This window comes from Coregonus clupeaformis, chromosome 23 (assembly GCF_020615455.1).
Source record: "Coregonus clupeaformis isolate EN_2021a chromosome 23, ASM2061545v1, whole genome shotgun sequence".
Lineage (NCBI taxonomy): Eukaryota > Metazoa > Chordata > Actinopteri > Salmoniformes > Salmonidae > Coregonus > Coregonus clupeaformis.
The window spans coordinates 31,789,448-31,861,004 of record NC_059214.1 but is presented as its reverse complement, the minus strand read 5'-3'; the positions used below and the strand labels follow the sequence as shown (position 1 = coordinate 31,861,004).

Genomic DNA, 71,557 nt, shown 5'->3' with positions numbered 1-71,557 from the left:
TTTCACCTGTTTAGACATAACTTGCCAACACATTTTCATTGTGATGCACCCGTGCTGCATAATGGTGAGCACAGGTGACAAAAGTCAAACACAATTAGAGCACAGGTGTCACCACTTGAACACAACAACTCAAAATTGATCACACTTGTGGCTAATGATGTGAGGGAACATATACAGTAAACCAGTTCAGAGAGCACTGGTTTGTGAGGCCCTACAATGGATAGAAATCTGAGAGGAAGAGTTCGTGTGAGAGGAGGTCGAGGTGGTCGAGGTGGTCAGCGAAGACAAAGAACAGTAATATCTGATGAAATCAGAGCTACTGTGATTGACCATGTTCTTGTCCATGGTATGAGCATGAGGGAGGCTGGACAAAGGGTACAACCAAACATCAGTAGATTCACTGTGTCCACCATAATCCGAAGATTTAGAGAAGAGAACAGGTAATTACCTTTTTTTGACATTATAGTACAGTATGTAAATGTTAACAGCAATTACTGTATGACATACTATATACAGTACCACAGTATACTGTAAGTAAATATATGTTTCAGTACATCACTGTACCAATGTACTGTAGTATTGTAATGGAGGGTTGGTCTAACTGTTTGTAGGCCTAGTATTCCATGTATATTTTTTGTAACTCCATGTTCTCTTTTTGTAGAATTGAAAGACTGCCACATGGGGGTGGGAGGACAGGTATGTTCTCCCCACACCAAGAGACCCTAATTGTTGATATGGTCCGTGAGAACAATGCCATTAAACTGAGCGAAATTCAGCAGAAGATCATTGAGGACCATTTACATTTTGAGGGTATCAACAGTGTCAGCCTCTCTACTGTTGATCGTGTCCTCAAGCGCAACAGACTGCGCATGAAACAGCTATACAGAGTGCCCTTTGATCGCAACTCAGACAGAGTCAAAGAGCAAAGATTCCAGTATGTACAGGTTGGCATATATCCAGACACATTCAATGTTGATTACTCTAAGTAGTGATTTACTGTAGTGGCCTAAATCACTTTTTCCGTATCACTTACAAAACTATATCTATTTCTACAGAGGGTTTTTCAACTGGATGCAATGGAAAGACCCCATCAATACATCTACATGGATGAAGCTGGGTTTAATCTCACCAAAAGGAGAAGGAGAGGCCGTAATGTGATTGGCCATCGGGCCATTGTTGGTGTTCCTGGGCAGCGTGGTGGCAATGTCACATTATGTGCTGCCATCAGCAATCATGGGGTTGTCCACCATCATGCCAACCTGGGGCCCTACAACACTCACCCGCTCCTCATTTTCCTCAATCACAGGCGAGATGCTTTGTTAGGGCAGCAGGATGAGCATCCCATCTATGTTGTTGTTTGGGACAATGTGAGTTTTCACAGAGCCCTCCAGGTTAGAGAGTGGTACAATATGAACCAAGGTTTTATCAATCTTTGCCTTCCACCGTACTCCCCTTTCCTAAACCCCATTGAGGAATTCTTCTCCTCATGGCGGTGGAAGGTATATGAACGCCAACCTTACACCAGGGTAAATCTCCTGCAAGCCATGGGACTTGCCTGTGGTGACATAGGTGTGGAGGCATGCCAAGCCTGGATACGGCATGCCAGGGGTTTTTTCCCCCATTGCCTGGCCAGACAAAATGTGGCCTGTGATGTGGATGAAGTCCTGTGGCCTGACCCAGTACGGAGACATGATGCTGTTGTCACGCCCTGGCTCTGGGGACAATGTTATGTTGAGCCAGGGTGTGAAATTCTATGTTTGATTTTCTATGTTGGTCTGAGTGACTCCCAATCAGAGGCAACGAGTGTCAGCTGGGTGTCTCTGATTGGGAGCCATATTTAACTATCTGTCTTTCACGTTGTGTTTGTGGTTTCTTGTTCATTTCGGTTTGTGTTAAACCGTAGACGTCACGTTATCGTTTATTGTTTTGATCGTGTGATCAGTAAAAATAAAGGATATGTTCACCTTCAACGCTGCGCCTTGGTCCTCTCTCACCGACGATCGTGACAGAAGAAACCACCATAACAGGACCAAGCAGCGTGAAGAAGAGAGAGGATGGACTTGGGAGCAGTGGAGTAGGAGTCTCGACTGGGCCAAGCCAAGAGAAGAGGAGAGAGGTTGGACTTTGGAGCAGTGGGGTGAGAGTCTGGCGAGAATGATGGAGGCCTGGCCCACGGGGAGGAGAGAACCCCAGAAATTTTTTAGGGGGGGGCTCACGACGTCGGGCCAGCAGGAGACCGCGGCAGAGCGGCCCAGCGGATTGGCAGAGGAGGACGCCAGGTTACGGGAGTCACTGGTCACCAGGGGGAAGGAGGTTGTAGAGGCACGGCGAGAGGTACTGGCGTGTGTTGCCAGTCCGGTCCGGCCTGTTCCTGATCCCCACGTAGGGCCAGTGGTGTGTGTTCCCAGTACGGGCCGGCCTGTTCCTGCCACTCCCACCAAGTCCGTGGTGTGCGTCGCCAGCCCAGTCCGGCTCATCCAAGCTCTCCGCACCAAGTCTGTGGTGCGCGTCGCCAGCCCAGCCCGGCCCGTTCCTGCTCTCCGCACCAAGTCTGTGGTGCGCGTCGTCAGCCCGGTCCGGCCCATTCCTGCTCCCCGCACCAAGTCTGTGGTGCGCGTCGCCAGCCCAGTCCGGCCTGTTCCTGCTCCACGCACCAAGCCTACGGTGTGCGTCGACAGCCCAGCCCGGCCCGTTCCTGCTCTCCTCACCAAGTCTGTGGTGCGCGTCGTCAGCCCGGTCCGGCCCATTCCTGCTCCCCGCACCAAGTCAGGGGTGCGCTTCGTCAGCCCGGTCCGGCCCATTCCTGCTCCCCGCACCAAGGCAGTGGTGTGCTTCGTCAGCCCAGTTCGGCCTGTCCCGGCTCCACGCACCAAGCCTACGGTGTGCATCGTCAGCCTGGTAAGGCCCGTTCCTCCTCCACGCACCAAGCCAGGGGTGCGCGTCGTCAGTCCAGCACAACCCGTGCCTGGGTCATGTCCGGAGCCGGATCCGCCGCCTAGGCGGAGTGCCCACCCGGTCCCTCCCCTGTGGGATTTAGTTGGCGCGGTCGGAGTCCGCGCCTTTAGGGGGGGGTACTGTCACGCCCTGGCTCTGGGGACAATGTTATGTTGAGCCAGGGTGTGAAATTCTATGTTTGATTTTCTATGTTGGTCTGAGTGACTCCCAATCAGAGGCAACGAGTGTCAGCTGGGTGTCTCTGATTGGGAGCCATATTTAACTATCTGTCTTTCACGTTGTGTTTGTGGTTTCTTGTTCATTTCGGTTTGTGTTAAACCGTAGACGTCACGTTATCGTTTATTGTTTTGATCGTGTGATCAGTAAAAATAAAGGATATGTTCACCTTCAACGCTGCGCCTTGGTCCTCTCTCACCGACGATCGTGACAGCTGTGGCTGAGTAATGCACTTATTTGTATATTTTTGTACTTTATTTTTACATGGGCTTACTGTACACAAGTGGCAAACACATAAGATTTCTGTTTGTTTTTACAAGTGCTACATGTAAATGCACAAGATTTCTGTTTTGTCTTTTTGTACAAGTGCTAAATGCACAGTTTTTTTTTTGTTTTGCAACATGCATTTAGCCTACAGTGAACAATAAACATTTATTTCTCCAGCTTCATGTCCTGCGCATTGTGTTTTCTATTTTTCTACGTAGTGTTTAGTGACTGTTCAGTAGTGTTTTTTATTTTGATTGACTCGGGGCACGATTTGACAACATAGTTCAGTTTTGAGCACAGATTGAACTGTTTTGAGGTGAAAGTTTGGTTTTGCAAGAAGAGTCTGAGGTTTTGTGAATGTAGCTTGAAAATTGGGTTTTGTGTTCACAGTTAAGAGAAAAGGAGATCAGCTTTCAAGAAATGTGTCTTAGCAATCGAGAAAAACTGGAACATAGGCTGCAGTGACAACTGTTACTGAATCTTGTCCCGAATCTTGGCTTTGGTTACACCTTTTGATCTATGTTAATGACTTGTATTTAATTTCTGATTGTGTCTTTTTTATTCTGTTTGCTGATGACACCAACAAGATTCGGTAACAGTTGTAACAGCTCTTGTCAGCTGTCTGATAAAGACAGTCAGAAGCTTATCACATATTTTCTGGGGGAACAAAATAATGTTGACAACTGGTTTAAATCAATTTAGTTGTCCCTAAATATATATATTTTTAAAGCTCTTACATGCTTTTTATTCCCCCACCCCAAAAAAAAAGGTTTACATTTTAAATGAGGAAATCCGCATCTTGAACAATTTACTATCCCGTGTTAAATCTTCCAAATTCTTATGTGTTCTCATTGACGAAAAAATGAACTGGAAAAATAAAATTGTATTTGTCTGCATCCCTGTTAGTGAGCATTTCAACTTTGCCAAGATAATCCATCCACCTGACAGATGTGGCATATCAAGAAGCTGATTAAACAGCATGATCATTACACAGGTGCCACTCTAAAATGTGCAGTTTTGTCACACAGCACAATGCCACAGATGTCTCAAGTTTTGAGGGAATGTGCAATTGGCATGCTGGCTGCAGGAATGTCCACCAGAGCTGTTGCCAGAGAATTTAATGTTAATTTCTCTACCATTGTTTTAGAGAATTTGGCAGTACGTCCAACCAACCTCACAACCGCAGACAATGTGTTTGGTGTCATGTGGCAGAGCGGTTTGCTGATGAGTGCCTTATGGTGGAGGTGGGGTTATGGTATGGGCAGGCATAAACTACGGACAACAAACATAATTGCATTTTATCAATAGCAATTTGAATGCACAGAGATACCGTGACGAGATCCTTAGGCCCATTGTCGTGCCAGTCATCCGCCGCCATCACCTCATGTTTCAGCATGATAATGTGTGGCCGCATGTCGCAAGGACCTGTATACTATTCCTGGAAGCTGAAAATGTCCCAGTTCTTCCATAGCCTGCATACTCACCAGACATGATAACCATTGAGCATGTTTGGGATGCTCTGGATCGACGTGTACGACAGCGTGTTCCAGTTCCCGCCAATATCCAGCAACTTCGCACAGCCATTGAAGAGGAGGGGATCAACATTCCACAGGCCACAATCAACAGCCTGATCAACTCTACGCAAAAGAGATGTGTCGTGCTGCATGAGGCAAATGGTGGTCACACCAGACACTGACTGGTTTTCTGATCCACACCCCTACCTTTTTTTAAGGTATCTGTGACCAACAGATGGATATCTGTATTCCCAGTCATCCATAAATTAATAAATTAATAAAGTAATCCATAGATTAATGAATTCATTTCAATTGACTGATGTCCTTATATGAACTGTAAATCAGTAAAATATTTGAAATTGTTGTATGTTGCATTTATATTTTTGTTCAGTATATTTCATATTGCAAGGTTTCTGGGCCAGTACTTGAAAAATTAACCTTAACAACATATTCTTTCTCCAAAAACGTTTTGTGAGGATGGCAACTCATTCAAACAGTCGTGCCAGGTCCTCTCCACTTTTCCATCGCCTTCAAATCCTCAATATTTATGTCTGTTTGTATTTCATTTCAAAACTAATCTACACAGTTTCTTTTCAATCGCTATTCACATTCAATACTCAGGTCCATCACTACTCCACATGAACTGCCACCGATCTCCCCACCCCAATGAATCTCCTACAGAGGTCTGTTTTTCTTTTGGAACAGTCTCCCAGAACACCTCAAGCACTGCAACAGCTTCAACTCCTTCAAAAAGATCCAATGGACATTCCACTTAATGCCCCATCCCAATAATTTCTCAGCCTATTAGCATTTTATTTTGATTATACATTGTACTTGAATTGTATTTTTTTCCTCTTATTCACCATCTGTTTTCCTTCTTCTTTGTGTAAGTCTCCAATTATTTGTTTATCTCTCTTAAAAATCTGATTATGTTTTTGTTTGTTTGTTTTATAAACATTGAAAGGGGGAGGTGCCTACTAGCCCCTCCTGCACATGTTATTTTTGTTTACCTTTTAAACCTTCATCATATTGTTTTGTATTTTCTTGTGTGCAAATAAATAAATACATAAAAACATAAATCAATGCACACACACACACATACTGTACATACACACATACGTGTGCACAAACACACACCAAAGTATTTTAGTGGCGTGTATTCATGGATGCCAAGGGAAGCCAGTCTTCCCCCAAAAAATGACCAATATATATACATATTTTTTATTATAATAATCTTCCGTCTCTATGTGTTTCATACATTTCCTTCAATTCGCAAGATGCTGAATGTACACTATATATACAAAGGTATGTGGACACCCCTTCAAATTAGTGGATTCGGCTATTTCAGCCACACCCGTTGCTGACAGGTGTATAAAATCGAGCACACAGCCAGGCAATCTCCATAGACAAACATTGGCAGTAGAATGGCCTTACTGAAGAGCTCAGTGACTTTCAACGTGGCACCGTCATAGGATGCCACCTTTCCAACAAGTCAGTTCGTCAAATTTATTTTCTGATAGAGCTGCTACGGTCAACTGTAAGTGCTGTTATTGTGAAGTGGAAATGTCTAGGAGCATCAACGGCTCAGCGGTGAAGTGGTAGGCCACACAAGCTCACAGAACGGGACCGCCCAGTGCTTCAGCGCATAGTGCGTAAAAATCGTCTGTCCTCGGTTGCAACACTCACTACGGAGTTCCAAATTGCCTCTGGAAGCAATGTCAGCACAAGAACTGTTCCTCAGGAGATTCATGAAATTGGTTTCCATGGCCGAGCAGAAGCACACATAGCCATTGGACTCTGGAGCAGTGAAAACGCGTTCTCTGGAGTGATGAATCACGCTTCACCATCTGGTAGTCCGACAACGCTACCTGCCCGAATGCATAGAACCAACTGTAAAGTTTGGTGGAGGAGGAATAATGGTCTGGGGCTCAATGTACTGCAGAGCTAACAACAAAGCTAGAGCTTCTTGTTCAATGGTGGAATAGTTTGTCTGACATTTGTTAAATTTCCGTGAAAAATAACAGACAGGATGGTCCCCTCCACTCTGGTCCTGCTGCAGTAGAACAGCACCAGCACCTCTGGCACTTGCATCTACCTCCAGTTTAAACGGTCGTTCAAAATCTGGCGCAGCAAGAACAGGAGTACTACATAAGAGTGCTTTAGCAGTGTTGAAGGCAGTACGACAATCTTCAGACCATACACATTTTCTCGCCGGACTGAGCAAATCCGTTAATGGAGCAACTACCGCAGAGACATTTTTACAGAAACTACAGTAGTAGCCAACCATCCCTAAAAAACGGCGTAGCTCTCTTCTGGTGGTAGGTGCGGGAAATGCATTTATAGCTGAGACCTTGGCATCTAGAGGGCGCACCTGACCATGGCCGACCTGTTTACCGAGATAAGTAACAGTGGCCTTCCCAAACTCGCACTTTGCTAAGTTCAGGGTTAGAGAAGCGGCTGCTAGACGTTCACACACTACCCTTAGAGTGTTAACATGATCAGACCACTCAGTTGAATAAATTACCAGATCATCAAGGTAAGCACTACAATTAGGAACTCCAGCCAATACTGTGTTAACCAGGCGTTGGAAAGTGGCTGGCGCATTCCGCATCCCAAATGCCATGACAGCATATTGTAGGAAGTGATCTGGGGTCACAAAGGCAGAGATGTCGGAGGCACGTGAGGTTAACGGCACCTGCCAGTAACCTTTTAGAAGATCTAGTTTGGTTACATAAGTAGCAGCACCAACAGTATCAATACAGTCATCCAATCTGGGTAACGGGAACGAGTCGGGCACTGTGACAGCATTTACAGTGAGGGAAAAAAGTATTTGATCCCCTGCTGATTTTGTACGTTTGCCCACTGACAAAGAAATGATCAGTCTATAATTTTAATGGTAGGTTTACTTGAACAGTGAGAGACAGAATAACAACAACAAAAAATCCAGAAAAACGCATGTCAAAAATGTTATAAATTGATTTGCATTTTAATGAGGGAAATAAGTATTTGACCCCCTCTCAATCAGAATGATTTGTAGCTCCCAGGTGTCTTTTATACAAGTAACGAACTGAGATTAGGAGCACACTCTTAAAGGGAGTGCTCCTAATCTCAGTTTGTTACCTGTATAAAAGACACCTGTCCACAGAAGCAATCAATCAATCAGATTCCAAACTCTCCACCATGGCCAAGACCTAAGAGCTCTCCAAGGATGTCAGGGACAAGATTGTAGACCTACACAAGGCTGGAATGGGCTACAAGACCATTGCCAAGCAGCTTGGTGAGAAGGTGACAACAGTTGGTGCGATTATTCACAAATGGAAGAAACACAAAAGAACTGTCAATCTCCCTCGGCCTGGGGCTCCATGCAAGATCTCACCTCGTGGAGTTGCAATGATCATGAGAACGGTGAGGAATCAGCCCAGAACTACACGGGAGGATCTTGTCAATGATCTCAAGGCAGCTGGGACCATAGTCACAGAGAAAACAATTGGTAACACACTACACCGTGAAGGACTGAAATCCTGCAGCGCCCACAAGGTCCCCCTGCTCAAGAAAGCACATATACAGGCCCGTCTGAGGTTTGCTAATGAACATCTGAATGATTCAGAGGAGAACTAGGTGAAAGTGTTGTGGTCAGATGAGACCAAAATCGAGCTCTTTGGCATCAACTCAACTCGCCGTGTTTGGAGGAGGAGGAATGCTGCCTATGACCCCAAGAACACCATCCCCACCGTCAAACATGGAGGTGGAAACATTATGCTTTGGGGGTGTTTTTCTGCTAAGGGGACAGGACAACTTCACCGCATCAAAGGGACGATGGACGGGGACATGTACCGTCAAATCTTGGGTGAGACCCTCCTTCCCTCAGCCAGGGCATTGAAAATGGGTCGTGGTTGGGTATTCCAGCATGACAATGACCCAAAACACACGGCCAAGGCAACAAAGGAGTGGCTCAAGAAGAAGCACATTAAGGTCCTGGAGTGGCCTAGCCAGTCTCCAGACCTTAATCCCATAGAAAATATGTGGAGGGAGCTGAAAGTTCGAGTTGCCAAACGTCAGCCTCGAAACCTTAATGACTTGGAGAAGATCTGCAAAGAGGAGTGAGACAAAATCCCTCCTGAGATGTGTGCAAACCTGGTGGCCAACTACAAGAAACGTCTGACCTCTGTGATTGCCAACAAGGGTTTTGCCACCAAGTACTAAGTCATGTTTTGCAGAGGGGTCAAATACTTATTTCCCTCATTAAAATGCAAATCAATTTATAACATTTTTGACATGCGTTTTTATGGATTCATTTGTTGTTATTCTGTCTCTCACTGTTCAAATAAACATACCATTAAAGTTATAGACTGATCATGTCTTTGTCAGTGGGCAAACGTACAAAATCAGCAGGGGATCAAATACTTTTTTCCCTCACTGTACCTTCCGATAGTCCGTACATAACCTGGATGTCCCATCAGGTTTAGGAACCAGAATGCACAGAGAACTCCAAGGACTTGAACTTGGCATAGCCAGGTTATTCTCCAGCAAATAACCGACCTCATCCCTCATTATCTTTCTTTTAGAGACGTTAACACGATAAGCATGTTGCTTGATAGGTGCAGCGTTTCCAACATTAATGTCATGTTCTAACACATTTGTGCATGTAGGAACATCATTAAAAAGACATGGAAAGCTGTGTAATAGTCTCACAATATCATCTGACTGTCCGTCCGTTAAATGAATCAGGCTTGACGGGAGAGACAGCAGCATCTCTGAATTGGGCAATCTAGCACACTGCTGCTGAGTATTGCGGAACTCCAAACCATCTCCATCCACATCATTAACATGACCTCCCACTACAGCCAGTTTCTCTGGACTGTCTATCTGAGTGACGGGTCTGGTGTGGTATGTCTTCAACATGTTAACGTGGCACACACGAGATTGGCGTTTTCTATCAGGAGTCTGTATCACGTAGTCAGTTTCACTTAGTTTCTTTTCAATTACATAAGGACCAGAGAAACGTGCTGACAATGACGCTCCTGGCACAGGCAACAATACAAGAACTTGGTCACCTGGCTGCAGTGAACGAGAAACAGCCTGGGTGTCATAGTGCAGTTTCATTCGTCTCTGTGAGGAAGACAGCGCTTCCTTTGCTAGAGCACAGGCACCATGTAGGCGCTCACGAAAGCGACTAACGTAGTCCAACATTTTCTGTTACACACAACTCTTGTGATAAAAACTGATCCTTAAGGACTTTCATAGGTCCTCTCATGGTGTGTCCAAACACCAGTTCAGCTGGGCTGAACCCTAAGGATTCCTGTACTGTCTCACGGACAGCAAACAAAACTAGAGGAACTCCCTCATCCCAATCCTTCTCAGATTCCAAGCAATATTTACGGAGCATAGACTTCAGAGAGGACCTGATGCCAACGTTCAAGCGCACCCTGAGACTCTGGGTGATATGCGCTTGACACACAGTGTGTAACTGACAAGGATTTTAACACTTGTTTGAAAAGCTTAGAAAGGAAATTTGTACCCTGATCAGTTTGTACCACCTTAGGTAACCCAAAAGTTGAGAAGAATTTGAGCAACGCTTTACTCACCACCGGAGCAGTAATCCTTCGCAGAGGAATGGCCTCTGGGTACCTGGTGGCCACACACATAATCGTCAACAGAAACTGGTTACCAGATTTTGTCTTTGGTAATGGTCCAACACAATCAACCATCACATGTTCGAATGGTTCACCTATCGCCGGTATGGGACAAAGAGGCGCGGGGGAAATAACCTGGTTCGGTTTCCCAGTTACTTGACAGGTGTGGCAAGTCCGACAGAACTGAGCAACATCTTGTTTTAAACCAGGCCAAAAGAAATGTCGCAAAACTCGATCATAAGTCTCGGTGACTCCCAGATGTCCGGACCACTGGTGATCATGAGCGAGGGATAAAACATTTTGTTGAAAGGCTGTAGGAATCACTATTTGGTAAACAGCATTCCAATCTCCGCCAGCGTCAACATGGGATGTCCATTTACGCATGAGGAGATTACCATCAATGAAGTATGCCATGTTTTTCTTCTTTAGCTCCTCCTCTGAGACAACACTAGAAAAACATTTAGCCAGGCTAATGTCAACCTTCTGGTTAGCGATCAGCTGCTCACGAGTGACTGGTAACTGTATTGCCTCAGCAACAAGTTCCACCTCCTTCTTCCTTTCTCTGGGCTGTTGGTCAGACTGCACCAGCTTACCAGAGGTAGCAACCGAGCTATCCTCTGGGTCACACTCTCTGAATAGAATCGTGTTCGACAAATCTATCACGTCGCCCACTTGTCGTGCTTGAGCACGTGTGACAGCACAAGCGGGGAACACATCTGGATAACCCTGTGCCAGCTCCTCGGAGAGAGACTGGTCACTTTTATCCAATACGTGTATCACCTTTCCTCCGCCAATATCGTTGCCCATTATCAATGTCACACCTTTTACTGGCAACATAGGACGTACTCCAACTCTGAACAATCCACTGACTAACTCAGAGTGTACGTTCACAAAGTGTAATGGCACGGGGACGAATCCCATTTCAATTCCTTGTACTAACACACTGGAACCACAATATGTATTATTGGACAAGGGCAACACATCAGATAGTATGAATGACTGCGCCACACCAGTATCTCTGAGGATTCTAACTGGACGCTGAGACGCTTCGTCATCTGATATGGAAACAAACCCCTCAAAAATGAACGGTTCATAACTGTGATCTGGGAATGTGACTTTCAAACCACATTCACCATGAGGCATCTGCTTTGATTCCGGCCTTACAACCGTACGAATCAGCCCAACAGCCGTTGGCGGCCTGGCGTGCTGAGGCATCCCCTGTTTGCGTTTAAGCAGAAAGCAATCATTAACCATATGTCCCACCTTATGACAATAGAAACAGTGACGCACATCTTTTGGGCGTGCTGGATGTACTGCTGGTCGACTAGGACTAAAAGTTAGCAACTCTGCGGCCCTGCTCTCCGTACGAGGTAAGCAATTTTTAAACTCTTCTAACAAGATTAACTCCCGTAGAGAGTTTAAATCAGTTACCTTACTAGCACTGTGCCATTTGTCAACCAGATGTCCTTTGTCTCTAGCAAACTCCACATAAGTCTGAGTAGAATACTTTTTATGAGACCTAAATCTCTGTCGATATGCCTCAGGAACAAGCTCATAGGCACAAAGAACAGTAGCTTTGACCACGTCATAATTCAAGCTGTCTTCAAGAGGTAGCGCTGACAGAACCTCTTGGGCTTTACCTGTTAATTTACACTGAAGTAATAGGCACCATACCTCTTCGGGCCATTTCAATGCTACTGCTATACGTTCAAAAACACTGAAATAGGAATCAACCTCTGACTCCCTAAACACAGGTACCAAGGTGATCTGTCTACTAATATCAAAAGTAGCAGATGACACAGCTGGTGAGGATGGCTCACTAGCAGGCATAGTATGAGCAGAGACTAACCTCGCTGTTTCTGCCTCCAGTTCCATTTTACGCATCTCCAGTTCCATCTTACGCGTCTCCAGTTCTTGATCAAGCCTACGCGTCTCCTGTTCTGCCTCTAGCTTACGCGTCTCCTGTTCTGCCTCTAGCTTACGCGTCTCCTGTTCTGCCTCTAGCTTACGCGTCTCCTGTTCTGCCTCTAGCTTACGCGTCTCCTGTTCTGCCTCTAGCTTACGCGTCTCCTGTTCTGCCTCTAGCTTACGCGTCTCCTGTTCTGCCTCTAGCTTACGCATTTCCAGCTTGTCTTGCCTGATTTGTGCCCGCTCTTCCGCCTCCATTTGGAGCCGTGTCGAGCGGCCATCCATCCTAGCATCACTGTCGGACAGTGGGGAGAGTGGGTCAAAATGGGGCAATGTGGCTGGAGCCTTAGCCTCGTCCTCAGACACTGACGGGCATACAGGAGCAGCAACCACATCCCCTACAGGAGCAGCAGGGTCAGGCGGCGGTAACTCAAGCACTCGCTCGTTCAATAACATCTCTAACACTGCTTTCCTAACTTCTGCTTTCACTAAAACCCTTGATATGGGTACAGAAAAGTGGTCAGCCAAAGCCTGTATATCCACTACGGCAATTCTCAAAAACCTCCCACATAGGGTTTTCCAAAAATGCATCCAACTCAAAAGTAGCCAGTCTAAACTAACACGAGCCGACGAATACTGAACAACAAAAAAAACAGATAGTTACAGCTGCCAAGCTCAACACTGAACCAGACACTACACTAATTTGCATGAGTAACACGGGTATCAATGAGAATTATCCCAGACGAGCCCCCACATTATGTTACGAACCCTGTGGCTTTCAACATCTAGGGTGGATGGACAAGAGAACCTGTAACATAATTCATGCAAATTAGAATCGTGACATGAAACAGTGAGAACAAAAACTACACGACAACCATAAACTACCGTCAAACATAAAAGGTTTATTTTTGAACACACGGTAAAGGTTTGGGAAAAAGGGCTGAGCAGGACCCAAGAAATGAAACAATAGTGTAAAAAAACCCTAAACTGATCTTGCCTGCGTCAAGAACCGCTAAGCTACTGCTAATCATACAAAAATATAGTGGGTTGTCCGCTCAGGTCTAACTAGTGTTTTTAGACAGTTTTCTTCCTACGGGTAATGTATGCCCAAGGGCAACTTGCTTAAATTCCCCTTTTCCCAGAAACACACAAAGTTACCAAACAGAGTAACCAGCAAATGAGTGAGTACACAAAACACAGGACACCACAGTATCCATACTCACATACTGAAAATAGTCTCTAACAAAGTTACCAAACAGAGTAACCAGCAAATGAGTGAGTACACAAAACACAGGACACCACAGCATCCATACTCACATACGGAAAATAGTCTCTAACAACAAACACAACTGACCGGCTTTTAAACAATGGGATGTGTGATTGAAAAACCAGAAACAGGTGGTGCAATGCAGAGGAATGTCCACTGATTGGTCCACCTCATTAATCAGCAGACACCCAAACGACCACCAATCAGGAACATACAGGACACCTGTGATTAGGGCAGAAGGAGAGGAAAAACACAAAAAGACACAGGATACCTGTATCCGTAACAATTGGCCTCATGGTGAAATCCCTGAGCAGTTTCCTTCCTCTCCGGCAACTGAGTTAAGAAGGAAGCCTGTATCTTTGTAGTGACTGGGTGTATTGATACACCATCCAAAGCCTAATTAATAACTTCACCATGCTCAAAGGGATATTCATCTACCAATCTGTGCCCTTTTTTGCAAGGCATTGAAAAACCTCCCTTGTCTTTGTGGTTGAATCTGTGCTTGAAATTGACTACTCGATTGAGGGACCTTACAGAAAGTTGTATGTGTGGGGTAGAGAGATGGGGTAGTCATTCAAATATTATGTTAACCACTATTATTGAACATTGAATGAGTCCATGCAACTTATTATGCGATTTGTTAAACACATTTTTACTCCTGAACTTATTTAGGCTTGCCATAACAAAGGGGTTGAATACATATTGACTCAAGACATTTCAGCTTTTAATTTTGTTATTAATTTAAAAAAATGTCTACAAACAAAATTCGACTTTGACATTATGGGGTATTGTGTGTAGATCAGTGACACAAAATCTCAATTGAATCCATTTTAAATTCAGGCTGTAACACAACAAAATGTAGAAAAAGTAAACGGGTGTGAATACTTTCTGAAGGTACTGTAGTACAAACCAGTTCACACTTGTGAGGTGTGACTTAGCAGGACTTCCTCTGTTCCATTTAGGCTTTTAGGGAGAGTTTTGTCAGTATTTTAGTACACTATTGACACTTGCAAAGTAAAGTGTACAGTTGAAGTTGGAAGTTTACATACACCTTAGCCAAATACATTTAAACTCAGTTTTTCACAATTCCTGACATTTAATCCTAGTAAAAATTCCCTGTCTTAGGTCAGTTAGGATCACCACTTTATTTTAAGAATGTGAAATGTCAGAATAATAGTAGAGAGAATTATGTATTTCAGCTTTTATTTATTTCATCACATCCCAGTGGGTCAGAAATGTACATACACTCAATTAATATTTGGTAGCATTGCCTTTAAGTTGTTTAACTTGGGTCAAATGTTTCGGGTAGCCTTCCACAAGCTTCCCACAATAAGTTGGGTGAATTTTGGCCCATTCCTCCTGACAGAGCTGGTGTAACTGAGTCAGGTTTGTAGGCCTCCTTGCTCGCAAATGCTTTTTCAGTTCTGCCCACAAATGTTCTATAGGATTGAGGTCAGGGCTTTGTGATGGCCACTCCAATACCTTGACTTTGTTGTCCTTAAGCCATTTTGCCACAACTTTGGAAATATGCTTGGGGTCATTGTCCATTTGGAAGACCCATTTGCGACCAAGCTTTAACTTCCTGACTGATGTCTTGAGATGTTGTCTCAGTTGTCTCATGTTGTCTCAGCCCTGACCTCAACCCTATAGAACATTTGTGGGCAGAACTGAAAAAGCGTTTGCGAGCAAGGAGGCCTACAAACCTGACTCAGTTACACCAGCTCTGTCAGGAGGAATGGGCCAAAATTCACCCAACTTATTGTGGGAAGCTTGTGGAAGGCTACCCGAAACATTTGACCCAAGTTAAACAACTTAAAGGCAATGCTACCAAATACTAATTGAGTGTATGTACATTTCTGACCCACTGGGAATGTGATGAAATAAATAAAAGCTGAAATAAATCATTCTCTCTACTATTATTCTGACATTTCTGACAAGGAGACAGCAGATCCACGAAGCGCCCCACAGGCATCGGAGCAGTAAATACACACCTACACCTATTTAATAATTATTCTATTTATTATTAATTTATTTTACCCTCAAGAGTAGCTGTGCTCCATCGGGTTTGGCTTTGGAATGTTAGCTGTCACAAAAGCATCAGGTATTGCCAGAGAGACAGACACATCCATTTGATTGTTTTTTGAGGGGAGAAAAAGGATTTGGGTGTTCTGTTTATTTCTTTATTACACCTTGAAATATAATTTTTCCTCAAAGTGATTATTACCCCCCTTGACAGGGCATGTACTCCAACAGGTAAATTTCCGTCTTGATCTAGTTGGTCACAATTTATTTATCAGAGATTTCATAAATGTTTATTTTGCTTAAAAGTGTTGAAGTTCGACTGATATTTGAAACGAGCTTCCCTTCCAAACCTCATGAATGACAATAATTAAAACAGGTGAAGGTTTTAAGTTTCAGACCATGGAAGTAACATTTCAACATGGTTTTGAGGGTCTTGATTGTACAATGCAAGTTTAACTGCACTCCAGGACTCCTATGGATCAGGTTAGTGTATATGAGGAAGGAGATAAAAAAATTTATTCAACTTTACATAATTGTGAGCCAACAAACTTTTTTATAAAAAAGAAGAGTACTTTACTGAAAGTCGTGCACAGGAGGCACTGTTTCTCTACGATAGAAGAGAATGTATGAAAATGTATGCACTCACTAACTGTAAGTCGCTCTGGATAAGAGCATCTGCTAAATGACTAAAATGTTTTTTAAAATGTTGCTTCAATATATCCACATAATTTTCCTTCCTCATGATGCCATCTATTTTGTGAAGTGCACCAGTCCCTCCTGCAGCAAAGCACCCCCACAACATGATGCTGCCACCCACGTGCTTCACGGTTTGGATGGTGTTCTTCGGCTTGCAAGCAAACCCCTTTTTCCTCCAAACATAACATAATGGTCACAAGTGTGAACTGGTTTGGTCATTATGGCCAAACAGTTCTATTTTTGTTTCATCAGACCAGAGGACATTTCTCCAAAAAGTACGATCTTTGTCCCCATGTGCAGTTGCAAACCGTAGTCTGGCTTTTTTATGGCGGTTTTGAAGCAGTGGCTTCTTCCTTGCTGAGCGGTCTTTCAGGTTATGTCGATATAGGACTCGTTTTACTGTGGATATAGATACTTTTGTACCCGTTTCCTCCAGCATCTTCACACGGTCCTTTGCTGTTGTTCTGGGATTGATTTGCACTTTTCGCACCAAAGTACGTTCATCTCTAGGAGACAGAACGCGTCTCCTTCCTGAGCGGTATGACGGCTGCGTGGTCCCATGGTGTTTATACTTGCATAATATTGTTTGTACAGATGAACGTGGTACCTTCAGGCTTTTGGAAATTGCTCCCAAGAAAGAACCAGACTTGTGGAGGTCTACAATGTTTTTTCTGAGGTCTTGGCTGATTTATTTTGATTTTCCCATGATGTCAAGCAAAGAGGCACTGAGTTTGAAGGTAGGCCTTGAAATACATCCACAGGTACACCTCCAATTGACTCAAATGATGTCAATTAGCCTATCAGAAGCTTCTAAAGCCATGACATCATTTTCTGGAATTTTCCAAGCTGTTTAAAGGCACAGTCAACTTAGTGCATGTAAACTTCTGACCCACTGGAATTGTGATACAGTGAATTATAAGTAAAATAATCTGTCTGTAAACAATTATTGGAAAAATTACTTGTGTCATGCACAAAGTAGATGTCCTATCCGACTTGCCAAAACTATAGTTTGTTAACATGACATTTGTGGAGTGGTTGAAAAACGAGTTTTAAGTCGGTATGTAAACTTCCGACTTCAACTGTATATTCAACATGTGACCTGGTATGCGTTTGGTCTATACAGGTCAGCGGTCACTTTTGATGTATTCATCAATCTCTTTAACTAATGTTTCAAAGTAACCTGATAACAGTACATACAGTAAACACTCAGCAGTCAGCAGGGCTTATTGCTTAGTATTTAGTGAAGCTGTTTCTAACATCAATTACTGAGTCACTATCTTTACCAACAGAGGGCAGTAGAAACTCACTAATACTTGATACAAGTTTAACCATGTACATTTAGAATACTCTGGATCGTAATTTACTGTGGCAATAAGCTGCAAAGCACCAGATATCAGCACAGTGTGTGTGTTTGTTTGTTTGTTTGTGTGTGTGCGTGCGTGTGCGTGCGTGTGTGCGAGAGAGAGAGGGAGAAGTTTGAATAGAAACAATGATGCAACACTTCTTGAACACGTGTGACCTTTTATTGCCTTGGTTCACTTTCCAAAAGATGATACTGCCACACAACTAGGAGCAAAGAGGACTACAAGTTAGTAAAAATGATTATTTTCTTTCCAAAGATTAATCAAATGGTTTTACAAACAATAAATTAAGGGGAACTGTTTGAAACCAAAAACACACATGCACCAAATACATGAATTTACCAATTACAACACATGAGAACCAGAACAAATGTTGGTTTTGGAATATATTTTACAGTGCTGAAATGTGCTAAACTATTCTGCAATTGTGAAAAGCCTGTCGTCTCATTCACAAGGTTGTCACAGCTTTGGCTTATGGGAGGCAAAGGAGTGTCTGGGGGTCACAAAGGGGTCAAAGCTGCCTTTCTGTCAGAGTTTGTCTAGAGCCGTTTGATCACACCCCCAAAACCAACACTGGAAGTATGTTGCGTTTGCATGCACATGTGTATGCATGTGTGTGTATGCATGCGTGCATGTACGTGTGCGTGTGTGTGTCTGTGTGTGTGGCTTTTCTGCACCATTTTATAATCTGTGCCGCTGGATAAACACACTGCTGCACTAAACAACCCCAATGCTTTGCTTTAAGGCACAGGACTGACTGAGAAGTAAGTACACTTGTTTGCAGACATATTCTACATTTTCCTAAAAAAAATAAGGGGGATTCTGCATACAGTATACAAAGGATTATTTGAAAGCTAAAGAAAAAATATCTAAAACATGACATTAAAACATGACATTCACAGTTTTCCCAGAGAAATGTAAGCACGTTAACCTTTACAAAGACATTTGAGAATGTACATTTACAGAAAAAGCACAGAAAACTATACACTAGAAAGCATTATAGCCAACAATTTAAATAAAGCAGAGAGTGCAAGAGAGAAAAATAGATAAATATTTGATACAAGTAAGTCGTACTTTAAGGCATCCCTTTCATAGAGCATTGTTTTTGTTAGAATTTTGAAAAAGTACTTATAAGAAACTTCTGCTCTCGTACAACTTAATAATAAAAAAATACAAAATAAAACATCTCTGGGACAGAGAGAAGACAGGTCAAAAGGTTCTGAAATGCAAGTCTTTGGTAATTATGGAAATAATGCTCAGGTTTAATTTTCCCTACCAAAACAGTGTTTGTAGCAGCGTTATGGATGTTTTTTCTAGTGTTTAAATAAATAACTGGTAGTTTCCCTATTGGATAAATTAACGATAGTCATCATAGTAATAATAATTTAGTTATAGATTATATCAGAACTTAAACTAAGTGTTCTCAACATAATGTTTGCTATTAGACATCAGATACAATTACGTACAATAAGATTCTCAGTTTATAGTTTTTTCCTAGAAAATGTTGTAATCATTGCCCTAACTATTTCATATTCGTACAGGGGAAAGGAACATTAAGGGCAAGTAAAATAAAGTAAAACGATTTTCCCCCACAACAATGTCAAGGATGCTTGTTTTCATATATGAGTGGTTTCTTTTATTGTCTGTGGCTCAACAATACTTTGTGCTGATCGTGCGTGATCTTTATCGCCGTGACGCCTGTTTGTACAGCGCGAAAAGAGAGGATTTGGCCTGAGGTCGTTACTATGGTTCAGTCTGTGATCGGGCAAAACCAGCACTCCTCTCTTTCCACAGACAGACAACATTTTCACAGTGCCCACTTCTGCGTTATATAGGCAAAGAAAGATATAAGCAATCCAAAAGATGAGATGTAGAATCACATTGAATAGAGACCATTAACATGAGGTTTTTGGGGGTTGTTTTTCTCCACCACTCCACTTTTTTGCTGTACTACTCTGTATATAAACATGAAAAGGAGAGATATGCTCTTGTACATTATTTCAAATCTCCCTTCAATTGAAAGAAGTGTAAATCGATGCATAGTTGAGGTGATATGTGGGTTATATAGGCCTTGCACAGAGTTCTATATCCTCTAAGAAATGTGTGCAAAAGTTACGCTCTTTTCAATCCAAAAATGGACTATCAACTTGGTGTTAAAGAGTCATACGTTTTTTTTGTTGCTCTGTGACTTTTCTGTGCAAGGACTTGGTGTGCAAGAGCCCTTCCACCTGCGACATGTTTGCAGCTAAATATGAAAGTGATTGCCTGCCTACAGTAATTTTACTGCTTTGCAGACACACAAGAATATATGATCAATCTCTTCCCCCTACCCATTCAACCCCCCAGAATATGTAAACATTAGTAATCTTTAATTGGTTATTGTTAAAACTCTTTCGATAGAAAAAGGTGTTTTCTAAAACCAGCATGGATTTTCATCAGGTAAAAAATATTTTTCCCCTCTCGGCATGTCCTTTCTACATTTGGTTTCATATAACACGCTTAATAAAACAAATCTATCCCTCTTCTCTTAAACCACAACTTTTTATAATATTCACTTATCTCACAAATGAGCACATATCTTTTTGTTGCCTTGTTGAGTGATGTTACCAACGTCCTAATGGTAATAAGTGTGTGTTGTCTTGAGCTAGATGTGTGTGTTCTCCTGTGTTCGGTTTTGTGTGCGTGTAAGTTTGTTTGTGTGTGTTCTCTCACAGGTTCATACGCTGAGATCGTCTGACCTGGCCCTGCTGCTGGCTTTGCTCAATCTGCTCAGTGGTCTGGTGTCCTCTATCGTATCCATCGCTTCCATCCCCACCTTGGCTGGAGGTCCCCCGTCCCTGTCCACCACCTCCTCCTCCACCACCTCCTCCACCTTCTCAACAACCTCCTCCACTACATCCTCCTCCTCCCGCTCCTCTTCATCCTCCTCCCTCTGCTCTTCCTCTTTCTTCCACTCCACCCCCCTATCCACCACCACCTCCACCACTTCATCCACCACATCCTCCACCACCCCATCCACCACATCCTCTTCCACCACTCCATCCACCACAACCTCCACCACCCCATCCACCACATCCTCCTCCACCACCTCCTTCACCGCCTCCTCCTCTTTGTCCTCCTCCACCTCCTGCTGCTGCTCCTCCTCCTCTTGGTGTAGTGGTAGTGTGTCCTCCCCTATCTCTGTGGTCTGGGCGTAGGAGGGCAAGGTCTCATCGTACACCTTCGAAATGTCCTCCATGTTCCCCAGTTCCTCCACTTTCTCCTTCATGCACTGGAAGGGCGGAGCCAGAGGGATTAGCCTCCCTGCCTCCATACACGCCTTTGCCAGGGGGTAGAGGTGGGTCTCCTCCTCCAGCAGCCTGTAGCCTTTAGCCCTCTGGAAGGAGGGCACAGCCACGGGGGGCAGGCTCTTGAGGCCCCCCCCTGGAGGGGGCAGGGGGCTTGGGCCCTCACCCTGGGCTGGCCTCGGTGCCGGCTTCCAGAAGACAAAGCGGATCTTCTTCAGGCCCAGGTGACTAATCTCCACGAAGTTGAGGAAGAGGGAGACGCAGGCCACTGCCAGCATGAATATGATGAAGACAGTCTTCTCTGTGGGGCGCGACACAAAGCAATCCACGGTGTTGGGGCAGGGCCAGCGGCTGCACTTATACAGCGGCAGGATGCGGAAGCCGTACAGGAAGTACTGGCCCACCACAAAGCCCACCTCAAACAGCGTCTTGAAGATGATGTGACAGATGTAGGTCCTCAGCAGGGTGCCCTCCAGCCTGAACTTCTTGCTGCCCTTGGTGCTGGTCTCCTTGGTGGTGCGCACACTGCCCTGGTCTGGCGCTAGTGTCAGCCGCTCCTCGCTCAGCTCCTGCTGGCGACTCAGCTCGGCCTCCTCGCGCTCCTTGTGTTTCTCCTCCATGTGGACGTGGTGCACGGCATGGCCTACGTACACCAGAGACGGCGTGGACACGAAGATGATCTGCAGAACCCACAGGCGGATGTGGGAGATGGGGAATGCCTCGTCATAACACACATTCTCACAACCGGGCTGCTGTGTGTTACAGACGTAGTCCGACTGCTCGTCACCCCACACGAACTCTGCCGCCGTACCCAGGATGAGAATGCGGAAGATGAAGAGGACCGTGAGCCACACCCGGCCGATCACCGTCGAGTGCTCATTCACTTCCTCTAAAATATTACCCAGAAAGCTCCAGTCACCCATGATAGGTCCGTAGCGCTGTAGATAGAATGAATGGATGGATGCAGGGGGACAGGGAGGGTGGAGGAAACAGAGAGAGCGAGAGAGAGAGAGAGAGATGCAGGGGGACAGGGAAGGTGGAGGAAACAGAGAGAGCGAGAGAGAGAGAGAGAGAGATGCAGGGGGACAGGGAAGGTGGAGGAAACTGAGAGAGAGAGATGCAGGGGCGACAGGGAGGGTGGAGGAAACAGAGAGAGAGAGAGAGAGAGAGAGATAGGTGTTAAAAACAGACGTGTGGAAAGCAGCGAAACTTAGTCCTGCTGCTGAAAAGCTGTTGCATGTCAATATAATGGCGACATAACAGCCAGCCGTTGCGGTAAAGTCAATTTACAGTCCGTACACAAGGTCTGTACACTACACAAGGTACACAGCTTAAAAATGAACTGCCTTTTAGAACTTTTGTACTCTGCATGTTCCTCTTTATTGTCCATAATAATCCAACGCCATTGGATAAAAGAATCAGCTAAATGGCGTACTACAACAGAAACACAAAGCAAAATGGTCTTGCTGTAGTCTCGCTAAAGCACCATTCCACTAGCCACCAAATGCTACCAAATCAACCATCCATGAAAACCAGCAATAACACACCCATAACCCAAGTGTTTACATCTGCAAGGTATGATGGTTAAACGTTATCAAATGGGCAACTTGCCACAGCTGCGGTTCCGGCGAAGTCGTAGTGTCCTGTCCCGTTCTCTTGGCACCCGGGGAAAAGTTAACTTTTTTCTGCCCTCTTTCCCACCTAAAGCCCTGTCCTTGTCGCCCCACTGAGCAGATGTGAATGAATCAGCTCTGATGGTTCGTTTTTCGTTTGCTGCAATATTTAAGCTTGGAGCCAGACGGCCTTTATTCGCCAGGCGAGGCGTGGTGACGCAGGAGACAATAGGATCAACAGACCCAGAGAGGGGATGTGGGGATGTATGGGAGCCGGCCTGAGGCTCCCAAAGGAACATGGACACCGCAGAGCCAGGGCACAGGGTGCATCCCCCTCTGCAGCCCGCCTCACTGCAGCCCTCCACACAGAGAGAGAGAGAGAGAGAGAGAGAGAGAGACATAGAAAGAGAGAGTTAGAGAGAGAGCCAAAGCTGCCACAGCAGCTAACCTACCACTGGCCACTGTCCTACTATCAACCTGCAGAGACAGAGTCAGGCTTTAACTCTGTGAGAAGTGCGGGCAGGGGGCTGAATGTCCTCATGGACCTACACTGGGTTTTTGGTTGTTGTCATTTCATCCATGGTCATATGGTTCTATTTTACAGCTGAGTGGGGATATATTGTCATCGCTGTTCATTGTGCAACCTGAGTGGTAGCCTAGTGTTATAGCCTAGTGTGGAGCGAAAGTATTTTCTCTAGCCTTACTTTTAGCAAATAACTTAAATTATGACCATTCATATTCTTATACAATTGACAGTATATTATATGTGGCATGCTTTGGATTGACATTGGAATAGTAAACTTAATCTCTTCAGAAAAAATCTAGTTAACAGTGAATTTAGTGGTCATAAAAAAAGTGTATTTACAGGTATACTCACATTTTAGAAGGACCCAAGGCAGGAAGCAGAGTGACAACACAGTGTGACATCATAGTAGACAGGAAGGCTATAGATGGTAAGTACGAAAACAATACTGTAATGAGGATTCACAGTTTTCATCTACATTACTTTGGTACATGTGTGACTGGTTTATGAACTGAGTAAGGATCATGTCATGTGTATGTTCTACACATACCATAGCTAGTCAGTGTCATAGGTTTTAATTATCTGTCTGGAATGTGAAGAATTTCAACTTTGTATAGACAGGACTCTATTTTGGAAACATCCCCATCTTTCCAGGAATAGGTAACACAAATGTCAACCCTTTATGGCTTGGTTTTATCTTTCGATCTACAGTATAACTTGTCTTGCAGATGATGTAATGTCTACAACATCATGACATCATATGCTAATTCAAAACGAAAATGTATGAGCGCTGTAACAGATTTGCAACTGTTTTGTCAAATTAAATGACATTATTTCATGGAATTTCATGGATTTGATACATTCTAAAACTCTCCACAACGTTCTCTTACAGTGTATTTATCTCAACCCAGTACCTTGCACAGGAAGATAAATACAATTAAAATAAGATACATACACAATTGCATTGGGCTTCAAACAGTCTAACTCAAATACCCCCCACTCATACATAGCAAGGCAACTTTTTCTCTGACTCTGTTGTTGACATGATTCAGGAGCTCAGCTATAGAGCAGGTGACAACAACGGCAAGGCAGTAAGAGAGGCCAGAGTATCATCAATCTGGAGGTGATACAGCGGGGCGCAGTGGCATGTTTATCACCTGTCACACGCACGCAGGCACACACATACACACACACACATACAAACAGAAACATGCACAGGCACACACATGCACAAGCGCACGCAGGCACGCACACACATGCATACACACACATTCTCATGCTCACAGACTGGCATACACTAAAATGCACGACTTGTCAGTGGCTAATTGTTCCCCGGGCGCCAATGACGTGGATGTCGATTAAGGCAGTCCTCCGCACCTCTCTGATTCAGAGGGGTTGGGTTAAATGCAGAAGACACATTTCAGTTGAATGCATTCAGTTGTACAACTGACTAGATATCCCCCTTTCCTTTTCCATTTCCCTTTAAGAGAGAGATATATTAGTGCCATAAACATGAGCATTTTCAGTGGCGTGCACTTTTTATGATCACAAATAAGTGATTACAGTACTACTGTATAACTGCATATTTGAATTTTGAACTTAGACCATGAGCGTCCTCCAACTTGGACACCACAGTCCTACTTCTCATCAAGCCAAGACTTGAGATGGCAGATACAGTACATACAAACCACACTCAGAAGTGGGAAAGGTTTATTTGAAGAAAGGAAGTGTTTGTCTGTTATCTAAACTGTTGAAATATTGTGCTCCAGATGAAGCCGTTGGTGCATCAATTCAACGGAAGGGAAAAGTGGTTATGTCGCAGTCAATGGGCAATGTTTTATGCAACCTAGACAGAACGTTTATTTAGATTTACACAATTAAATTCCCCTGCACAATCTCATTCTCATGACCCAGAGTCGCTCCATGTAGTCAACAGGAGATTTACTGTACATTTAGGGCAAAGTTCTTCCATTGTAGTTTAACCCCATCCAATATTACAAGCTAAATAGAGATGTGCCGACAACCACACACCTGTAAGGACAGTTAGAATTGACAACTTTGAGGAATCATTAGATAACAACAATACTTTATTGGGCCTTAAACGGATTTTCTTACTCAGTACCATTGAAGCACTAGTCAATAGTGGAGGCAAGCCACAACTCCTTTCTACACCACTACATCTCCTGTCTCATTTTACTAAGCTCTCCATTGGGATTTCCTCCAACCAGTAAGTGATCATGCCCTGTGTGACATCATTGGTTTGTGGACTGGACCCCATAACCTGGGTCTTCAGTCTCTGGTAGTGTCAATGAGTTGGGTACTTGGTCTCTAAGTCTGTATAGCAAGATCAAACTTCCTGGAACAGCAGTACAGCGATAACCAGAATGTTTTTGACCTAGGAATTTACCACATGTTTATTACTACAAGAATAATGGCTATTTCCGGACAAAACCAAGAAAGAAAATTAATCCTGGTCTTCCTTTATCACATAGAACAAGTGTTATTACTTATTAAATTATTAAATCCACTCAGCACTGGTACACCCTGTAGATAGCCATGTTATTTTTACTCATTATTGTTATTCGTTATTCAATGTGTATTAATTCCTCATGTCAATATTTCTAGATTTTTGTTCTTTATCTTTAACTGCATTGTTGGAAAAGGACACATAAATCAGCATTTCACTGTTAGTCTACATATGATAAATAACATTTGATTTGATTCAATTTTTTGTATATGTTACTGATGAGACTTCCAGAACCTCAGGTGTCAAGTTAGTGGATATTTCAGGAAATTGTTTTCTGCGCTTCCAGAATCAGGAGGCCGGTCGTGATGTGCCTGCCACTCATCCTCAGATGTGAAAATCATAGAAAAATCCCAAGCAAAAGGTTATGATACACATTTCCTCTCCACCAACCCCAGGAGAACAACCCACTAAAGGAGATCACAGCAGACCACCAACCCCAGGAGAACAACCCCCTAAAGGAGATCACTGCAGAACACACAGGTGTGGCAGAGACCAAGGAGAGTGACCAGAGCAGACGGGCCCATGGTGCTGTATACTCTGGGTAGCTGGGGCACTGGGGCACTCCCTTTAAAGCGCTGTGTGTTGGTATGGTGGCCGCAGGCATTCTAAGCCCTGCAGTGGGCCCGTGAATGGCGCTGGGATTTCACACAAAGACATGATGTCGTGATGGAGGAAGCGAACTCTATTGAGCACGTGCGGTGAGGCGTGAGGCCAGATTAGAGCCCTGTGGCATGGCACTAAACGGACGCTAATCAGAACGCTACCACACCTATTGTACGGCGATCTGCCTACGGCGCGACGGCGCCACGCACTTCCTGCTCCCAGCTTAGCCCGTTCAGAGAGAGAGAGAGAGAGAGAGAGAGAGAGAGAGAGAGAGAGACTAAAGTGATGGTACAAACTCATATACAGTAAGAACAAAAATACAGTGAGGCGAGTAAGCAGAGTAAATACAGTGAGGAGAGTAAACAGAGTAAATACAGTGAGGAGAGTAAGCAGAGTAAATACAGTGAGGAGAGTAAACAGAGTAAATAGAGTGAGGAGAGTAAGCAGAGTACATACAGTGAGGAGAGTAAGCAGAGTACATACAGTGAGGAGTGTAAGCAGAGTAAATACAGTGAGGCGAGTAAACAGAGTAAATACAGTGAGGAGAGTAAGCAGAGTAAATACAGTGAGGAGAGTAAGCAGAGTAAATACAGTGAGGAGAGTAAGCAGAGTAAATACAGTGAGGAGAGTAAACAGAGTAAATACAGTGAGGAGAGTAAGCAGAGTAAATACAGTGAGGAGAGTAAGCAGAGTAAATACAGTGAGGAGAGTAAACACAACATAAGGGTTCTCTCACGATCGTCGTAATCAGTGGACCAAGGCGCAGCGTGATATGCGTACATCTTTTAATGCGTACTTTGCACAGTACAACAAAACGAAACGTGAAGTCCTCGGTCATACAACACAAACCTAAACGGAACAAGATCCCACAAATGACAAGTGCACAACAGGCTGCCTAAGTATGGTTCCCAATCAGAGACAACAAGACACAGCTGCCTCCGATTGGGAACCACCCCGGCCAACACAGAAATACACGATCTAGAAAAGAACACATAGAAAACAAAACATAGACACTACACATAGAAACTAACACCCTGGCTCAACATATAAGAGTCCCCAGAGCCAGGGCGTGACAGTACCCCCCAAAGGCGCGGACTGCGCCAACTAAACCCAACAGGGGAGGGGCTGGGTGGGCATTCCGCCTCGGAGGCGGATCCGGCTCCGGGCGTGACCACCACTCTCTAACTACCCCCCCGTAGCGCCCCTGGTCTGGTCCTGCTGGCTGGAGCTGGACTGGACATTGGTGGAGCGGATTGCTTAGGCTCCGGTGTGGAGCAGCTGACCGGTACCTGACCAGGCACCGGTGAAACAGGCACGGGCTGTGCCGGACTGACGACGCGCACCACTGGCTTGGTGCGGGGAGCAGGAATGGGCCGGACCGGGCTGACGACGCGCACCACTGGCTTGGTGCGGGGAGCAGGAATGGGCCGGACCGGGCTGACGACGCGCACCACTGGCTTGGTGCGGGGAGCAGGAATGGGCCGGACCGGGCTGACGACACGCACCACTGGCTTGGTGCGGGGAGCAGGAACAGGCGGACCGGGCTGGCGACGCCGCACCACTGGCTGTGCGGGGAGCAGAACGGGCCGGACCGGGTGACGACGCGCACCACAGGCTTGGTGCGGGGAGCAGGAACAGGCCGGACCGGGCTGGCGACGCGCACCACTGGCCTGGTGCGGGGAGCAGGAACAGGCCGGACCGGGCTGGCGGCGCGCACCACTGGCTTGGTGCGAGGGGCAGGAACAGGCCGGGCCGGGCTGGCGACGCGCACCACTGGCTTGGTGCGAGGGGCAGGAACAGGCCGGGCCGGGCTGGCGACGCACACCACTGGCTTGGTGCGAGGGGCAGGAACAGGCCGGGCCGGGCTGGCGACGCGCACCACAGGCTTGGTGCAAGGGGCAGGAACAGGCCGGGCCGGGCTGGGAACACGCACCACTAACTTAGTGCGGGGAGCAGGAACGGGTTGGGCCGTACTGGGAACACGCACCACTAACTTAGTGCGGGGAGCAGGAACGGGTTGGGCCGGACTGGGAACACGCACCACTAACTTAGTGCAGGGAGCAGGAACGGGTTGGGCCGTACTGGGAACACGCACCACTAACTTAGTGCGGGGAGCAGGAACGGGTTGGGCTGTACTGGGAACACGCACCACTAACTTAGTGCGGGAATCAGGAACGGGCCGGACTGGACTGGTGACACACACCACTTGCTTGGTGCGAGGAGCGGGACTGGGTTTCCTCATAAACCTCTGCTCCCTCTGCTGCCTACTCAGTTCCTCTCGCCGTGCCTCCACACTCTCCTTCTCCCTCCTGACCAATGGCCCCCGTAACCTGGTGGCCTCCTCTCCTAGTCCACAAACTCGCCCTGTAGCTGCCTCCATCAGCCCCGTCGTCCATGCCGTGTGCCTCTCGCCTGTCCGACGACGACACTGTTGGCGCCATACCTCCTCTCTCGCCAGGGCTTTAACTTTAGCCCATGGCCCTTTGCCCGCGAACATGTCCTCCCAGGACCACCATTGGCCCACCTGGGCCATCGCCAACCTCTCCAGCTCCTTACCCGGCGTTTGCTCCTGCACACGCTGCTTGGTCCTTGTATGGTGGGATCTTCTGTCACGATCGTCGTAATCAGTGGACCAAGGCGCAGCGTGATATGCGTACATCTTTTAATGCGTACTTTGCACACTACAACAAAACAACAAAACGAAACGTGAAGTCCTCGGTCATACAACACAAACCTAAACGGAACAAGATCCCACAAATGACAAGTGCACAACAGGCTGCCTAAGTATGGTTCCCAATCAGAGACAACAAGACACAGCTGCCTCCGATTGGGAACCACCCCGGCCAACACAGAAATACACGATCTAGAAAAGAACACATAGAAAACAAAACATAGACACTACACATAGAAACTAACATCCTGGCTCAACATACTTTTACTTTTTCCTTGACTTACAGTTTTTTTTTGTTTTTTTTTCATACCCCCCGTGGGAATCGAAACCACAACCCTGGCGTTGCAAACGCCATGCTCTACCAACTGAGCTACATCCCTGCCGGCCATTCCCTCCCCTACCCTAGACGACGCTGGGCCAATTGTGCGCCGCCCCATGGGTCTCCCGGTCGCGGCCGGCTACGACAGAGCCTGGATTCGAACCAGGATCTCTAGTGGCACAGCTAGCACTGCGATGCAGTGCCTTAGACCACTGCGCCACTCGGGAGGCCAGGGCGTGACAGGTTCATGTCATATGTCATCTAATGATTGTAATTTTGTTATGATAACCTTATTTATGATGGACAAACAATGCCCCCTCCCCCCTCCCCTTTTACACACATACAGTGAGGAGAACAAGTATTTGATACACTGCCGATTTTGCAGGTTTTCCTACTTACAAAGCATGTAGAGGTCTGAAATTTTCAGATTTTTAAGTAATTAATTTGCATTTTATTGCATGACATAAGTATTTGATCACCTACCAACCAGTAAGAATTCCGGCTCTCACAGACCTGTTAGTTTTTCTTTAAGAAGCCCTCCTGTTCTCCACTCATTACGTGTATTAACTGCACCTGTGTGAACTCGTTACTTGTATAAAAGACACCTGTCCACACACTCAATCAAACAGACTCCAACCTCTCCACAATGGCCAAGACCAGAGAGCTGTGTAGGGACATCAGGGATAAAATTGTAGACCTGCACAAGGCTGGGATGGTCTACAGGACAATAGGCAAGCAGCTTGGTGAGAAGGCAACAACTGTTGGCGCAATTATTAGAAAATGGAAGAAGTTCAAGATGACGGTCAATCACCCTCGGTCTGGGGCTCCATGCAAGATCTCACCTCGTGGGGCATCAATGACCATGAGGAAGGTGAGGGATCAGCCCAGAACTACACGGCAGAACCTGGTCAATGACCTGAAGAGAGCTGGGACCACAGTCTCAAAGAAAACCATTAGTAACACACTACGCCGTCATGGATTAAAATCCTGCAGCGCACGCAAGGTCCCCCCATCTTTGGAGGGAGCTGAAAGTCCGTATTGCCCAGCGACAGCCCCGAAACCTGAAGGATCTGGAGAAGGTCTGTATGGAGGAGTGGGCCAAAATCCCTGCTGCAGTGTGTGCAAACCTGGTCAAGACCTACAGGAAACGTATGATCTCTTTAATTGCAAACAAAGGTTTCTGTACCAAATATTAAGTTCTGCTTTTCTGATGTATCAAATACTTATGTCATGCAATAAAATGCAAATTAATTACTTAAAAATCATACAATGTGATTTTCTGGATTTTTGTTTTAGATTCCGTCTCTCACAGTTGAAGTGTACCTATGATAAAAATTACAGACCTCTACATGCTTTGTAAGTAGGAAAACCTGCAAAATCGGCAGTGTATCAAAAACTTATTCTCCCCACTGTACATGTACACACAAACACATACACACCCCACCCTGACCAAAAAGATGACCTCTCAGGTTTCTATGGTTACTACATTAACTTCCATCATTAGTCATTGACCTTGCTGACAGTTGTGAACTCTGCAGCGATACCATTAAATAAACTATCTCTCCCAATGACTCCACATACATTTACCCCAAATTCATAATCTTACACAACCATTTCTATGTAATGAGAACTTGTAAGACCAATAAGTTAAATCAAATACATGCCATACTGATGCTGTGCTTACAGCTGCAGCCCATAAGACTGACTGAAGGTTTTCTTTATTCTCAATGCGATTTACAAACACCGGATTTTAGCCTGTCCACTGCTGTAAGTAATACAGTTAATTTACTCAGTTTGTTAGAAATTAAAGATTATATTGGGTTTGCCTTGAGGATGGCATAAATGGGCAGAAAATATCCCAGTAGTCACAATAGTCCTGAAAATCCTAAAAGAGATTCCTCTCCCTTTAATAACAAACCCATGGCTAAGTGTCAGCGTCTCTACTCCTCCTCCTCTCCACATGAGGCAAAAAGAAGGAATGAAACAAGTCTCATAGAACAGATACAGGATGCGTATCATGAGAGGGGGATGAAGAAGGAAAGCAAAGAAAGAGAGTGATAGAGATTAGTAGAAAAAGAAGACTGAAAGCCCAGGGATAGATCCTGTGAGCTTGTTGTCATCCTAAGATAGCCTACTCACACACTTGAATACTTGATCAGGACCCATATGGAACATTGTGCATGTAACAACTCACACTTTCATACAGTACGTTAGCTGATGTATCTGTTCTTTATAAGAGGTCTACATAAAGCATCCTCTTTTCCATACAGACAAATGTGGAATTTCTAAATCTGAACACACACACATCACATGATCATACATACCTGAGTGGTTATCACACGCAAGTCTCACCTGCACAGAGAGGTTATTGACAGAGAGAGTTAAGGCGTCCGCATACATAGGTTCGGTTTGCTGCTAGCAGAACTCGGCTAGGTGAAGCGAACGTCTGTGCTTGCACACTCCCTAAAGATGAGAAAAAAGTGGCAATATTACTGTTTGTCGCTCTTGAGCCACCATAACCACAACATAGCCAGTACACTCAAAATAGCAGGATCAAGAAATCTGTTGATGTTTCTTCTAAGGTCTTAGTCGTACAATTTTACATCTAGCTAAGATGTTTGGTGCAGTACTTCTCAGGTGAAAAAAATTGCAAGAAAACTAGTAGTAATAATAATTAAAATAATTTATTACATTTGTAAAGTGCTTTTCATTATACAGAATAATCTCAAAGTGCCTAAAATAAAAAATTAAAACCTAATAGAAAGAAATTGACACAAATAGGCAGGGAAACTGACACAAAGAACCCAGCTGACGCTACAAAGGACAAGCACACCAAGGAACACAACTATAGGGCCAAGCTGCTGCTGCACTCTCTTGTTGAATGACAGCAAACACTTTATTGAAGAATCCCGTCCATAGTTCCCACCCTTACTGTTGACCAATCACCACGAAGGGGCATAGACTTCAGCTATTGAACTTCGACTTGCCTAAAGAAAAAAATGTGTGTGCACAAAATTAACAAAAACGTCACAAAATGTTGTCATAATATACACTACCAGTCAAACGTTTGGACACACCTACTCATTCTAGGGTTTGTCTTTATTTGTAATATTTTTTACATTGTAGAATAATAGTGAAGACATCAAAACTATGAAATAACACATATGGAATCATGTAGTAAACAAAAAAGTGTTAAACAGCACTCCATCCTTTAGTAGTGGTTTCTTTGCAGCAATTCGACCATGAAGGCCTGATTCACACAGTCCCCTCTGAACAGTTGATGTTGAGATGTTTCTGTTACTTGAACTCTGTGAAGCATTTATTTGGGCTGCAATTTCTGAGGCTGGTAACTCTAATAAATGTATCCTCTGCAGCAGAGTTAACTCTGGGTCTTCCATTCCTGTGGCGGTCCTCATGAGAGCCAGTTTCATCATAGCGCTTGATGGTTTTTGCGACTGCACTTGAAAACATTTTCTAGGTTCTTGAAATGTTCCATATTCTCTTTGCTTATTTGAGCTGTTCTTGCCATAATATAGACTTGGTATTTTACCAAATAGGGCTATCTTCTGTATACCCCCCCCTACCCTGTCACAACACAACTGATTGGCTCAAAACAAATTCCACAAATTAACTTTTAAGAAGGCACACCTGTTAATTACATTTACATTTTAGTCATTTAGCAGACGCTCTTATCCAGAGCGGCTTACAGTTAGTGAGTGCATACATTTTCATACTTGAAATGCATTCCAGGTGACTACCTCATGAAGCTGGTTGAGAGAATGCCAAGAGTGTGCAAAGCTGTCATCAAGGCAATGGGTGGCTATTTGAAGAATCTCAAATATAAAATATATTTTGATTTGTTTAGCACCTTTTTGGTTACTACATGATTCCATATGTGTTATTTCATAGTTTTGATGTCTTCACTATTATTCTACAATGTAGAAAATAGTAAAAAATAAAGAAAAACCCTGGAATGAGTAGGTGTGTCCAAACTTTTGACTGGTACTGTATGCGCAAACTGTTTAGACTGGGATGCATGTGACAGGCTATAGAGAGAGATGCTATACAGGAGGGCCTGTGGATAACACTGAGTCTCATGACATATCACCAGTAGCAGTGCGTGGGTAAAATCACTGGGGAAGCCAGAAAAAAATGCCATATTACAACCTATGTGTTGTGATAATTGCGTTGCTTGCTCTATAACCTGTTAGTTCATTTACCTTGTGACCGTGATATATAGGCCGAAGGCCGAGACAATAAGAAGACACAGTGGCAGAATAAATTCAACCACACCTTTGTTTCATCACAAAACCGGAGAGCAACCTCTGTCCGGTGATTTAGAACTATTGATTTAGAACCACAGAGTTACCGCAAGTCGCAAAGAAAACAGGAGCTGCCTCCACTATTTTAGCACTATTTCAACTTCAACTTTATCAAATCACCTATGCTTAGTCTAATACAGTCACAACTAAAAGATCCCCAAAACAATTTAGTCCAATCAACATGAACTAAATATGATGTGGCGTTCCATGGTTCTGATTTCTGTGTGTGTGTGTGGGTGTGTGTGTGTGTGTGTGTGTGTGTGTGTGTGTGTGTGTGTGTGTGTGTGTGTGTGTGTGTGTGTGTGTGTGTGCATGCGTGCACGTTCATCAAGTAGAAAAAACATGGTGACTCACCCTACTTGTAGAGTAACGCCAATGCCATCCTCCTCTTTCATGTTGACAAACGGTCTATCAATCTATCATACCAATCAGTTCAAACAGTGACATTAAAAAGTCTTATCACCAGTTTGACTTGACCGACGTTGGTACCAGTTCTCTCTTTCTATGTACAAACAGCTGGCTCTGTTTGCTTTGGTGAGTATGAAAGGAACGGTTCGGAAATGTCTTTGTATGGTCTGTTCAATCTTAAAAACAATCATTGGAAAGTAATGATTGAAATGGTCTATCAATCTATCATACAGTACACGCTTTTATTTTTTGTTGTGCTATGCTACCTGGTTAAAATGCTTGCTCGCTAGCCTAACTTCCTTTCATGGGCAACCTTAGCTAGTTAACATTAGCATTCTACATCTAGCTACATATTGAACTTCCATCCTCTCAGGCCAGGGGCACAATGTATGAGTTAATGGTTGGATCAGAATTGCCATTATCATTGGCCAGTACGGAGAATTAAGTGAAACCACAAGTCCAAATCCCTATCGCCATTAATTGCTAATTTAAGAAAGGGACAATTTTAGCTAGCTAGCTAACCACCGGAGGACAACAACACAACGAGATGCAACAACTAAACTTGTTTCTGTCAATGACGTATGCTCTTGATGCGATTTGATAGGAGTGATGCCAAATCCAAACTGGCTTCCCTTGACACTTTTTTTTTGTGCACCAGGACCATTCACAGTTGAGCTCACTCAGTTTAGCTCAATGCTGATTGGCTATTATTTTATAATTATTTCATCAAGGGAGGCCAAATGCTTGCTGGCTCCCCTTGCATAGCACACTACCATGACCACTACAGCACTGGGATTGATGCACTAAAGGGTTATATCTCACAATTTGTAAAGTACTAGATGTAATAACTTGTATCACCTTTATATAATGTGACATCTGATTTTAAGTTACGAAGCAACTATGTATGTATCTTTATTGAGGGTCTATGAAGGCTTCATTAAGCCTTATTAGCCAATTTACAAGTAAAATCGAGCTACGGCCATGGCAGCTCTAACCTCTCTCACATCTCTGTGTGAACAAATCACCTCTCTCTACCCCTGAGCAATTTCGTGTTTCCTCTGAGAACCCAACGATCATTACTTTCCAATTATTGTTTTTAAGATTGAACAGACCATACAAAGGCATTTCCGAACCTTTGCTTTCATACTCACCAAAGCAAACAGAGCCAGCTGTTTGTACATAGAAAGAGAGAACTGGCATCAACGTCTGCCAAGTCAAACTGGTGATAAGACTTTTTAATGTCACCGTTTGAACTGGAGCCCCCATTTGGACCAAGCTTCTGTGCCAGTGAAGCAGGAGGGGTACACACACAGCTTGGGTTATGAAAGGTTTTGTAGCTATTCGGCTGGTCAGGGACCATACCTTTGTGTTTAATAGGGTAGATCTGTTGTTGCCCAGTAGGACTTGGGTTATACCATTGTATTTGGGAGGTCAGGTTTGTTGGGTTTGGACAAGCACTCTGTCCCTCCCTCTGCTGGAGCAGGCCTGGTTGATAACCTCACTGGACCTGCTGACATAAACCAGACGGGGCATAGCCAAGGCCATCACACACACAAACACACATACACATACAAACCAAGCATCCTTCATTTTAACTGTGGTATTAGAACCATGCAAAACAAGGAAATTAATCTCACAAGCTAATCTTTAACGTTTAGCCGTTGATAAATATTTGTGCCGACCATTGTTACATGGTTTGTTAGAGAGTTAAATACTGCTAGATTGCTTGTTAGATTGTAAAAATTGTTAGAGATTGTTAGAGATTGTTAGATGGTGAGAGGGTTGGGTTGTTTGGGCTCACCTGTGTTTGTGCTCGAGGCTTTCCTTCCCATGTCCTGCCACAATACAAACACAATGCTAACACAATCCTAACACAATGCAAACACAATGCTAACACAATGCTAACACACGCCGCCACTGTGTGTTTTTGAGGGGACAGAGTTCCTGTATCCAACACCCAGAGTGTCGAGAAGGCCTCTATTGTCTTCAGTGTGTGGTAACTGTGTTGCTTCTACTCCAGAAATGTATGTTTAGGAGCTCTAGTGGTTTTAATGGTCCCCATGGGGAATGGGGCATACTCCAGCTTGCTGGGCAAAGGCTTACTATAGACCAGGGCCTGCTTCCTGCCATGTACAGACGTGTATGTGTATTTACAGGTAGCTATGAAGAGGAGAACTTGCCTGAGCAGGGGACACAGGCAGGCAAGGCAGGGAAAACACTGGACTCTGTGACCATGCATAATCTAGGCTACATTCCTCACATTTTCACACACCCAGTGAGGGATCTGTCCTGGTCCTGGAGCCAGGAGGGATGAGTGAGTCACAGTCCTGTAGTCAGCCCTCACTGCAGGTTCACAAGCCCAAACCCTGCTCCAGGAAGCCTGAAAATAAAAAAATGTAAATGACGCCATTATAGAATTCCTTACTGGAAACCAGGAAACATATTCACAGAGAACATGGACCTAAGGAGGGAGAAAGAAAGAGAGATGAAGAGAATGAGTGGAGGAGGAGAGAGAGAGAGATAGAGAGGGGGGGGGGGTTGAGTTTTCCCACCATTCTGACAGGAAGTGGAAGGGAAGCTTCCTCTCTGCGTACCGCTGGGAGAGGAAGAGGGAGAGCAGGAAGGGGTGGAAGAGAGGTGAGCAGGTTCAGTGTGTGATAAGATGATAAGGAGGGAAAGAGATTAGAGGGTATGGAAAATAAGATAGACAGAGATCCATTGCTGATGAATTTGTGGACTTGGGCTGCAGGGAGAAATTAGGTATTGGGCCGACCACAGATTAACAAGCAATCTTGTTAGATTTGGACATATACTATTTTTTAACCCAACACAAGGTGAATACAGGATTTGTGGCACAGGTACAGAACACGGGTTGGGGATACGAGTGAGTAAAGGTTGCTGGGAAATGCAGAGGGATAGCAGAGGGATGTAGGGGGAGAAGGGGATGTAGGGGAAGAAGGGGATGTAGGGGGAAGAAGGGGGATGTAGGGGGAAGAAGGGGGATGTAGGGGAAGAAGGGGATGTAGGGGAGAAGGGGGATGTAGGGTGATAAGGAGGATGTAGGGGGAGAAGGGGATGAAGTGGGGAGAAGGGGATGTAGGGGAAGAAGGGGGATGTAGGGGGGAGAAGGGGGATGTAGGGGGGAGAAGGGGGTGTAGGGGGAGCAGAGGGATGTAGGGGGAGAAAGGGGGAGCAGGGGAAGGCAGGGTGATGTAGAGGAGAGCAGAGGGATGTAGAGGGGAGAAGGGGGATGTAGAGGAGAGAAGGGGGATGTAGAGGGGAGAAGGGGGATGTAGGGGGAAGAAGGGGATGTAGGGGGAAGAAGGGGATGTAGGGGGAAGAAGGGGGATGTAGGGGGATAAGGGGATGTAGGGGAAGAAGGGGATGTAGGGGAAGAAGGGGATGTAGGGGAAGAAGGGGATGTAGGGGGATAAGGGGATGTAGGGGGAGAAGGGGATGTAGTGGGAAGAAGGGGATGTAGGGGGAGAAGGGGGATGTAGGGGGGAGAAGGGGAATGTAGGGGAGAGAAGGGGAATGTAGGGGGAGAAGGGGGATGTAGGGGGAGAATGGGATGTAGGGGGGAGAAGGGGATGTGGGGGGAGAAGGGGATGTAGGGGGATGAAGGGGATGTAGGGGGAGCAGAGGGATGTAGGGGGATAAGGGGGGAGCAGGAAAAGGCAGGGGGATGTAGAGGAGAGCAGAGGGATGTAGAGGGGAGAAGGGGGATGTAGCGGGGAGAAGGGGGATATAGAGGAGAGCAGAGGGATGTAGAGGAGAGCAGAGGAATGTAGAAGGGGATGTAGAGGGAGAAGGGGATGTAGGGGGGATGTAGGGGGAAGGGGGATGTAGGGGGAGTAGGGGGGAAGGGGGATGTAGAGGGGAGAAGGGGGATGTAGGGGGAGAAGGGGGATGTAGAGGAGAGCAGAGGGATGTAGGGGAGAGCAGAGGGATGTAGGGGAGAGCAGAGGGATGTAGAGGAGAGCAGAGGGATGTAGGGGGGAGAAGGGGGATGCAGGGGGGAGAAGGGGGATGCAGGGGGGAGAAGGGGGATGTAGGGGGGAAGAGGGATGTAGGGGGGATGTAGGGGAGAAGGGGGATGTAGGGGGGAAGGGGGATGTAGGGGCAGTAGGGGGGAAGGGAGATGTAGAGGGGAGAATGGGGATGTAGGGGGGAGAAGGGGGATGCAGGGGGGCTTGTAAAAAAGGTACATAATGTAGTAGTAAGTGAAGGGTAACACTCTTCCCTGTCCTATCTGAGGAACACACGTCGTCCAGGGTAGCATTTCATCCCTGCTAATGCCTTCAGCCAGGCAGCCAGCCAGCAGCCCAACACAATGTTATCAGCGGATACGAGTGTGTGGATACACAGTTACAAGCCTCCCGTTCCCCTCACACACACACCTGCGCCCACACAAACACTCACACACACATTCTCACAAACGTGTACAGCGTGTAATAAAACTGAATTATTAGTGTTCGTATTTCCTGAAATGTGACTGAGACACTTTAGCAGACCCAAGGTGAAGTTAATAAAACATCACCACATGTATTGGAAACAACATGTCAATGCAAAAAAAAAAACTACATTACAAGGCTAGCAACAACAAGCTCTTTCTGTTAATAGTATCCTATGAGACATTTATCAATCCAATCCATCATTAACCAGTTTAGAAAAAGTGTGGTACATTTCTTTAGTTGGTGATGTTTCTGGAATAGCCCCAATTCATGAACCTTCAGTCGACCCCTGGGTCAGTGATTGGGTATTGTGTGTTGAGTGATGCATTGTATGTTTATTGGGCAAGTTGATGAGCGATGCCCTAGAGTTTGTTTTCATGGACGTATAGCACACACACACACAATACACACCCTTTTCTGTCTTCAATAACAAAATGTGTGTCCACACACACACACACACACACACGCACACACAGTGCATGTTTCTCCGCATATCTGAGGTAGTTGTCTTGGGCGAGGGAGTCTTGTAGATACACCTCTTCCTGCGTTTGTTAGCCCTCTCCTACTCTAATACTCCATGCCGAGATGCTGAGACTGAAGCTTCAAGCTCGACTGGAGAAAAATATGGCATTAGAGCCCAAATTACCCCAACCTTGATTGCCTTGTTCTCATGGTGGAGGAGGAACCTACAGGGGCCAGTTTACATTTCTGCTTGTTTTGATTTGTTGTTTTGAGTCCAGTCAGTTATGTTGGGAAAACTCATGTAGGTCAGAAAAGTCTTGGAACATTTTAATAAGATCTACATTTCTATAGCAATGACCCAGCAATGTACTATATACATTCCTAAGAAGTACGCTAATTGTAATATATTGTCACAACCTATAGCTGTTGGATATCAATATCATGGTTATTTTCATTGTATATCAACTTAAAGGGAAAATCCACTCAAAAACTATGTTTTGGTATTTTTTTCATTAGTCCACTGTTGATACAGTCCCAAAATGTTTTGCATGTCAGCAGTCACGTTTTCAAGATATTGGACTTTCAAGAAGCAAAGTGTTACCGGACACATCATCATCATCATCATTCTCTATATGGAAAAAGTATAGAATGCACATAAATGGTCACTGAAAGGCTGAAAGGAAATACACACACACATAAACAGGATGTGCTGTCTCCAGTCTTTAGCGGCAATAGGAGGGAGGTGAAGGGAGGGGGTTGGAGAGGGAAACTGCCAGTCAACCTTGACACACATTATAAGACACACATGACCCACATATTCTCTCCATCCCTCAGGTCTGGGATAACAACACTATGATGAGTACAGAGGTCAGAGGTCAGCGGGTAAGAATAGCAGGAGCAGTCTAAAAATGAATGGTCCGGTAGACAGATCCGAGCCATGGGCACGTGTTTGGTCGACAAGGAGAACGACTCAATGACGACAAAGTGTGACACGCTGTGACATTGTCACCAATCCTCTCCATCCCTGTCACCTGCTCTGACTGGTCACCTGCCCCTCACCTGCTCTGACAGTGTCACCATGGCATGGTGGGAACTAACAATGCATTGACTCATTTACTGTTAGGAACGCAGACAGTGTTATCTAGATAGAGGGGCTGTCAGTGTGTGCATTAAGGTAAGCTCTGACCAACAGCACCTGTGGCTTATCAGACAATTACTCTTACATACACAGACTTGTAATCAGCACACACTCTAAAGACAGATTGTGTCATTTGTTCATGTCAACATCAACACTCTCCTACTGAGTGGATCATGTTACTGGTGACGTGAAAACATGAAACAGACGGAGAGACAGCAACAGGGCCCATGCATGAATAGGAGCAACATTCTGTATTCTCTCCAGGTTTGGCTGTGGAGTGACAGAGAGAGAGGATACAGTAGAACAACATGGCCTACTCAGGTCACTATGTGGTCTAGTATGTGAGGTAGTGAGAAGTGAAGTTGGTGTGTGACCCCACACGGGAGAAGAAAGCAGACCGCCCTGGCAAATCACTCATCACACACTTAAATAGACACCTATCTCACCTACATACAGTATGTGTGAACACGTATGCACGCACATACATATACACACACGTGCAAGGTTTGGTGATAGTATCATTGTGTATCACAGCATAGCACTGTTTATGTCCCTTAAAAGCCATAGACAGGTCAGGTCATGGCAGTTGTGCCAATGTTGTGTGTTGTACTGAACGTTTGTCTGTTTGTGTGCCTTAAATGTTTCACAGTGGTGTAACCTAGGCCTACAGTGGTGTGGGAGGGAGTTTTGGGAGGCATTTTAGGGGGTTAAGGGCATGTGACAAATACAATTTGATTTGATTTGATTTGACTGGGGTAGTGAGGTGCGTTTAGGAGACACAGTGAATGTCCATCAAGCCTGGTTTTCCTCGGACACGTGTGCAGCAGGGCTGAAATCGGGTCGGGTCACAAGCAGGGGTGGTAGGTGGAGGGGTTACGTGGTTATGTTAATACAATCTGGCAGCGTGTTTTTTTTCCCACACACACATACACACACAGAGACACACACACTCTTCCCCACACACAGCCCACACCCTGGCAGTGAGCTCTGCTGTAAATGGTGAGATTAAGTTAAGTTGTGGAGCGTCACCTCTCTGTTCCAGATCACTTGATGCTCTTTGACTGAGTAAACAAACTCTGCTCTGACCATAATCCTGCCTGATGAACACTAAAGAGGGGAAAAACAGGGTTGAATATCCCTTAGAATGAAAAGAGGGTGATTAGGAATTAGCTACATCTTTCCTTTCCTTGAAGATTTCCTTTAAGAGTATTACTGATTGATTGAGCCTCAATAAGCTAAAGGGAAGTTTTGTTCGGCTTTTACACTAATAGAGACTTAGCTGTGGTTGGTTCTAAATTTGCTTTGGGGTTGTACTGGAGTTACATTAGGTGAAAGTCAAATACTGTATATCATTATTTTCTGTGTGTGTGCGTGCGTACGCCTGTCCATGCATGAAGACAGAGCTACAGTGCATTTGGAAAGTATTCAGACCCCTTGACTTTTTCCACATTTTGTTACGTTACAGCCTTATTCTAAAATGGATTAAATAAATAAAAATCCTCATCAATCTACACACAATACACCATAATGACAAAGTAAAAACAGGTTTTTAGAAAAAAAAAAAAAATACCTTATTCACATAAGTATTCAGAACCTTTGCTATGAGACTCGAAATTGAGCTCAGGTGCATCCTGTTTCCATTGATCATCCTTGACATGTTTCTACAACTTGATTGGAGTCCACCTGTGGTAAATTCAATTGATTGGACATGATTTGGAAAGGCACACACCTGTCTATAGAAGGTCCCACAGTTGACAGTGCATGTCAGAGCAAAAACCAAGCCATGAGGTCGAAGGAATTGTTCCTAGAGCTCCGACACAAGATTGTGTCGAGGCACAGATCTCGGGAAGGGTACCAAAACATTTCTGCAGCATTGAAGGTCCCCAAGAACACTGTGGCCTCCATCATTCTTAAATGGAAGAAGTATGGAACCACCAAGACTCTTCCTAGAGCTGGCTGCCCTGCCAAACTGAGCAATCGGGGGAGAAGGGCCTTGGTCAAGGAGGTGACCAAGAACCCGATGGTCACTCTGACAGCGCTCCAGAGTTCCTCTGTGGAGATGGGAGAACCTTCCAGAAGGACAACAACCTCTGCAGCACTCCACCAATCAGGCATTTATGGTAGAATGGCCAGATGGAAGCCACTCCTCAGTAATCACTGCCAATGGTGCTTCAACAAAGTACTGAGTAAAGGGTCTCAATACTTATTTCTAAAAACCTGTTTTGCTTTGTCATTATGGGGTATTGTGTGTAGATTGATGAGGGGAAAAAACGATTTAATCAATTTTAGAATAAGGCTGTAACATAACAAAATGTGGAAAAGGTCAAGGGGTCTGAATACTTTCCGAATGCACTGTTTGTTAAGGTATAAGAGATTAGAGAAAGGAGTGAAGGATTATGGGTAGCAGAGGAAGTGATGACAGGCCCGAGAGTGACAGTGGCACCTCTACTGTCCCCCTACATATATTGACACAAACATACTAACACAGACATACTGACACAGACATACTGACACAGACATACTGACATACGTATCCTACCCTTGTCACCTCATTTCCAAAGCTACTGTACATTATGTACAGTATATCTTACCTTATACCCTCTCTCTGTAAGCTACTGTGTCATTTGTTATCATATCCTCATGCCTAAGATGGAAGAAGTGCAGAAAGATGCAGGCAGCAGACATGAAGAGGAACAGATAGAGGAGAAGAGAAAGAGAAAGAGGATGAAAGAGAAAGAGAAAGAGAGAGAGAGAGGGGTCCTGACGCCACAGGGTCACGAGGAGCCCAGCATGGCTGGGGGGCACGGCATGGGATCTGCATCATGAACTAGTTTCCCCGATATATATACACGCAGAGGCATTATCCACAGTCTGTCATCAAAGACACACTTGTTACAGGGAGAACGGGAGACAACGGGCTCTTTTAGATGGTCCATAAGGCTGTCACATTAGCATGACTCTGCAGATCTGGGACCAGCACAGACAGCACCTACTGTAGGGAGCAGTATAGTCTCTGGGACCAACACAGACAGCACCTACTGTAGGGAGCAGTATAGTCTCTGGGACCAGCACAGACAGCACCTACTGTAGGGAGCAGTATAGTCTCTGGGACCAGCACAGACAGCACCTACTGTAGGGAGCAGTATAGTCTCTGGGACCAGCACAGACAGCACCTACTGTAGGGAGCAGTATAGTCTCTGGGACCAGCACAGACAGCACCTACTGTAGGGAGCAGTATAGTCTCTGGGACCAGCACAGACAGCACCTACTGTAGGGAGCAGTATAGTCTCTGGGACCAGCACAGACAGCACCTACTGTAGGGAGCAGTATAGTCTCTGGGACCAGCACAGACAGCACCTACTGTAGGGAGCAGTATAGTCTCTGGGACCAGCACAGACAGCACCTACTGTAGGGAGCAGTATAGTCTCTGGGACCAGCACAGACAGCACCTACTGTAGGGAGCAGTATAGTCTCTGGGACCAGCACAGACAGCACCTACTGTAGGGAGCAGTATAGTCTCTGGGACCAGCACAGACAGCACCTACTGTAGGGAGCAGTATAGTCTCTGGGACCAGCTCAGACAGCACCTACTGTAGGGAGCAGTATAGTCTCTGGGACCAGCACAGACAGCACCTACTGTAGGGAGCAGTATAGTCTCTGGGACCAGCACATACAGCACCTACTGTAGGGAGCAGTATAGTCTCTGGGACCAGCACAGACAGCACCTACTGTAGGGGAGCAGTATAGTCTCTGGGACCAGCACAGACAGCACCTACTGTAGGGAGCAGTATAGTCTCTGGGACCAGCACAGACAGCACCTACTGTAGGGAGCAGTATAGTCTCTGGGACCAGCACAGACAGCACCTACTGTAGGGAGCAGTATAGTCTCTGGGACCAGCACAGACAGCACCTACTGTACGGAGCAGTATAGTCTCTGGGACCAGCACAGACAGCACCTACTGTAGGGAGCAGTATAGTATCTGCGACCAGCACAGACATCACCTACTGTAGGGAGCAGTATAGTCTCTGGGACCAGCACAGACAGCACCTACTGTAGGGAGCAGTATAGTCTCTGGGACCAGCACAGACACTACCTACTGTAGGGAGCAGTATATTCTCTGGGACCAGCACAGACAGCACCTACTGTAGGGAGCAGTATAGTCTCTGGGACCAGCACAGACAGCACCTACTGTAGGGAGCAGTATAGTCTCTGGGACCAGCACAGACAGCACCTACTGTAGGGAGCAGTATAGTCTCTGGGACCAGCACAGACAGCACCTACTGTAGGGAGCAGTATAGTATCTGCGACCAGCACAGACAGCACCTACTGTAGGGAGCAGTATAGTCTCTGGGACCAGCACAGACAGCACCTATTGTAGGGAGCAGTATAGTCTCTGGGACCAGCACAGACAGCACCTACTGTAGGGAGCAGTATAGTCTCTGGGACCAGCACAGACAGCACCTACTGTAGGGAGCAGTATAGTCTCTGGGACCAGCACAGACAGCACCTACTGTAGGGAGCAGTATAGTCTCTGGGACCAGCACAGACAGCACCTACTGTAGGGAGCAGTATAGTCTCTGGGACCAGCACAGACATTACCTACTGTAGGGAGCAGTATAGTCTCTGGGACCAGCACAGACAGCACCTACTGTAGGGAGCAGTATAGTCTCTGGGACCAGCACAGACAGCACCTACTGTAGGGAGCAGTATAGTCTCTGGGACCAGCACAGACAGCACCTACCGTAGGGAGCAGTATAGTCTCTGGGACCAGCACAGACAGCACCTACTGTAGGGAGCAGTATAGTATCTGCGACCAGCACAGACAGCACCTACTGTAGGGAGCAGTATAGTCTCTGGGACCAGCACAGACAGCACCTACTGTAGGGAGCAGTATAGTCTCTGGGACCGGCACAGACAGCACCTACTGTAGGGAGCAGTGTAGTCTCTGGGACCAGCACATACAGCACCTACTGTAGGGAGCAGTATAGTCTCTGGGACCAGCACAGACAGCACCTACTGTAGGGAGCAGTATAGTATCTGCGACCAGCACAGACAGCACCTACTGTAGGGAGCAGTATAGTCTCTGGGACCAGCACAGACAGCACCTACTGTAGGGAGCAGTATAGTCTCTGGGACCAGCACAGACAGCACCTACTGTAGGGAGCAGTATAGTATCTGCGACCAGCACAGACAGCACCTACTGTAGGGAGCAGTATAGTATCTGGGACCAGCACAGACAGCACCTACTGTAGGGAGCAGTATAGTATCTGTGACCAGCACAGACAGCACATACTGTAGGGAGCAGTATAGTCTCTGGGACCAGCACAGACAGCACCTACTGTAGGGAGCAGTATAGTCTCTGGGACCAGCACAGACAGCACCTACTGTAGGGAGCAGTATAGTCTCTGGGACCAGCACAGACAGCACCTACTGTAGGGAGCAGTATAGTATCTGCGACCAGCACAGACAGCACCTACTGTAGGGAGCAGTATAGTATCTGTGACCATATCAACGAAATGGCAAACAAAAAAATTAAATAATAATAACATGGCTAAACTAACCATACATGGGAAAAGTGAGTGAGGGAAAGTCCAGGTGGCCTAAGCCATTATTGCCTTTAGGAGGCTAATCGGTGGTAGATTAGAGCTGGCAAGAGAGATGGAAGGTGATAACACCTGCCTTTTAGCTTTTTCCATGTGTGTTTGTGTTGGGGGGACAAGGTATTTTTCCATATGTGTGTGTTGGGGGGACAAGGTATTTTTCCATATGTGTGTGTTGGGGGGACAAGGTATTTTTCCATCTCTCCTCTCATTCCTCTCATTGTAGATTAAAACAGAGTTCCCACAAGGTGATGGAAAGCAATGTCACATTCGACAGAGGTGCCCCTGCCACTAAATTAGCATTGTCATAATGTATGTGTGTACTGTATGTGCCTTGCTGTGCATGTGTGTGTGTGACATTCGGTGTGTGTGTGTACACGTGCACGTTTGTGCATGTGTGTGTCTGACATTCGGTGTGTGTGTGACATTCAGTGTATGTGTGTGTGTGTGTGCCCCCACCACATAATTACAGTTGTTTGAACAGGCTGCCTTTGTGCACACACGGGCCCTGCAGCAAGGAGGAATCACAACATAAAAGATTGCCATTATATAATGTTGTCATATATCTGCAGGCCCATACATCTACAACAGTGGAACCAGCCAGGCCAGACACTGGCTCTGTGTACAGGACAGGATGAGAGAAAAAGAGAGAGGAGGAGGAGGAAGAGGGTGAAGAGGAGTATCGGCTGGCATCCCAAACTTTTTTTCCTGACTCCAGAGCAGGACCATGACAGCAAGGGAGAGAAGAGAAGACAAGACTTGATCAAAACAGGTATTCTCACCACAGAGTGGAGGGGGTAGATTGTTGTTGGCATCCGCGGGGCATGCTCTATTATACAGTAGGCAAGATATGCTTGTAATATCGCTGACTTCATCTTTACAGAGGAGTTGAACAAGGGTGAGGTATCCGATTCTGGCTAATTTTAACATGGTTATTGAACCCTGATCCTCGCTCATATTTTTTTGAAGTTCGTTACCTATTAATCATAATCAATATTTTTATTGTAAATGTATCATAAACATTCAACCTGTTTCACATATAACAATGACAATATCTACTGCAAATAACACACTTAAAATGTTCAACAAAACTTTTTACAAGTGAGAAGACTTATACAATATTTCATAACTACTTGCAGTCATATGAAATCGCATTTATTTCCCAGTAGAGTGATTCTACTACGTATATTCCTTGACATAATTACTCATGTTACCTACACATTTCACCACTGAAAAACTACAGTAGTTATATAGTAAGCTGGGACAGAATGTTTTGCAATGTCTGAGGTTTATGCTGACTGCCACATACAGACTATAGTGTTGATGGTAGTAACTAAAAAAACACAATAAAGAATAAATAATGCCGCTGGAAGCTTTGTCAGAACGGAATTCCTATTGATCCCTGAACACAATTCCGCTTTCCTTCTCCTGATGTTAAGGAATTCTTCCCACAAAAATACTGTAGAGTGCCAGGAAGCCTACCAGGGAATCTGGGAGAGGGATGTAGCTTGTGGAGACTGGGAGGGAGGGAAGGAAGGAGGAGGAGGAGGATATAGAGGAGGAGGGCAGAGTGGAAACACTCTCTCGTGATGCCCCTGCTTTTCTTCCCATGCCCCCTGCGCAGGCTAGCATTCTCACCCTGGGACGGCACAGTGCTCCAGCACTTCTACACTCTACTCTACAAAGATCCTACTCTACTCTACAAAGATCCTACTCTACTCTACTCAGATCCTACTCTACTCTGCACAGATCGTACTCTACACTACTTTACCCAGCTCCTGTTGATGACATCTGATGCTGTGTCTGCAAGAGGTACGACTCAGCATCACTGACCTCCACCAACCTCTGTCCTCCGAGCCAGCACTTCTCCACTCATCCCGCCAGGTCACCACTCCTCTACGGCCCGGTCCCATCCTCCATCGTCCACTCCATCCGTCTCTGAGGGCAAGACCCTGCTGGGAAGCAGCTCCAAGGACCCTCTTCCTCAGTGTTGATAGCCATCACCATCTGCAGCAAGAACAGGTAAATACCACCACATCACCTTTGATCGTGCATACAAACGTAAGGGAGACACTTCAAAGGAGATAAAGGAAACTCAGCCCACTGGGGACTGACGTCATTTCAACATCTAGTTGTGATTTACATTTGGTTGAGTTGTCAACTAATGTGAATTAAATGTGAAATCAACGAAACATTTCACCATGTCATTGGATTCAGGTTAAAGGTTGATGACTTCTTGCAAATCTAATCAGTTTTCCATGTTGATTCAACATCATCAATTTTTACATGATGTGGAAACAACAACGTTGATTCAACTCGTTTTTGCCCAGTGGGAGGGAAAGAGTCTATTTTCTTAGGTGCACTCGGGGATACCAGGACTTCCACAGGTGTGATACAGGTGTCACTCAGTGAGTGTGTGTGAGGGTTTTATAGAGGCATGCTAAATAACATCTGTCTCTTTTATTCATTCTATATTGTTGCTGTGCCACTAAAGCATCATACCCAGTGTCTCTGTCAGTTACTATTTGAGACAGAGCATTGACAGGGCGCTGGTTCATAGCCGTGAGGTCTCTGTCACATGCAAGAGTGTAGGGACAATTTATAGGGGTTCTGGTGTGTGTTAAATGCTCTGTTGTCCCAGGCACACTGTTACTGTCACACCCTCTCCACCCCTCCTGCCCTCCACCCCTCCTCCCCTCCTGCCCATAATGTCAGTCTCCCGTTCTCCTTTTCTCTTTCTTTCCATCTCTTTCGCTCTCTCTCTCCCTTTCACCTTTTATTCTCTCTCCTCTCTCTCTCCCCCCTCTCTATCTCTCTCACTCGCTCTCTAATTCATCCAGCCAGCAGCTCAAGAGACAAATATACTTTAACAAACTACTTCACCGTTCCGCTGTGTAAGATGACATGTCCTCAAATATCAAACCTTACACTGAGTGTACAAAACATCTTTCCATGACATAGACTGACCAGATAAATCCAAGTGAAAGCTATGATCCCTTATTGATGTCACTTGTTAAATCCACTTCAATCAGTGTAGATGAAGGGGAGGAGACAGGTTAAAGAAGGATTTTTAAGCCTTGAGACAATTGAGACATGGATTGTTTGTGTGCCATTCAAAGGGTGAATGGGCAAGACAAAAAATGTAAGTGCCTTTGAATGGGGTATGGTAGTATGTGCCAGGCACACTGGTTTGTGTCAAGAACTGTAACACTGCTTGGTTTTTCACGCACAACAGTTTCCCGTGTGTATCAAGAATGGTCCACCACCCAAAGGACATCTAGCCAACTTGAAACAACTGTGGGAAGCATTGGAGTCAAAATGAGCCAACATCCCTGTGGAACGCTTTCGACACCTTGTACACTCCATACCCCCTGTTCTGAGGGCGGGGGGGGGGGGGGTGTTCTTAATGTTTTGTACACTCAGTGTATATTCCGAAAGGTTTCTTTCTTGTGTTTATCAGTTTGCTGCTGACAATGATGGATATTCGTACAGCTACACCACCATTTAAAATCTACAATAACTTATCCTTTTTCATCGGATAAGAAAACTAAAAAGGCATGACATTTCATGAAATACGGCATCATCAAAAAAATACAAGACACATACCAATGTGGCATTAAATAGTACCCACATGTTCTACAGCTTAGATGACAGATGTCTACCTTCAGTGTTGTAGCTATCTCTTTGTTTACCTCATAGACACACATAGTCTCATGACACATGAAACAGCACCTTGTCATTAGAGTTTATACAGAAGCCAGACAGAGATGGGCAATCTTCACTTCCTATCATTTCTAAACACAAGAGAGAAAACCGACACAGTCAACGATAACAAGCATGCATAGCAGTGCAGCTGGAAATACTGATGCTATTGATAAGAAAGAGCGTTATAATAGTGATAATGTATTGCACAAACATTCCATGGTCTGACACAACCCTGTTCACTAGAAGAACCTTTGAAAACTGAGAGATCACAGTAAAACATCTGAAGTAACACCTGGTCTCTGTTCTGTATGCTACTGACATTGTCTCACTCTCTACCCTCTTTTCTATGAAAACAAACTAGTGACATTAAATTATTAAATCCATAATCCAATTTGATAATCCTGATAACCACAGAAAATGTGAACCTCAATTTTATAATCAAACTAGAAATATATGCAATAACTGAACATTTTCTTTCAAAACTAAACTTAATACAGGTACTTGATAATCAAACATCAAATATATAAGATCAACTGTTATCCCCTCTGGCAACATGCTGGTGTATGGTCTGAGCAACCCAGCAACTATATGCAGTTAAAACAAAAGCTCATGACAGGGATGTGGGTCTGTACAGTTAGTGGGCAGATGAGAAGGCAGACCTCCATGTAAGGTAGCAGATGATCTGACTAGCTGTGTGGTGTCTGGTGGGGCGAGACGGTGACTGATATATGGCTTCCCAGTCCCCATGGCCTGCTGGTGGTTCACCGCTCTGTAAGTAGCAGTCATGTGGCCCCCCTGTCTCACCCCAACTCACTCAGGGGGTCTATACCCACCCCTTCATGATTAAACTAATAGTCAATGGTAATCCAGGGGGGCTCCTGGTGCTTAGAGAGGAGGGTCATTCAGACCTCAAACAGTTTCCGTCTCATATATATATATATACACAGGCCTGTGTACATTTTGGTGCTTGGTCACATGCACGTTACCACTATGTCTGCTATGTGGAGTACCTGACGACTCTCTTTCTTTCTCGTCTTTCTCTTCATTTATTCCACTCTTTCTCTCATTCATATATGTATTTATTTAATGGTTCAGGCCAGAAACGAAACACCTGTGGAGTGTTTTTGTCAGATAAAAGGCCCACCTGGCACCTATGTTAAAACCAAAACAACGATTGGGCACCTGTGTTATTTCAGGGTGAGCGTGGCATCCTTATCCAACATCTTCATTCTCTAATGGTACACCAAGCAGTGCACTGGGACTTCAAAGAGAGAGGTGGGAGGAAGGGGATTTGATGTTTTCTTAATATTTCCCTGAGTTTGTGCCGCTGTTGCTAAGCTGTCGCTGGACAGTCTATGCAAGCGGAACTGTTATTGGTGGGGATATTTTGGTTACAAAGCGCCGTTGGCAGAGGCTTGTATGAATCTACTTAAAGTGGCATACAGTGGCATGGTATGCTTTGTTTCTACAGTTGTATAGATAGACCTTCAAAAATCCAGGTCAAGGACTACATAAAAATACAAAATAAAACATTGTTAATAGCCATGGCTGTTTAGTTCAGTAATGTTACCAGATTTGTCAATGTCTGCCGTCTTAAACAGGCACATGCAGTAACATGGATACAGGACATTACAATCCTTGGTCTCCCAACCAGACATGCAGTAGCATATACCATCTGACAAAACGGGCCCTTTCAGCCGTACATAATGGCACTAATACATACTTAATGCATAAGGCATATCGCTTCTTCGCTAGGAGTTTCATTTAAACACATAGCATGTCCTGGAATCTCCCAGTGTAAACCTATGGCTCTTAGTCTAAGTGACTGTCTGAATGTTTTTAAGATGCCGTGGTAGAGTCATATTGTTGTTCTATATATTGTTGTTCTATATATTGTTGTTCTGTATATTGTTGTTCTATATATTGTTGTTCTATATATTGTTGTTCTGTATATTGTTGTTCTATATATTGTTGTTCTGTATATTGTTGTTCTATATATTGTTGTTCTATATATTGTTGTTCTATATATTGTTGTTCTATATATTGTTGTTCTGTATATTGTTGTTCTGTATATTGTTGTTCTGTATATTGTTGTTCTATATATTGTTGTTCTATATATTGTTGTTCTATATATTGTTGTTCTGTATATTGTTGTTCTATATATTGTTGTTCTATATATTGTTGTTCTATATATTGTTGTTCTGTATATTGTTGTTCTGTATATTGTTGTTCTGTATATTGTTGTTCTGTATATTGTTGTTCTATATATTGTTGTTCTATATATTGTTGTTCTATATATTGTTGTTATATACAGTATATTGTTGTTCTACAGTGCATTTGGAAAGTATTCCGACCCCTAGACTTTTTCCACATTTTGTTACTCTACAGCCGTATTTTAAAATTGATTAAATAAATAGAAAAGCTCATCAATCTACACACAATACCCCATAATGACAAAGCGAAAACATGTATGTATTAAAAATAAAAAACAGAAATACCGTATTTACATAAGTATTCAGACCCTTTCCTATGAGACTCGAAATTGAGCTCAGGTGCATCCTGTTTCCATTGATCATCCTTGACATGTTTCTACAACTTGATTGGAGTCCACCTGTGGTAAATTCAATTGATTGGACATGATTTGGAAAGGCACACACCTGTCTGTATAAGGTCCCACAGTTGACAGTGCATGAGGTCGAAGGAATTGTCCGTAGAGCTCTGAGACAGGATTGTGTAGAGGCACAGATCTCGGGAAGGGTACCAAAACATTTCTGCAGCATTGAAGGTCCCCAAGAACACAGTGGCCTCCATCATTCTTAAATGGAAGAAGTTTGGAACCACCAAGACTCTTCCTAGAGCTGACCGCCCGGCCAAACTGAGCAATCGGGGGAGAAGGGCCTTGGTCAGGGAGGTGACCAAGAACCCGATGGTCACTCTGACAAAGCTCCAGAGGTCCTCTGTGGAGATGGGAGAAACCTCCAGAAGGACAACAATCACTGCAGCACTCCACCAATCAGGCCTTTCTGGTAGAGTGGCCAGACGGAAGCCACTCCTCAGTAAAAGGCACATGACAGCCCGCTTGGAGTTTGCCAAAAGGCACCTAAAGGACTTTCAGACCATGAGAAACAAGATTCTCTGGTTTGATGAAACCAAGATTGAACTCTTTGGCCTGAATACCAAGTGTCACGTCTAGAGGAAACCTGGCACCATCCCTACGGTGAAGCATGGTGGTGGCAGCATCATGCTGTGCGGATGTTTTTCAGTGGCAGGGACTGGGAGACTAGTCACGATCGAGGGAAATATGAACGGAGCGATCCTTGATGAAAACCTGCTCCAGAGCACTCAGGACCTCAGACTGGGGTGAAGGTTCACCTTCCAATAGGCCAATGACCCTAAGCACACAGCCAAGGCAACGCAGGAGTGGCTTCGGGACAAGTCTCTGAATGTCCTTGAGTGGCCCAGCAAGAGCCCGGACATGAACCCAATCAAACATCTCTGGAGAGACGTGAAAATAGTTGTGCAGTGATGCTCCCCATCCTACCTAACAGAGCTTGAGATGATCTGCAGAGAAGAATGGGAGAAACTCCCCAAATACAGGTGTGCCAAGCTTGTAGCGTCATACCCAAGAAGAATTGAGGCTGTGATCGCTGCCAAAGATGCTTCAACAAAGTACTGAGTAAAGGGTCTGAATACTTATGTAAATGTAATATATATGTATTTATTTTTTTGCAAACATTTCAAAAAACCTGTTTTAGCTTTGTCAATATGGGGCAAAATGTGTAAAAGGTCAAGGGGTCTGAATTATTTTCGAATGCACTGTATATATTGTTGTTCTATATATTGTTGTTCTATATAACGTTGTTATACTGTATATTGTTGCTCTATATATTGTTGTTATATACTGTATATTGTTGTTCTATATATTGTTGTTCTATATATTGTTGTTATATACTGTATATTGTTGTTCTATATATTGTTGTTCTATATAATGTTGTTATACAGTGCATTCAGAAAGTATTCAGACCCCTTGACTTTTTCCATATTTTGTTACGTTACAGCTTTATTCTAAAATGGATTAAATTAATGTTTTAGTCATCAGTCTACACACAATACCCCATAATGACAAAGCAAAAACGTATTTTTAGAAATTTTAGCAATTTCAGTTTTGTATTTCTAATAAATGTGCTCAAAAAAATTACAGACCTGTTTTTGCTTTCTTATTATGGGGTATTGTGTGTAGATTGATGAGGGAAATAATAAAGCTGTAACATAACAAAATATGGAAAAAGTCAAGAGGTCTGCATACTTTCCGAATGCACTGTTGTTATATATATATATATATATATATATATATATATATATATATATATATATATATATATATATATATATATATATATATATATATATATATATATTTGTTGTTATATACAGTTGTTCTATATATTGTTGTTCTATATTGTTGTTATATTGTTGTTCTACATATTGTTGTTCTATATATTGTTGTTATATATTGTTGTTATATACTGTATATTGTTGTTCTATATATTGTTGTTATATATATTGTTGTTCTATATGTTGTTGTTCTACATATTGTTGTTATATATTGTCATTATATACTGTATATTGTTGTTCTATATAGTGTTATTATATATATTGTTGTGTTATATATTGTTGTTCTACATTTTGTTGTTCTATGTATTGTTGTTATTTACTGTATATTGTTGTTATATATGGTGTTGTTCTGTATATTGTTGTTCTATATAATGTTGTTCTATATATTGTTGTTGTCCATATTGTTGTTCTATATATTGTTGTTATTTACTGTATATTGTTGTTATATATGGTGTTGTTCTGTATATTGTTGTTCTATATATTGTTGTTCAATATATTGTTGTTCTATATATTATTGTTATATATATTCTTGTTATATATATTATTGTTATATACTGTATCTTGTTGTTCTATATATTGTTGTTCTGTATATTGTTGTTCTATATATTGTTTTCTATATATTATTGTTATATATGTTCTTGTTATATATATTATTGTTATATACTGTATCTTGTTGTTCTATATATTGTTGTTCTATATATTGCTGTTCTACATATCAAATCAAATCAAATGTTATTCGTCACATACATGTGTTTAGCAGATGTTATTGCTGGTGTAGCGAAATGCTTGTGCTTCTAGCTCCAACAGTGCAGTAATATCTAACAAGTAATATCTAACAATTTCACAACATATACCCAATACACACGAATCTAAGTAAGGAATGGAATTAAGAATCTATACATATATGGATGAGCAATGACAGAGCGGCATGGACTAAGATACAGTAGAATAGTATAGAATACAGTATATACATATGAGATGAGTAATGCAAGATATGTAAACATTATTAAAATGACTAGTGTTCCATTTCTTAAAGTGGCCAGTGATTTATAGTCTCTGTCTATAGGCAGCAGCCTCTAATGTGCTAGTGATGGCTTTTTAACAGTCTGATGGCCTTGAGTTATAAACTGTTTTTCAGTCTGTCAGTCCCAGCTTTGATGCACCTGTACTGACCTCGCCTTCTGGATGATAGCGGGGTGAACAGGCAGTGGCTCGGGTGGTTGATGTCCTTGATGATCTTTTTGGCCTTCCAGTGACATTGGGTGCTGTAGGTGTCCTGGAGGGTGGGTAGTTTGCCCCCGGTAATGCGTTGGGCAGACCGCACCACCCTCTGGAGAGCTCTGCGGTTGCGGGCGGTGCAGTTGCCTTACCAGGCGTTGATACAGCCCGACGGGATTCTCTCAATTGTGCATCTGTAAAAGTTTGTGAGGGTGCCAAGCCAAATTTCTTCAGCCTCCTGAGGTTGAAGAGGCTCTGTTGCACCTTCTTCATCACACAGTCTGTGTGGGTGGACCATTTCAGTTTGTCAGTGATGTGTACGCCAAGGAACTTGAAGCTTTCCACCTTCTCAACTGTGGTCCCATCTATGTGGATAGGGGGGTGCACCATCTGCTGGTTCCTGAAGTCCATGATCATCTCCTTTGTTTTGTTGACGTTGAGTGAGAGCCCTCACCTCCTCCATGTAGACTGTCTCGTCATTGTTGGTAATCAAGCCTACTACTGTTGTGTCGTCTGCAAACTTGATGATTGAGTTGGAGGCGTGCTTGTTGTTATATACTGTATATTGTTGTTCTATGTATTGTTGTTATATATATTGTTGTTATATACTGTATATTGTTGTTCTATATATTGTTGTTCTATATATTGTTGTTATATACTGTATATTGTTGTTCTATATGTTGTTGTTCTATATATTGTTGTTATATACTGTGTATTGTTGTTCTATGTATTGTTGTTATATATATTGTTGTTATATACTGTATATTGTTGTTCTATATGTTGTTGTTCTATATATTGTTGTTATATATATTGTTGTTATATACTGTATATTGTTATTATATGTTGTTGTTCTATATATAGTTGTTCTTTATATTCTTATTCTATATATTATTGTTATATATATTCTTGTATTGGTCTTCACAAAGTTTGCTGCTTCAGTGTTATGAGATATTTTTGTCAGATGTTACTATGGTATACTGAAGTATAATTACAAGCATTCCATAAGTGTTAAAGGCTTTTATTGACAATTACATTAAGTTTATACAAAGAGTCAACATTTGCAGTGTTGACCCTTCTTTTTCAAGACCTCTGCAATTCGCCCTGGCATGCTGTCAATTAACTTCTGGGCTGCATCCTGACTGATGGCAGCCCATTCTTGCATAATCAATGCTTGGAGTTTGTCAGAATTTGTGGGGTTTTGTTTGTCCACCCGCCTCTTGAGGATTGACCACAAGTTCTCAATGGGATTAAGGTCTGGGGAGTTTCCTGGCCATGGACCCAAAATGTTGATGTTTTGTTCCCCGAGCCACTTAGTTATCACTTTTGCCTTATGGCAAGGTGCTCCATCATGCTGGAAAAGGCATTGGTCATCACCAAACTGTTCTTGGATGGTTGGGAGAAGTTGCTCTCGGAGGATGTGTTGGTACCATTCTTTATTCATGGCTGTGTTCTTAGGCAAAATTGTGAGTGAGCCCACTCCCTTGGCTGAGAAGCAACCCCACACATGAATGGTCTCAGGATGCTTTACTGTTGGCATGACACAGGACTGATGGTAGCGCTCACCTTGTCTTCTCCGGACAAGCTTTTTTCCGGATGCCCCAAACAATCGGAAAGGGGATTTATCAGAGAAAATGACTTTACCCCAGTCCTCAGCAGTCCAATCCCTGTACCTTTTGCAGAATATCAGTCTGTCACTGATGTTTTTCCTGGAGAGAAGTGGCTTCCTCGCTGCCCTTCTTGACACCAGGCCATCCTCCAAAAGTCTTCGCCTCACTGTGCGTGCAGATGCACTCACACCTGCCTGCTGCCATTCCTGAGCAAGCTCTGCACTGGTGGTGCCCCGATCCCGCAGCTGAATCAACTTTAGGAGATGGTCCTGGCGCTTGCTGGACTTTCTTGGGCGCCCTGATGCCTTCTTCATAACAATTGAACCTCTCTCCTTGAAGTTCTTGATGATCCGATAAATGGTTGATTTAGGTGCAATCTTACTAGCAAATTGGCATCATCAAAACTGAGGCAGCAGACTTTGTGAAAAATTGTATTTGTGTCATTCTCAAAACTTTTGACCACGACTGTATACTGTATATAGTTGTTATATGTATTGTTGTCCTCTGTGGGTACAGAGAGGGTGCCCGTCAGTGGTCAGACTAGTGATGATAGCATTAAAGGGAGTATGTGTATAAATCAACCCTGCCCCCTGTTGTTCTCATCTGGTGGATACATGGAGAGGAGGGACAGACTGGGGATGATGTGTCACACTCTGGTTCTAGGACTTTTTGTGTTTAGTCAGGGTGTGTAGATTTCCGTGTGTTGTGTACTGTGGGTAGTGTCTAGGTGTTCGCGTTCTATGTTTGGTCAGTGACTCCCAATCGGAGGTAACGAGTGTCAGCTGTCGGCTCGTTATCTCTGATTGGGAGCCATATTTAAATGTCTGTGTTCACCTTGTGGTTGTGGGTTTTTGTTCTTTATTCAGTCGGTGTAACTGAGGACGTCACGGATCGTGTTTTGTTTTGTCGTGTGTTTCAAAATTAAAATCATCATGTTCACTCCCAACGCTGCGCTTTGGTCATACTTCATTGGCGATCGTGACAGAAAAACCCACCACAACGAGACCAAGCAGCAGTTGGATAACGAGTGGTGGAGCCAGAAGAGCGAAGGTTGGGAGAGGACTATGGAGGCCTGGTCCACCGAGAGGAGAGACCCCCAGAAAATTTTTAGGGGGGGGCTCACGACGTCGGGGCAGAAGGTGTACGGCCCGGAGGAGTGCAAGAGGTTGGCAGATATGGCCGCCAGTTTAAGGGGGCCACTGGTTACGAAGGGGATGGAAAGTGTGGAGGCACGGCGAGAGGTACTGGGGGTGTTTCCAGTCCGGTCCGGCCCGTTCCTGATCCCCGTGTAGGGCCAGGGGTGTGTGTCCCCAGTGCGGTTCTGTCTGTCCCTGCTCAACGCACCAAGCCTACGGGGTGCGTCGCCAGCCCAGCTCGGCCTGTTCCTGCGCCCCGCACCAAGTCTGTGGTGCGTTTCGCCAGCCCAGCCCGGCCTGTCCCTGCTCAACGCACCGAGCCTACGGGGTGCGTCGTCAGCCCTGTCCAGCCAGAGCCGTCCGCCAGACAGGATCAGCCAGAGCCTTCCGCCAGACAGGATCAGCCAGAGCCTTCCGCCAGCCATGAGCAGCCAGATCCTTCCGCCAGCCATGAGCAGCCAGATCCGTCAGCCAGCCATGAGCAGCCAGATCCGTCAGCCAGCCATGAGCAGCCAGATCCGTCAGCCATCCATGAGCAGCCAGATCCGTCAGCCAGCCATGAGCAGCCAGATCCGTCAGCCAGCCATGAGCCGTCCAGCCAGGATCCGCCAGAGCCGTCCAGCCAGGATCCGCCAGAGCCGTCCAGCCAGGATCCGCCAGAGCCGTCCAGCCAGGATCCGCCAGAGCCGTCCAGCCGGGATCCGCCAGAGCCTTCCAGCCGGGATCCGCCAGAGCCTTCCAGCCAGGATCCGCCAGAGCCGTCCAGCCAGGATCCGCCAGAGCCGTCCAGCCGGGATCCGCCAGAGCCGTCCAGCCGGGATCCGCCAGAGCCGTCCAGCCGGGATCCGCCAGAGCCGTCCAGCCAGGATCCACGCACCAAGCCAGGGGCGCGTGTCGTCAGTCCGGTTCCGGCCAGCGGGGCTAGGCAGGACCAGGGGTACTTTGGGGGGTTGGAGAGGAAGTGGGGAGGAAGCCCGGAGCCGGAGCCGCCGCCGAGGAGGAATGCCCACCCAGCCCTCCCCTGTTTGCTTGTAGTTAGGCGCGGTCGCAGTCCGCGCCTTTGGGGGGGGGTACTGTCACACTCTGGTTCTAGGACTTTTTGTGTTTAGTCAGGGTGTGTAGATTTCCGTGTGTTGTGTACTGTGGGTAGTGTCTAGGTGTTCGCGTTCTATGTTTGGTCAGTGACTCCCAATCGGAGGTAACGAGTGTCAGCTGTCGGCTCGTTATCTCTGATTGGGAGCCATATTTAAATGTCTGTGTTCACCTTGTGGTTGTGGGTTTTTGTTCTTTATTCAGTCGGTGTAACTGAGGACGTCACGGATCGTGTTTTGTTTTGTCGTGTGTTTCAAAATTAAAATCATCATGTTCACTCCCAACGCTGCGCTTTGGTCATACTTCATTGGCGATCGTGACATGATGGGTGGGGGAGATTGGGAGGGAGGGATGAGGGGTTGCTGCTTTGTAGCAAGACTGATTTCTCTCAACAAGCCTGTGTAAAGTTTTCTATTTTACTTGTCCATGTGAGGGAATCACTTTTCTCTCATATACAGTGAGGGAAAAAAGTATTTGATCCGCTGCTGATTTTGTACGTTTGCCCACTGACAAAGACATGATCAGTCTATAATTTTAATGGTATGTTTATTTGAACTGTGAGAGACAGAAGAACAACAAAAAAATCCAGAAAAACGCATGTCAAAAATGTTATAAATTTATTTGCATTTTAATGAGGGAAATAAGTATTTGACCCCTCTGCAAAACATGACTTAGTACTTGGTGGCAAAACCCTTGTTGGCAATCACAGAGGTCAGACGTTTCTTGTAGTTGGCCACCAGGTTTGCACACATCTCAGGAGGGATTTTGTCCCACTCCTCTTTGCAGATCTTCTCCAAGTCATTAAGGTTTCAAGCCTGACGTTTGGCAACTCGAACCTTCAGCTCCCTCCACATATTTTCTATGGGATTAAGGTCTGGAGACTGGCTAGGCCACTCCAGGACCTTAATGTGCTTCTTCTTGAGCCACTCCTTTGTTGCCTTGGCCATGTGTTTTGGGTCATTGTCATGCTGGAATACCCATCCACGACCCATTTTCAATGCCCTGGCTGAGGGAAGGAGGTTCTCACCCAATATTTGACGGTACATGGCCCCGTCCATCGTCCCTTAGATGCGGTGAAGTTGTCCTGTCCCCTTAGCAGAAAAACACCCCCAAAGCATAATGTTTCCACCTCCATGTTTGACGGTGGGGATGGTGTTCTTGGGGTCATAGGCAGCATTCCTCCTCCTCCAAACACGGTGAGTTGAGTCGATGCCAAAGAGCTCGATTTTGGTCTCAACTGATCACAACACTTTCACCCAGTTCTCCTCTGAATCATTCAGATGTTCATTGGCAAACTTCAGACGGCCCTGTATATGTGCTTTCTTGAGCAGGAGGACCTTGCAGGCGCTGCAGGATTTCAGTCCTTCACGGCGTAGTGTGTTACCAATTTGCGAATAATCGCACCAACTGTTGTCACCTTCTCACCAAGCTGCTTGGCAATGGTCTTGTAGCCCATTCCAGCCTTGTGTAGGTCTACAATCTTGTCCCGGACATCCTTGGAGAGCTCTTTGGTCTTGGCCATGGTGGAGAGTTTGGAATCTGATTGACAGATTGCTTCTGTGGACAGGTGTCTTTTATACAGGTAACAAGCTGAGATTAGGAGCACTCCCTTTAAGAGTGTGCTCCTAATCTCAGCTCGTTACCTGTATAAAAGACACCTGGGAGCCAGAAATCTTTCTGATTGAGAGGGGGTCAAATACTTATTTCCCTCATTAAAATGCAAATCAATTTACAGTGGGGAAAAAAAGTATTTAGTCAGCCACCAATTGTGCAAGTTCTCCCACTTAAAAAGATGAGAGAGGCCTGTAGTTTTCATCATAGGTACACGTCAACTATGACAGACAAATTGAGAAAAAAAATCCAGAAAATCACATTGTAGGATTTTTTATGAATTTATTTGCAAATTAAGGTGGAAAATAAGTATTTGGTCACCTACAAACAAGCAACATTTCTGTCTCTCACAGACCTGTAACTTCTTCTTTAAGAGGCTCCTCTGTCCTCCACTCGTTACCTGTATTAATGGCACCTGTTTGAACTTGTTATCAGTATAAAAGACACCTGTCCACAACCTCAAACAGTCACACTCCAAACTCCACTATGGCCAAGACCAAAGAGCTGTCAAAGGACACCAGAAACAAAATTGTAGACCTGCACCAGGCTGGGAAGAGTGAATCTGCAATAGGTAAGCAGCTTGGTTTGAAGAAATCAACTGTGGGAGCAATTATTAGGAAATGGAAGACATACAAGACATTTACATTTACATTTTAGTCATTTAGCAGACGCTCTTATCCAGAGCGACTTACAGGAGCAATTAGGGTTAAGTGCCTTGCTCAAGGGCACATTTACGTCATTTAGCAGACGCTCTTAAACAGAGCGACTCACAAATTGGTGCATTCACCCTATAGGCAGTGGGATAACCACTTTACAAATTTTTTTTTGGGGGGGGTAGAAGGATTACTTTATCCTATCCCAGGTATTCCTTAAAGAGGTGGGGTTTCAAATGTCTCCGGAAGGTGGTGAGTGACTCCGCTGTCCTGGCGTCGTGAGGGAGCTTGTTCCACCATTGGGGTGCCAGAGCAGCGAACAGTTTTGACTGGGCTGACCGGGAACTATGCTTCCGCAGAGGAAGGGGAGCCAGCAGGCCAGAGGTGGATGAACGCAAAGACCACTGATAATCTTCCTCGATCTGGGGCTCCACGCAAGATCTCACCCCGTGGGGTCAAAATGATCACAAGAACGGTGAGCAAAAATCCCAGAACCACACGGGGGGACCTAGTGAATGACCTGCAGAGAGCTGGGACCAAAGTAACAAAGCCTACCATCAGTAACACACTACGCCGCCAGGGACTCAAATCCTGCAGTGCTAGACGTGTCCCCCTGCTTAAGCTAGTACATGTCCAGGCCCATCTGAAGTTTGCTAGAGTGCATCCAGAAGAGGATTGGGAGAATGTCATATGGTCAGATGAAACCAAAATAGAACTTTTTGGTAAAAACTCAACTCGTCGTGTTTGGAGGACAAAGAATGCTGAGTTGCATCCAAAGAACACCATACCTACTGTGAAGCATGGGGGTGGAAACATCATGCTTTGGGGCTGTTTTTCTGCAAAGGGACCAGGACGACTGATCCGTGTAAAGGAAAGAATGAATGGGGCCATGTATCGTGAGATTTTGAGTGAAAACCTCCTTCCATCAGCAAGGGCATTGAAGATGAAACGTGGCTGGGTCTTTCAGCATGACAATGATCCCAAACACACCGCCCGGGCAACGAAGGAGTGGCTTCGTAGAAGTATTTCAAGGTCCTGGAGTTGCCTAGCCAGTCTCCAGATCTCAACCCCATAGAAAATCTTTGGAGGGAGTTGAAAGTCCGTGTTGCCCAGCGACAGCCCCAAAACATCACTGCTCTAGAGGAGATCTGCATGGAGGAATGGGCCAAAATACCAGCAACAGTGTGTGAAAACCTTGTGAAGACTTACAGAAAACGTTTGACCTGTGTCATTGCCAACAAAGGGTATATAACAAAGTATTGAGAAACTTTTGTTATTGACCAAATACTTATTTTCCACCATAATTTGCAAATAAATTCATTAAAAATGCTACAATGTGATTTTCTGGATTTTTTTTCTCTCATTTTGTCTGTCATAGTTGACGTGTACCTATGATGCAAATTACAGGCCTCTCTCATCTTTTTAAGTGGGAGAACTTGCACAATTGGTGGCTGACTAAATACTTTTTTTCCCCACTGTATAACATTTTTGACATGTGTTTTTCTGTATTTTGTTGTTGTTATTCTGTCTCTCACTGTTCAAATAAACCTACCATAAAAATTATAGACTGATCATTTCTTTGTCAGTGGGCAAATGTACAAAATCAGCAGGGGATCAAATAGTTTTTTCCCTCACTGTAGTTCAGTAAGGTAGACTGCCCAGTTCTGATAGTACTCTTGCGGGAGTCTATATACCTGTGGTAAGCAAAGATAGAGCATTGAAGACTTGAGAGAGGACTAACTGAGGTTGTGGGTTAGGGTTTTCAAATGAGTCATCACTTGTTAAACGTCACTCGTTAAGGCAAAGAAAAGTATTACACTCAGCGTTTTAAAAGGCAGCTATAAGTTATAGAGACCAGTCCCATGAATGGAGTGGTGGCTCTCCAGCTGGAGAAGGACTAACTGCCCTCTAAGGCAATGCTTTGAGCCCAGGCAGAGAGGAGAGGAGTCAGACAGGATTTATTGTTGTTGTGTTGCTGCCTGCCCTGCCCTGCATGGAGAGAACACACTGCATTCATTCCAAGGGCTTTGTCAGCCCTGCTGCTGCTGTGGGGTGTGTAGCTGCACTGCAGTGGGACAGCAGTCACCACCATACACTAGCGATGCAGTTTGCTAGCCATTTCATCTCTATGGAATACAGCCTGGCTGCTCTCCAGCCCAGGTCAACTCAATGTCCATGTATGTATAAACTACTGTAAATACCAGCCATGATTCTACCTCTACTACACTGAACCACAGGTTGTCCATATCACTCTGTGTGTCTCTCTTGTTATTTGCTGAAGTTCTGGGTTCCTGATCCACTCTCTGTCTCTAGGCTGCTCTACTACAGGTCCCTATGGTGTGAGTTAAGGCATGACACCCACTTTTCCAACCCTCTCTAGCCCTCCGTTTACAGTATGTTCACTAAATGTAGTGCAACCTCACTCACTGCCTAGGTAGGCCTACTGTCCAACCACAACCCCATCCCCCCATCTCTAAACATACAGGATTCTCTCACGCTCTTTCTGTTAACAATAACTCTCTTTCTCTATACAGTACAATACAAACCACAGACTCTCTCTATGCCGACGCAGCCTTTGGCCTCATCTGCCTACCCGCTCTGTATCGTTCCCTGTGCTCTGATCAATGTCAAAGAGACGTAGCTGAGTGATGTGCAATACCCATTGTGCGCAGTGTTACATACCTCATAGCCCATTACTCGGAGACAGATATTATAAACCAATACGACAGCTATGACGGTGTACAGATGACCCATGGTGCTACCTGTGTATTCCAGTAAATCCCTAGTTATTACTGGGCATCCAGGAATGGAACAATTTCAGATGTGACGGCAAAGATGGGCAGGTACCAAGTGGTGCTATGTATATATCAGGACAAATTACTGGAACTTCTCTCTTGACTTCTCAAGTAAGACACAAATACAAAACTTGTGTGATTTTTGTTAACATATTTTTTCAATGCAGTTCATTGAACTTTACACCTTCAGCCAACCACTTTCTAAAAAACAACAACTCCTCTCATCCTGCTCCACCACTCCTCCTTTCCATTAATATCAAATTAGCTCTCTTCCCAACTAGGAGCTCTTCAGAGGGAGGTTTCCTTTTAAGTGGCTTGTCTTTAGGAAATCATATTGTTTGGGATTGCTTCCTCTGAGAATAAGAACAGGAAGTTAAGTAAAGAAGAGAGACACTGAGACCCCTCAGCCTACTCCAACCGATCCGCTCCGTCCCCGTTTCTCAGCGTAGCAAAGATTCCGTTCCCACCACGCTACGGCCGGTGTGTGTGTGTTTGTCCAGACAGACTGACAGACTAATAACTGCTCCAGTGACAGGTCTGTGCCCCCAGTGCCCATGCTTCTACCTCTTACCCCTCTTACCCTCCTCTGACTGACCATGCCAACTCTGTCTGGGAACAAAAAAATGTCAAGTATGATCAAGTCTGAGAAATAAACACAGTCAGAAATATCAAGAGTGACTCTTAAGGGTGCAGGTCTAAAGCTTACTGGAATGCTCAAGACACAGAATGAAGAACAATAACAAAAGACGACCTCACCACTTTGAGCAAACTTTGTCTGAACATACCATAACTTGCGTCAACTAACTAAGCACAACAGTAGTCTATAAGAGTCTATGTATACGTCTGACTTCATAATGGTCCTAATAATGTAGCTATTGTTGGCCAGCTAGGCTAGACAGCCAGTAGGTTGGGTTGTAAACAGGTGAGGAAACCCTTTGTCAGTCCAGTCTGCTAGCAAAACGACTGTTTTAACTCCTACCTCCTGCCATTGTGAAGGCCAGGCTCTCACTCCCTTCCTCTTGTCAAGGCTGGCTATACCTCCATTTTTTTGTGGCTTGCTGTACAAACATTATCTGATGCCAATTAAACATTATAGCTAGCTAAAGCTATGTGTTGTTTTTTGAAAGACACTGTGGCGAATTCAATTACTTTGCAAGCATTTAGGGAGCATGGAACTTAAGGGTTCTAGTTTGGCTAACTCTCCAACATATCAGTTCTGAGCTCAAGGCATGGATGGATACTGCTAACATTTCCCCTCTCTTGTTCTCATAGTTCTGCTTTTTCCAGTGCCCCAGTCTCATTGACCCTCTCCCCTCCCCTCCTCCCCACCTCACCGCCTCTGCCCCTCTCCACTCCCTGAAACGCCATCCGCCTGGGGGGATAAGAGCACTGACTCTGCCTGGACCGAGTTTCCATCCTACTGCCATAAACCAGGGAGAGAGAACTGCCAAACTTCTCATGGTCATGGTCACTTCACAGCGAGGGTGAGAGAGGCAGATACGATGGAGCCACTGTCCTACTCAACGTACAGTCTTAACCATGTTTTAAGAGAAATTGAACAAACATTTCAAAACAGCTTTATGGATTACTATCAATGGGATATGACACACAAGGTAAGATAAGTTTGTGTGTATTTGTATGTGTGAAGTATTTGTAGTAAAATTCAGATCAGTTCACTTAGCGAGTACTTAGTGGTACCAGTGAGTCTGAGGCTGAAATGGTGGAAAAACCTCTCAGACTGTTCTACCGTCATCCTTTCTGCTCTAACTCGTTTGTTATTAGTTACTCATTGCCATCCTAAATCGTGCTCTGGGTATTTATTTAGACAGCTCTCTGTCTCTGTCTCTCTGATGTTTCCTGTTGAGGAACTGATGGATTGGTTTAACCCTTGGATGATTGGGGCGTTTATGACACCCATAAAGCTGTCTGCTGAGATGCCTTATAGGGGCATTAGACACACACCAGCCTGTCACTGCCATGTTTGGGTCTCACCCTAACTCTCACTCACACTGGGGTCAAGGGGCAATGGCACGTACACACGCACACACATACACACACACGCACACATACAAATCACAGGAGGAGTGGAACAGAGAGATGGAAAGTGTAGAGAGAGTGAAAAACATAAAACGTCAAACATCAAAGGTGTCAATTAACCAGTTCAAACATGGTGACCAAGGACTGTTGCCATGTGCTCCAGGCAAGATGGAGAAGATGATGGAGATTGTCACATCATTCCATTCGTAACATTAGGGACTACTAGCTCCTAGCCTTGTGCTGCCCTATGGCCCATCAACCTCTCTGTCTGTCATACAGTATATGGGTTATAATGTGTCAGTGTCAGGGATAGCAACAAAAACATCAAAATATAATTTCTCAGAAACAACCTCACTATTTACTTCAAAATGCCCTAAAACATACAGTGTGTTTGTGTGTGTCATGGGAAAAGGTTCATTCTCAGGCCGTTGTGTCATGTCCAAGTCTCCAGGCTGATCACAGGCTATTTATACCATGCCACACACACACGGGTCATCTAATCACCAGGATAATGGAGAGTCTCTAGGCTGTCATGGTTGATCACAATCTACATTTTGTCTCCTTTCTTTACTCTCCCCATTTTCTTTCTTCACTACCTATCTTTCTATCTCTTCTCCATTCTCTCCCTCCCTCCTTGACCCATCTCTCTCTCTCTCCTTTACCCATACCCTGCCCCTCTCTATCTTTCTCTCTCCCTCTCCTCCTCTCTCAGGTGTGCCAGTGACCAGTGACCAGTGAGCAGACATGGGGGACTGGAGTCTCCTGGGGAACATCCTGGAGGAGGTTCAGGAACATTCCACGTCGGTGGGGAAGGTGTGGCTCACCGTCCTCTTCATCTTCAGGATCCTGGTCCTGGGCACAGCCGCTGAGTCCTCCTGGGGAGACGAGCAGAGTGACTTCCTGTGCGACACCCAGCAGCCCGGTTGTACCAACGTCTGTTATGACCGGGCGTTTCCTATCGCACACATCCGCTACTGGGTCCTACAGATCGTCTTTGTGTCCACACCGTCACTGATCTACATGGGCCACGCCATGCACATAGTGCGGAGGGATGAGAAACGCAGGAGGAGGGAGCAGGAGAAGAGGGAGGGGATGGAGGAGGAGGAGAGGGGAGAGGGGGGGAGCGTATCGGGGGAGAAGGCGTACCTCCAGCAGAGGGATTGTGGGAAGGCGCTGGAGGCATCTGGGCGGGTTCGCCTGCGGGGGGCGCTGTTATCCACGTACATTCTGAGCATCCTGATCCGCACGGTGATGGAGGTGATCTTCATCGTGATCCAGTACATGATCTATGGAGTCTTCCTTAGGGCTCTGTACCACTGCAAGGCCTGGCCCTGCCCCAACCCAGTCAACTGCTACATGTCCCGGCCCACAGAAAAGAATGTATTCATCGTCTTCATGCTGGTGGTGGCAGGTGTCTCCCTACTCCTCTCTGTGGTCGAGCTCTACCACCTGGCCTACAGGCGGTACAGGAAGTGCAGGCGCACTCGCGCCTCCCTCAAAAACACCACTCATAACACTGTGGCCATCCCCTTCACCAGGGACCCTGACACCTCGACCAGTCACAACTCCCTGGGCTGCACCCCTCCCCCTGACTTCAGCCAGTGCCTGGTGTTGTCGGGGACGATGACCCCCTTGACCCCTGTGAACCCCATGAACTCCATGCCTTCTCACCCCTTCAACAACAGAATGGCGCACCAGCAGAACTCCGTCAACATGGCCACCGAGCGCCACCATTCCCATGACGACCTGGAGGGAGAGGGAGGGTTCCTGAGGATGAACTACACCCAGGCGCCAGGAGAGAAGGCCAGCGGGTGTTCTGCGCCACCCCTACTGCATGCTGGGTACCTGAAGGACAAACAGCGCCTCAGCAAGACCAGCGGCACCAGTAGCCGGATCCGACCAGACGACCTGGCCGTGTAGAACCAGACAGACAGACAGACAGAGAGAGAGAGAGAGAGAGACAGAGAGGGGCTGAGAAGGTGCGGAGGGAGAGGACAGGACTTTCTGACACACACAAAGGCCCTGCTTAGGGGAGAGTGGAGCAGGCTGGGTCTATATACCCAGCCAGAGACAGAGAAGGGGAGCAGGCAAGACAGACACTGGGGCTCATGATAGATGTGTTAGCAAACTGTGAAGGGCTCCATTCAGCCCAAATCTGGGGGAACTGTGGAGGGTTGCCTGGCCTAGAGCTCCAAGACCACTATAGGTAGAAAGACATTGGGGTCTGTAAGCTCCCTGGGAGTGGGTTGAATGGATCTTGATAACTTCAGCATATTGGACTGAGCTTTGAGACCGTTGGTGCTGGGAGAACTGGTTGTTTTTGTTAGAGCAACAAGTGGCTGGCCAAGCTTGAAACATGGACTGTGATAACTGTAATCAAATGCAAAATATAAATATACCTTTTAAATCACTGTGTGGAATAAGCCTTGAAATAAATTACAGATAATTGCACATTGTTTGTTTTTGATGTTTTAAAGTACCTTTAAAGTCTGAGAATATTGTACATTAAACTTGCACATTCAGTATGCTAAAAACTGTCCCACTGTCTATCCAGCTGCCCATTATAATAGTACAAACATTTACAAGCACGCAAATGGAAACACGCATGCAAGAACACACACACACATGCATACACTGCTGTCATAGGAGGACAAAACCTTATCCTCAGGGGTCTGACCAAACAGTGTTGCCCCCTGATCCCTGGCATCCAGTGATGGAGGCTATTTGCAGCTGTCATGTGGTTTGGAAAGTGAAATTGTGACACACATCCCTGCAATGCAATCCACTGGGCATTATATCACCTTCAAATATAGCAGGAGCAACTGTTTTCTCTGTGTTTAATCCTGATGGCATACAAACAGTAACATAGCACAAGCATTATCTTCCAGTCAGAAGTCAGAACAGTTGTGCCAAAAAAACGGATTTCTCTCCATTCAACAGACGCTTAGACCAATAATTACAGAGTGTTGTATGCACTCAGGTACATATAGTGAAGAGCTATGCAAAGGTAATCAAGTGCCTACAAAAGTGAATCTACAAAATGTTCCAAGTAAAAGTATTTTAGCTCCATGTTAGATTTGTGAAAATGTCCTGATATAATTTAAAATTGTGTTCAAAAGCCATACATGTATACAAATAATTTACCTTGAATCAAGGCACAAGCTTGAAAAGCTGATCATCCTTCAGTATCTTTCTGCATGTTTCTATTTTTGTTGTTAACCACTAGGTGGAGAAATGTCCCCTTGAACCTTTTATACAGTGTAGTTCATTGTGACTGTGAAACTGTTGATTGTCACATTGGTAGCTATCCACCTCTCTTCAATATCTTTTCATCTTTGTTTAAATTTGATTTATTTTTGTTTAAATGTGTGAGGCTGGTCAGAAAATAACATGTATCGGCCTATAGACTAATAGAGAAGGTATAACCACAATCTGTGAAGTTCTCAACTGATTTTGCACTAGGCTATGCCTTTTGGGGTTTGGAATATAAGGACCCCTTTGTAATTATATGAATCATATTTTCTTTTTTTATAGAGAGGAACCACCAGTAATTTACAGTAATAGTATTTTGGAATGCCAACAGACGGATGACTGGTTGCCGTTTCTCTGTGCACATTTCAATGCCATGTTGTCATTGTGTTCCTGTAAAGTCTGCAATAAAAGTAATCTGTCAAATACATTTTTCTACATTTTAGTCATTTAGCAGACACTCTTATCCAGAGCGACTTACAGAAGCAATTAGGGTTAAGTGCCTTGCTTAAGGGCACATCGACAGATTTTTCACCCAGTCGGCTCGGGGATTAGAACCAGTAAGCTTTCGGTTACTGGCACAACGCTCTCACCCACTAAGCTACCTGCCGCCCCTCCCTGAAATTATTAATGGGCTTGTTCGACATTGCAGCCAACAGTGCAAGCGATCTGCTGACTGACTAATCTTCAAATCACCTTGCATCATAAATAACTACTCATTATTATTTGTAGATCAGTCAATCACCATTTACCCACAATGCATCATGGATGTGATGCTCTCGAACACGGTCAATGTAACACATACCTTCTCAGTAAAGACTACCACAGCCCAAATATTTGTCCTCAACAGACTGGTCCTAAAAATAGTTGCCCTCAAAGAAATACATTGGCATTTCAATGCTGCACAACCTCTATACTTGCCTCCAGACAAGCTCTCATCTGGTCATCCACAGTGGCGGACATACCATTAGGCAGAAGAGGCAATTGCCTCAGTCCTCACATCATCAAGGGGCCTTGTGAGCTGCACAAGTAAATCTCCACACATAAAACCATTGACCATAGGCTTATATATATGTAACAGGGTCAGGATTGCCCTGTTACAAGTAGTAATTTTGAGTATTTATATTCTGTTGAATGTGCTCTGATTGAGTACACCTGTGCCCCTCCCTATAAATGAGGAGCACATGGTTTGCTCTTGGCGTAACCCAAGCCAGGTCAGGTAGTCAGTGCTGCACTCCAAGATGCCATGCCTTTCCCTGTCTAGGGGGATTTTTTTTTGTTGAGTCGGTTGATGATCTTGATTAGACATTAAAGTATATTGTTTGTTTCTTGGCGCAGCAACTTCAAATCAAATCAAATCAAATTGTATTTGTCACATGCGCCGAATACAAGAGGTTTAGACCTTACCGTGAAATGCTTACTTAAAAGCCCTTAACCAACAATGCAGTTCATGTAGTCCCCTGTAACTCAGTTGGTAGAGCATGGTGCTTGCAACGCCAGGGTGATGGGTTCGTTTCCCACGGGGGGCCAGTATGAAAAACTGTATGCACTCACAGTTAGTAAGTCGCTCTGGATAAGAGCGTCTGCTAAATGACAAAAATGTAAGAAATATAGTTAAGAAAAGATTTACTACATAAACTTCAGTAAAAAATAAAAGCTGTTAAGGAGCCTTTTGGTCCTAGACTTGGCGCGCCGGTACCGCTTGCCGTGCGGTAGGAGAGAGAATAGTCTATGAATTGGGTAACTGGAGTCTTTGACCATTTTTTGGGCCTTCCTCTGACACCGTCATGGTCAAATGTTTTGAGAATGACACAAATACTAATTTTCACAAAGTATGCTGCCTCAGTTTTGATGATGGCAATTTGCATATACTCTAGAACGTCATGAAGAGTGATCAGATGAATTGCAATGAATTGCAAAGTCCCTCTTTGCCATGAAAATGAACTTAATCCCCCAAAAATATTTCCACTGCATTTCAGCCCTGCCACAAAAGGACCAGCTCCCATCATGTCAGTGATTATCTCGTTAACACAGGTGAGAGTGTTGACGAGGACAAGGCTGGAGATCACTCTGTCATGCTGACTGAGTTAGAATAACAGACAGGAAGCTTTAAAAGGAGGGTGGTGCTTGAAATCATTGTTCTTCCTCTGTTAACCATGGTTACCTGCAAGGAAACACATGCCGTCATCATTGCTTTCCACAAAAAGGGCTTCACAGGCAAGGATATTGCTGCTAGTAAGATTGCACCTAAATCAACGATTTATTTGATCATCAAGAACTTTAAGGAGAGAG

General features: G+C 44.8%; 2 protein-coding genes across 3 annotated transcripts; one reads left to right on the top strand and one right to left on the bottom strand.

Annotated features, from left to right (window-relative positions):
* Nucleotides 1-18,003: 18,003 nt before the first annotated feature.
* On the bottom strand, nt 18,004-22,099 carry LOC121536838 (gap junction alpha-8 protein-like). The gene is made up of 2 exons (XM_041844433.2): nt 20,937-22,099; nt 18,004-20,654 (listed from the first exon to the last, which is right to left on the bottom strand). Exons 1-2 carry the CDS (start codon nt 22,047-22,049, stop codon nt 20,556-20,558), a joined length of 1,212 nt encoding a protein of 403 aa, XP_041700367.1. The 5' UTR covers nt 22,050-22,099; the 3' UTR covers nt 18,004-20,555.
* Nucleotides 22,100-47,397: 25,298 nt separating this feature from the next.
* Nucleotides 47,398-69,693, top strand: LOC121536839 (gap junction alpha-5 protein-like). Of its 2 annotated transcripts, none has more exons than XM_041844434.1 (2): nt 47,398-47,789; nt 66,729-69,693. In XM_041844434.1, exon 2 carries the CDS (start codon nt 66,761-66,763, stop codon nt 67,934-67,936), a length of 1,176 nt encoding a protein of 391 aa, XP_041700368.1. In that variant the 5' UTR covers nt 47,398-47,789; nt 66,729-66,760; the 3' UTR covers nt 67,937-69,693. The 2 variants fall into 2 exon arrangements, with proteins under 2 accessions (XP_041700368.1, XP_045062366.1); XM_045206431.1 differs by lacking the exon at nt 47,398-47,789 and adding an exon at nt 65,057-65,592.
* Nucleotides 69,694-71,557: the final 1,864 nt, after the last annotated feature.

Excerpts from the sequence above, each read along its gene's own strand:
- LOC121536838 (XM_041844433.2), bottom strand. The coding sequence starts at position 22,049 with ATGGGTGACTGGAGCTTTCTGGGTAATATTTTAGAGGAAGTGAATGAG. Across the intron at positions 20,655-20,936 it reads AGGACAAAGAGGAGGAGGCG|GTGGGGATGGAAGCGATGGA; the intron begins GTGAAGGAGGTG and ends CCTCCAGCCAAG.
- LOC121536839 (XM_041844434.1), top strand. The coding sequence starts at position 66,761 with ATGGGGGACTGGAGTCTCCTGGGGAACATCCTGGAGGAGGTTCAGGAA.